The sequence below is a fragment of the Hordeum vulgare genome, chromosome 2H, assembly GCF_904849725.1.
Source record: "Hordeum vulgare subsp. vulgare chromosome 2H, MorexV3_pseudomolecules_assembly, whole genome shotgun sequence".
NCBI lineage: Eukaryota > Viridiplantae > Streptophyta > Magnoliopsida > Poales > Poaceae > Hordeum > Hordeum vulgare.
In genome coordinates, this window is record NC_058519.1 from 521,214,876 (window position 1) to 521,286,964 (window position 72,089).

Here is a 72,089-nt window from a genome sequence, read left to right on the forward strand (position 1 = left end):
CCTATGACCATGAGATCATATAACTCACTAACACCGGAGGAATACTTTGTGTGTATCAAACGTCGCAACGTAACTGGGTGACTATAAAGATGCTCTACAGGTATCTCCAGAGGTGTTCGTTGAGTTAGTATGGATCGAGACTGGGATTTCTCACTCCGTGTGACGGAGAGGTATCTCGGGGCCCACTCGGTAATACAACATCACACACAAGCCTTGCAAGCAATGTGACTTAGTGTAAGTTGCAGGATCTAGTATTACGGAACGAGTAAAGAGACTTGCCGGTAAACGAGATTGAAATAGGTATGCGGATACTGACGATCGAATCTCGGGCAAGTAACATACCGAAGGACAAAGGGAATGACATACGGGATTATATGAATCCTTGGCACTGAGGTTCAAACGATAAGATCTTCGTAGAATATGTAGGATCCAATATGGGCATCCAGGTCCCGCTATTGGATATTGACCGAGGAGTCTCTCGGGTCATGTCTACATAGTTCTCGAACCCGCAGGGTCTGCACACTTAAGGTTCGACGTTGTTTTATGTGTATTGGAGTTATATGGTTGGTTACCGAATGTTGTTCGGAGTCCCGGATGAGATCACGGACATTACGAGGGTTTCCGGAATGGTCCGGAAACAAAGATTGATATATAGGATGACCTCATTTGATTACCGGAAGGTTTTCGGAGTTACCGGGAATGTACCGGGAATGACGAATGGGTTCCGGGAGTTCACCGGGGAGGGCAACCCACCCCGGGGAAGCCCACAGGCATTAGGGGTGGCGCACCAGCCCTTAGTGGGCTGGTGGGACAGCCCAAAAGAGCCCTATGCGCCATAGGAAGAAAAATCAAAGAGAAAAAAAAAGAGGAGGTGGGAAAAAGGGGAAGGACTCCTCCTTCCAAACCTAGTTGGACTCGGTTTGGAAGGGGAGGGCTGCCCTCCTTGGCTCGGACGAAGCCCTTAGGGGTCCTTGGACCCCAAGGCAAGGCTCCCCCTCTTCCCCCTATATATACGGAGGTTTTAGGGCTGATTTGACACAACTTTGCCACGGCAGCCCGACCACATATCTCCACGGTTTTACCTCTAGATCGCGTTTCTGCGGAGCTCGGGCGGAGCCCTGTTGAGACGAGATCATCACCAACCTCCGGAGCGCCGTCACGCTGCCGGAGAACTCTTCTACCTCTCCGTCTCTCTTGCTGGATCAAGAAGGCCGAGATCATCGTCGAGCTGTACGTGTGCTGAACGCGGAGGTGTCGTCCGTTCGGCACTAGATCGTGGGACTCATCGCGGGACGGTTCGCGGGGAGGATCGAGGGACGTGAGGATGTTCCACTACATCAACCGCGTTCACTAACGCTTCTGTTGTACGGTCTACAAGGGTACGTAGATCACACATCCCCTCTCGTAGATGGACATCACCATGATAGGTCTTCGTTCGCGTAGGAAAATTTTTGTTTCCCATGCGACGTTCCCCAACAGTGGCATCATGAGCTAGGTCCATGCGTAGATGTCTTCTCGAGTAGAACACAAAAGTTTTTGTGGGCGGTGATGTGCGTTTTGCTGCCCTCCTTAGTCTTTTCTTGGTTCCACGGTATTGTTGGATCAAAGCGGCTCGGACCGACATTACTCGTACGCTTACGAGAGACTGGTTTCATCGCTACGAGTAACTCCGTTGCTCAAAGATGACTGGCGGGTGTCAGTTTCTCCAACTTTAGTTGAATCGGATTTGACCGTGGAGGTCCTTGGATGAGGTTAAATAGCAACTCATATATCTCCGTTGTGGTGTTTGCGTAAGTAAGATGCGATCCTACTAGATACCCATGGTCACCACGTAAAACATGCAACAACAAAATTAGAGGACGTCTAACTTGTTTTTGCAGGGTATGCTTGTGATGTGATATGGCCAACGATGTGATGTGATATATTGGATATATGAGATGATCATGTTCTAATAGATAATATCGACTTGCACGTCGATGGTACGGTAACCGGCAGGAGCCATAGGGTTGTCTTTATACTAACGTTTGTGCTTGCAGATGCGTTTACTATTTTGCTAGGATGTAGCTTTAGTAGTAATAGCATGAGTAGCACGACAACCCCGATGACGACACGTTGATGGAGATCATGGTGTGGCGCCGGTGACAAGAAGATCGTGCCGGTGCTTTGGTGATGGAGATCAAGGAGCACGTGATGATGGCCATATCATGTCACTTATGAATTGCATGTGATGTTAATCCTTTTATGCACCTTATTTTGCTTAGAACGACGGTAGCATTATGAGGTGATCTCTCACTAAAATTTCAAGATGAAATTGTGTTCTCCCCGACTGTGCACCGTTGCTACAGTTCGTCTTTTCGAGACACCACATGATGATCGGGTGTGATAGACTCAACGTTCACATACAACGGGTGCAAAACAGTTGCGCACGCGGAACACTCGGGTTGAGCTTGACGAGCCTAGCATGTGCAGACATGGCCTCGGAACACATGATACCGAAAGGTCGAACATGAATCATATAGATGATATGATTATCATGGGGATGCTTACCACTGAAACTATACTCAACTCACGTGATGATCGGACTTGAGCTAGTGTAAGTGGATCATGAACCACTCAAATGACTAGAGAGATGTACTTTTTGAGTGGGAGTTTAGCGAATAATTTGATTAAGTTAAACTCTAATTATCTTGAACATAGTCTAAGTCCACTTTGAATATATTTGTGTTGTAGATCATGGCTCATGCGACAGTCACCCTGAATTTTAATACGTTCCTAGAGAAAGCTAAGTTGAAAGATGATGGAAGCAATTTTGTAGACTGGGCTCGTAATCTTAAGCTAATCTTACAAGCTCGGAAGAAGGGTTATGTCCTTAATGTTGCGCTAGGAGATGAACCACCCGCTACGGCTGATCGGGATGTTAAGAATGCTTGGTTAGCACGTAAGGAGGACTACTCAGTAGTTCAATGTGCAGTCTTGTATGGCTTAGAACTGGGACTTCAACGTCGCTTTGAGCGTCATGGAGCATTTGAGATGTTCCAGGAGTTGAAGTTTATCTTTCGGAAGAACGCCCGGATTGAGAGGTATGAGACCTCCGATAAATTCTATGCTTGCAAAATGGAGGAGAACTCGTCTGTCAGTGAAGATGTGCTCAAAATGTCTGGGTACTCAAACCGTCTAGCTGAGCTGGGGATTGAACTCCCGCAAGAAGCTATCACTGACAGAATCCTTCAATCACTGCCGCCAAGCTATAAAGGCTTTGTGTTGAACTACAACATGCAAGGGATGAACAAGTCTCCCGGCGAGTTGTTTGCGATGCTGAAAGTCGCAGAGTCTGAACTCCGTAAAGAGCATCAAGTGTTGATGGTGAATAAGACCACTAGTTTCAAGAGAAACGGCAAAGGCAAGCAGGGAAATTCAAAGAAGAGCGGCAAGCCTGTTGCCAATCCAACGAAGAAACCCAAAGCTAGACCTAAGCCTGAAACAGAGTGTTACTATTGCAAGGGTATGGGTCACTGGAAGCGCAATTGCCCCAAGTATGTGGCTGATAAGAAGGCGGCCAAAGAAAAATCAGGTATATTTGATATACATGTTATTGATGTGTACTTAACCGGCTCTCGTAGTAGTACCTGGGTATTCGATACCGGTTCTGTTGCTCATATTTGCAACTCGAAACAGGAACTGCGGAATAGACGAAGGCTGGCGAAAGATGAAGTGACGATGCGCGTAGGAAATGGTTCCAAGGTTGATGCAATCGCCGTCGGCACAGTTTCACTTCAGTTACCATCAGGATTAGTTATGAACTTAAATCATTGTTATTTAGTACCTGCGTTGAGCATGAACATTATATCTGGATCTTGTTTATTGCGAGACGGTTACTCTTTTAAGTCAGAGAATAATGGTTGTTCTATTTCTATGAGTAACATCTTTTATGGTCATGCACCCAATGTGAGAGGATTGTTCATATTGAATCTTGATAGTGATACACACATACATAACATTGAGACCATAAGAGTTAGAGTTAACAATGATAGCGCCATATTTTTGTGGCACTGCCGCTTAGGTCATATTGGTGTAAAGCGCATGAAGAAACTCCATGCCGATGGACTTTTGGTGTCACTTGACTTTGATTCACTTGACACGTGCGAACCATGCCTCATGGGCAAGATGACTAAAACTCCGTTCTCCGGAACAATGGAGCGTGCAAGTGACTTGTTGGAAATCATACATACCGATGTGTGTGGTCTGATGAGCGTATAAGCACGCGGCGGATATCGTTATTTTCTCACCTTCACTGTCGATTTAAGTAGATATGGTTATGTCTACTTATTGAAGCACAAGTCTGAAACATTTGAAAAGTTCAAGCAATTTCAGAGTGAAGTTGAAAATCATCGTAACAAGAAGATCAAGTTCCTACGGTCTGATCGTGGGGGTGAATATCTGAGTTTCGAGTTTGGTGCTCACTTAAGACAATGTGGAATTGTTTCACAGTTGACACCGCTTGGAACACCACAGCGTAATGGTGTGTACGAACGTCGTAACCGTACTTTATTAGAGATGGTGCGAACTATGATGTCTCTTACCGATTTGCCATTATCGTTTTGGGGCTATGCATTAGAAACAGCTGCATTCACTTTAAATAGGGCACCATCAAAATCCGTTGAGACGACACCATACGAACTATGGTATGGCAAAAGGCCAAAGTTGTCGTTCCTTAAAGTTTGGGGATGTGATGCTTATGTCAAAAAGCTTCAGCCTGAAAAGCTGGAACCCAAAGCGGAAAAATGCATCTTCATAGGTTACCCAAAAGAGATAGTTGGGTACACCTTCTATCTCAAATCCGAGGGCAAAGTGTTTGTTGCTAAAAATGGAGCTTTTCTCGAGAAGGAGTTTCTCTCGAGAGAATTGAGTGGGAGGAAGATAGAACTTGACGAGGTTGTCGAACCTCGCATCCCTCTGGATGGTGGCGCAGGGCAAGGGGAAACCTCTGTCGTTGCGACGCCGGTTGAGGAGGAAGTTAATGATAATGATCATGAAACTCCGGTTCAAGTTTCTGTCGAACCACGCAGGTCGACGAGACCACGTGCTGCTCCAGAGTGGTACGGTAATCCCGTCTTATCAATCATGTTGTTAGACAACAATGAACCTGCAAATTATGAAGAAGCAATGGTGGGCCCAGATTCGAACAAATGGCTAGAAGTCATGAAGTCCGAGATAGGATCCATGTATGAGAACAAAGTGTGGACTTTGGAAATACTACCTGAGGGCCGCAAGGCTATTCAGAACAAATGGATCTTTAAGAGGAAGACGGACGCTGACGGCAATGTGACCGTTTATAAAGCTCGACTTGTGGCAAAGGGTTTTTCACAAGTTCAAGGAGTTGACTACGATGAGACATTCTCACCCGTAGCGATGCTTAAGTCCGTCGGAATCATGTTAGCAATAGCTGCATTTTTCGATTATGAAATCTGGCAGATGGATGTCAAAACGGTGTTCCTTAACGGTTTCCTTAAGGAAGAGTTGTATATGATGCAACCCGAAGGTTTTGTCGATCCTAAGAATGCTAACAAGGTGTGCAAGCTCCAGCGATCCATTTATGGACTGGTGCAAGCATCTCGGAGTTGGAACAAACGCTTTGATGAGGTGATCAAAGCATTTGGGTTTATACAAGTGGTTGGAGAATCTTGTATTTACAAGAAAGTGAGTGGGAGCTCTGTGGCATTTCTAATATTATATGTGGATGACATATTGCTGATTGGAAACAACGTAGAGTTTTTGGAGAGCATAAAGGATTACTTGAATAAAAGTTTCTCTATGAAGGACCTAGGAGAAGCTGCTTACATTCTAGGCATTAAGATCTACAGGGATAGATCAAAACGCCTGATAGGACTTTCACAAAGCACATACCTTGATAAAGTTTTGAAGAGGTTCAAAATGGAACAGTCCAAGAAAGGGTTCTTGCCAGTTTTACAAGGTATGAGATTGAGTAAGACTCAGTGCCCAGCAACTAATGAGGATAGAGAGCATATGCGCACCGTCCCCTATGCTTCAGCCATAGGTTCTATCATGTATGCAATGATGTGCACTAGACCGAACGTTAGCCTGACCATAAGTATGGCAGGTAGGTTCCCTAGTAATCCAGGAGTGGATCACTGGACGGCGGTCAAGAATATCCTGAAGTACCTGAAAAGGACTAAGGAGATGTTTCTCGTGTATGGAGGTGACGAAGAGCTCGCCGTAAAAGGTTACGTCGATGCAAGCTTTGACACAGATCCGGACGACTCTAAGTCGCAAATCGGATACGTATTTATTCTTAATGGGGGTGCGATAAGCTGGTGCAGTTCCAAGCAAAGCGTCGTAGCAGATTCTACATGTGAAGCGGAGTACATGGCTGCCTCGGAGGCGGCTAAGGAGGGTGTCTGGATGAAGCAGTTCATGACGGATCTTGGAGTGGTGCCAAGTGCACTGAATCCAATAACCTTGTTCTGTGGCAACACGGGTGCCATTGCCTTAGCAAAGGAACCACGGTTTCATAAGAAGTCCAGACACATCAAACGACGCTTCAACCTCATCCGCGACTACGTCGAAGGGGAGGACGTAAATATATGCAAAGTGCACACGGATCTAAATGTAGCAGACCCGCTGACTAAACCTCTTCCACGGGCAAAGCAGGATCAACACCAGAACTGTATGGGTGTTAGATTTATTACAATGTAATTCACATGATGATGTGAGGGCTAGATTATTGACTCTAGTGCAAGTGGGAGACTGTTGGAATTATGCCCTAGAGGCAATAATAAATATAGTTATTATTATAATTCATGTATCAAGATAATCGTTTATTATCCATGCTATAATTGTATTGAATGAAGACTCATTTACATGTGTGGATACATAGACAAAACACTGTCCCTAGCAAGCCTCTAGTTGGCTAGCCAGTTGATCAAAGATAGTCAGTGTCTTCTGATTATGAACAAGGTGTTGTTGCTTGATAACTGGATCACGTCATTAGGAGAATCACGTGATGGACTAGACCCAAACTAATAGACGTAGCATGTTGATCGTGTCATTTTGTTGCTACTGTTTTCTGCGTGTCAAGTATTTGTTCCTATGACCATGAGATCATATAACTCACTAACACCGGAGGAATACTTTGTGTGTATCAAACGTCGCAACGTAACTGGGTGACTATAAAGATGCTCTACAGGTATCTCCAAAGGTGTTCGTTGAGTTAGTATGGATCGAGACTGGGATTTGTCACTCCGTGTGACGGAGAGGTATCTCGGGGCCCACTCGGTAATACAACATCACACACAAGCCTTGCAAGCAATGTGACTTAGTGTAAGTTGCGGGATCTTGTATTACGGAATGAGTAAAGAGACTTGCCGGTAAACGAGATTGAAATAGGTATGCGGATACTGACGATCGAATCTCGGGCAAGTAACATACCGAAGGACAAGGGAATGACATACGGGATTATATGAATCCTTGGCACTGAGGTTCAAACGATAAGATCTTCGTAGAATATGTAGGATCCAATATGGGCATCCAGGTCCCGCTATTGGATATTGACCGAGGAGTCTCTCGGGTCATGTCTACATAGTTCTCAAACCCGCAGGGTCTGCACACTTAAGGTTCGACGTTGTTTTATGTGTATTTGAGTTATATGGTTGGTTACCAAATGTTGTTCGGAGTCCCGGATGAGATCACGGATGTCACGAGGGTTTCCGTAATGGTCCGGAAACGAAGATTGATATATAAGATGACCTCATTTGATTACCGGAAGGTTTTCGGAGTTACCGGGAATGTACCGGGAATGACGAATGGGTTCCGGGAGTTCACCGGGGAGGGCAACCCACCCCGGGGAAGCCCATAGGCATTGGGAGTGGCGCACCAGCCCTTAGTGGGCTGGTGGGACAGCCCAAAAGAGCCCTATGCACCATAGGAAGAAAAATCGAAGAGAAAAGAAAAAAAGGAGGAGGTGGGAAAAAGGGGAAGGACTCCTCCTTCCAAACCTAGTTGGACTCGGTTTGGAAGGGGAGGGCTGCCCCCCTTGGCTCGGCCGAAGCCCTTAGGGGTCCTTGGACCCCAAGGCAAGGCTCCCCCTCTTCCCCCTATATATACGGAGGTTTTAGGGCTGATTTGACACAACTTTGCCACGGCAGCCCGACCACATATCTCCACGCTTTTACCTCTAGATCGCGTTTCTGCGGAGCTCGGGCGGAGCCCTGCTGAGACGAGATCATCACCAACCTCCGGAGCGCCGTCACGCTGCCGGAGAACTCTTCTACCTCTTCGTCTCTCTTGCTGGATCAAGAAGGCCGAGATCATCGTCGAGTTGTACGTGTGCTGAACGCGGAGGTGCCGTCTGTTTGGCACTAGATCGTGGGACTCATCGCGGGACGGTTCGCGGGGCGGATCGAGGGACGTGAGGACGTTCCACTACATCAACCGCGTTCACTAACGCTTCTGTTGTACGGTCTACAAGGGTACGTAGATCACACATCCCCTCTCGTAGATGGACATCACCATGATAGGTCTTCGTGCGTGTAGGAAAATTTTTGTTTCCCATGCGACGTTCCCCAACACTCCTGCCTTGGCCCTCAAGTCCTCCGATCTTCTTCTGTTCTGGAAAAATTCATTTCGGGGATTTTATTCCGTTTGGACTCCGTTCCAAAATCAGATCTGAAAAGAGTCAAAAACTAAGAAAAAACAGGAACTAGCACTTAGCTCTGAATTAATAAGTTAGTCCCAAAAAAGATATAAAAGGTATATAAAACATACAAAGTTGACAAGATAACAACATGAAACCATCAAAAATTATAGATACGTTTGAGACGTATCAATTAACTCCCACTTGATTCAAGCGATTGTCGACTCAGACAATCTGAGCACACGCTCAACGATTGAGCTTTTCTCCTTTACTTCGTGGGCAAAGAATCTTGTCGGAGGTCTCATACCTCTTAACAAGGGCACGAGCATGAAATCACAATTTCATCTCTTTAGAACATCTATTATGTTCCGTGACGTTTCAAAACGTCTTCGGCGCCTTGCTTCTAAGCCATTAAGTATTTTGCACTGAAATATCGCGTAGTCATCAGAAACGTGTATGTCGGATATTCACAACATCCACAGACGACGCTCGAGGTGCAGCACATCGAGTGGTGCATTAAGGACATAAACCTTCTGGGCAGCAACGAGGAAAATCCTCAGTTTTACAGACTCGGTCCGCAAAGTTGCTACTATCAACTTTCAACTAAATTTTCTCTAGGAACATATAAAAACTGTAGAGCTATAGGGCAAGCCACATCATAATTAGAGTTTAACTTAATCAAATTAATTTTAAACTCCCACTCAAAAAGTACATCTCTCTAGTCATTTTAGTGGTACATGATCCAAATCCACTATCTCAAGTCCGATCATCACGTGAGTTGAGAGTAGCTTCAGTGGTAAGCATCTCTATGCTAATCATATCAACTATATGATTCAGACTCGACCTTTCGGTCTCATGTGTTCCGAGGCCATGTTTGTACATGCTAGGCTCGTCAAGTTTAACTTGAGTGTTCCGCGCGTGCAACTGTTTTGCACCCGTTGTATGTGAACGTTGAGTCTATCACACCCGATCATCACGTGGTGTCTCAAAACGACGAACTGTCACAACGGTGCACAGTCGGGGAGAACACAATTTGAGCTTGAAATTTTAGTGAGAGATCACCTCATAATGATGCCGTCGTTCTAAGCAAGATAACGTGCATAAAGGATTAACATCACATGCAATTCATAAGTGACATGATATGGTCATCATCAAGTGCTCCTTGATCTCCATCACCAAAGCACCGGTATGATCTTCTTGTCACCGGCGCCACACCATGATCCCCATCATCATGATCTCCATCATCGTGCCGCCATCGAGGTTGTCGTGTATGCTATGCTATTACTACTAAAGCTACGTCCTAGCAATGTAGTAAACGCATCTGCAAACACAAACGTTAGTTTAAAGACAACCCTATGGCTCCTGCCGGTTGCCGTAGCATCGCCGTGCAAGTCGATATTAACTATTACAACATGATCATTTCATACATCCAATATATCACATCACGTCGTTGGCCATATCACATCACAACCATACCCTGCAAAAACAAGTTAGACGTCCTCCAATTGTTGTTGCATGTTTTACGTGGTTGCCATGGGTATCTAGTAGGATCGCATCCTACTTACGCAAACACCACAACGGAGATGTATGAATTTCTATTTAACCTCTCTCCAAGGACCTCCTCGGTCAAACCTGATTCAACTAAAGTTGGAGAAACCGACACTCGCCAGTCATCTTTGAGCAACGGGGTTGCTCGTAGCGATGAAACTAGTCTCTCGTAAGCGTACGAGTAATGTCGGTCCGAGCCGCTTCGATCCAACAATACCGAGGAATCAAGAAAAGACTAAGGAGGGCAGAAAATCGCACATCACCGCCCACAAAAACTTTTGTGTTCTACTCGAGATAACATCTACGCATGAACCTAGCGCACGATGCCACTGTTGGGGAACGTCGCATGGGAAACAAAAAATTTCCTACGCACACGCAATTCCTATCATGGTGATGTTCATCTACGAGAGGAGATTCAGATCTACATACCCTTGTAGATCGCACATCGGTAAGCGTTAAGAAACGCGGACGATGTAGTGGAACAGCTTGCGTGATTCAAATCACCGTAGTCGTACACTCCATCCCACGATCTCATCATGATCCGTCCCGCGAACTTCATTGCGATCCATCCCGCGATCTCATCAGGATCCTTCCCGGTCTAGTGCCGACCGGACGGCACCTCCGCATTCAGCACACGTATAGCGCGACGATGATCTCGGCCTTCTTGATCCAGCAAGAGAGACGGAGAGGTAGATGAGTTCTCCGGCAGCGTGACGGCGCTCCGGAGGTTGGTGATGATCTATTCCAGCAGGGCTCCGCCCGAGCTCCGTAGAAATACAATCTAGAGGGAAATCTACGAAGTAGAGGTGTCGGGATGCACGTGGCAAAAGTTGTGTCACAACACCCGAGACCTTCAGTATATAAAGGAGGAGGGGAGGGACCTTGCCTTGAGGCTCAAGGGAGCCTCAAGGGTTCGGCCGAAGGGGGAGGAGGAGTCCCTCTCCAATTCGGTTTGGAGGGGGAGGAGTCCTCCTCTTTGGTCCCACCTCCTCTCCTTTTTTCCTTTTCTCCCTTGTTGGTTTTTTCCTTCTTCCTGTGCAAGGGCCCTCTTGAGCTTTCCCAACAGCCCAATAAGGGATGGTGTGCCCCCACAAAGCCTTTGGGCTTCTTCCCGGGTGGGTGGGCCCCTCCCGATAGAACTCCAGAACCCATTCGTCATTCCCGGTACGATGCCGGTAATGCCCGAAAACCTTCCGGTAACCAAATGAGACAAACCTATATATCAATCTTCGTTTCTGGACCATTCCGGAAACCCTTGTGACGTCCGTGATCCCATCTGGGACTCCGAACAACATTCGGTAACCAACCATATAACTCAAATACACATAAAACATTGTCGAACCTTAAGTGTGCAGACCCTGCGGGTTCGAGAACTATGTAGACACTACCCGAGAGACTCCTCGGTCAGTATCCAATAACGGGACCTGGATGCCCATATTGGATCCTACATATTCTCTGAAGATCTTATCGGTTGAACCTCAGTGTCAAGGATTCATATAATCCCGTATGTCATTCCCTTTGTCCTTCGGTATGTTACTTGCCCAAGATTCGATCGTCGGTATCCGCGTACCTATTTCTATCTCGTTTACCGGCAAGTCTCTTTACTCGTTCCGTAATACAAGATCCCGTGACATACACTTAGTCACATTGCTTGCAAGGCTTGTGTGTGATGTTGTATTACCGAGTGAGCCCCGATATACCTCTCCGTCATACGGAGTGACAAATCCCAGTCTTGATCCATACTAACTCAACAGACACCTTCGGAGATACCTGTAGAGCATCTTTATAGTCACCCAGTTATGTTGTGACGTTTGATACACACAAGGTATTCCTCCGGTGCCAGTGAGTTATATGATCTCATGGTCATAGGAATAAATACTTGACACGCAGAAAAACAGTAGCAATAAAATGACGCGATCAACATGCTACGTTCATTAGTTTGGGTCTAGTCCATCACATGATTCTCCTAATGATGTGATCCCGTTATCAAGTGACAACACTTGCCTATGGTCAGGAAACTAGAGGCTTACTAGGCACAGTGTTTTCTCTATGTATCCACACAAGTATTGTGTTTCCAATCAATACAATTATAGCATGGATAATAAATGATTATCATGAACAAAGAAATATAATAATAACTAATTTATTATTGCCTCTAGGGCATATTTCCAACATGGCGCCGGTGACAAGAGGATCATGCCGGTGCTTAAGTGATGGAGATCAAGAAGCAGAACATGATGGCCATATCATGTCACTTATGAATTGCATATGATGTTAATCCTTTTATGCACCTTATTTTGCTTAGAACGACGGTAGCATTATAAGGTGATTTCTCACTAAAATTCCAAGATGAAATTGTGTTCTCCCCGACTATGCACCATTGCGACAGTTCGTTGTTTCGAGACACCACGTGATGATCGGGTGTGAAAGACTCAACGTTCACATACAACGGGTGCAAAACAGTTGCACACGCGGAACACTCGGGTTAAACTTGACGAGCCTAGTGATGACCCACAAGTATAGGGGATCAACTGCAGTCCTTTCGATAAGTAAGAGTTTCAAACCCAACGAGGAGCAGAAGGATCTGACAAGTGGTTTTCAGCAAGGCAAAATCTGCAGGCACTGAAATTGTCGGTAACAAGTGATTGTGTGGTGAGATGATTCGTAGCAAGCAACAAGTAAAAAAAGTAGCAACGGTGTAGCAAAGTGGCCCAATCCCTTTTGTAGCAAGATACAAGCCTGGACAAAGTCTTATAGGAGGAAAAACGCTCCCGAGGACACACGGGAATTTCTGTCATGCTAGTTTTCATCATGTTCATATGATTCGCGTTCGTTACTTTGATAGTTTGATATGTGGGTGGGCCAGCGCTTGGGTACTGCCCTTACTTGGACAAGCATCCCACTTATGATTAACCCCTCTCGCAAGCATCCGCAACTACGAAAGAAGAATTAAGACAAAGTCTAACCATAGCATTAAACTAGTGGATCCAAATCAGCCCCTTACGAAGCAACGCATAAACTAGGGTTTAAGCATCTGTCACTCTAGCAACCCATCATCTACTTACTACTTCCGAATGCCTTCCTATAGGCCCAAATAATGGTGAAGTGTTATGTAGTCGACGTTCACATAACACCACTGGAGGAAAAACAACATACAACACATCAAATTACCGAACGAATACCAAATTCACATGACTACTATTAGCATGACTTATCCCATGTCCTCGGGAACAAAAGTAACTGCTCACAAAGCATAATCATATTCATGATCAAAGAGGTAATGAGTAGCATCAAGGATCTGAACATAAACTCTTCCACCAAACAATCCAACTAGCATCAACTACAAAGAGTAATCAACACTACAGGCAACCTTACAAGTACCAATCGGAGTCACGAGACGAAGATTGGTTACAAGTGATGAACTAAGGTTTGGAGATGAAATGGTGCTGATGAAGATGTTGATGGTGAAGAGTCCCCTCCGATGAGAGGAGTGTTGGTGATGACGATGGCGACAATTTCCCCCTCCGGGAGGGAAGTTTCCCCCGCAGGATCGTCCTGCCGGAGCTCTAGATTGGTTCTACTCAAGTTCCGCCTCGTGGCGGTGGCGAAACCACAAAAAAGCTCCTCCTTGATTTTTTCCTGGACGAAACCCCTCATATAGCAAAAGAAGGGGGCAAGTGGGCCAGCAGTGTGCCCACAAGCCCCCATGGCGTGGCCTGGGGGGTGGTCGCACCGTGCAGGCTTGTGGCCACCTCCTGGCGCCCCTCTGGCACTTCTTCGGCCCAATGTTTTTTATAAATCAGGAAAAAAATCCTCGTTGATTTTTACGGCGTTTGGAGTTGTGCAGAATAGGTATCTCAACTTTTCTCCCCTTTCAGGCCAGAATTCCAGGTGCCGACATTCTCCCTCTTCATGTAAACCTTGCAAAATAAGAGAGAAGCGGCATAAGAATTGTACCGTGAAGTGAAATAACAGCCCAAGAAGCGATAAATATCAACATGAAAACATGATGCAAAATGGACGTATCAACTCCCCCAAGCTTAGACCTCGCTTGTCCTCAAGCGAAAGCCTAGCTCAATAAATATGTCCACATGTTTAGGGAGATAGGTGTCGACAAAACAAGATACGAACATGCATGCATCATGATCATGATCAGAACAGAAATACCAACATATAATCTCTCATGCCAAAGTGATAATTTCTTCACAAAGTAAAGCATGGATCAAGAACCTTACCGAAAAGTAACAACCGATAGCCTTTAGTCATTGAAGCAATTGCAATTTATCAAAACATCATAAAGAGTCAAATAAGAGCTTGTAAAGCAAATCCACATACTCAATCATTCTTTCGTTCTCTACAATTGCTACAACTCACGTGGTACTCATGAGATCAAAGTTTCAGCTGGACACAGAGAAAGATAGGGGCTTATAGTTTTCCCTCCCAACTGCTTAACACAAGGGTAATGTCAACAATAATAATTCATGAATACTTACCTCCAAGTTGACATATGAATATAGATCTTCCCCAAGCATATGACGTTAGCCAAGATAAAGGCGAAATAGGGGATTAGTGAGATCACCATGACTCTTTCAAGGGCAAAAAGTAAAGGTACAAGATAGGCCCTTCACAGAGGGAAGCAGAGGTTGTCATGCGCTTTTGAGGTTTGGATGCGTGTCCTCTTAGTGCGGAGGAACGTCACTTTATATTGCCTCCTGTGATAAAGAACTTTATTATGCAGTCTGTTGCTTTTATGTCTTCCTCATCACACGTTCATACAAAGCTTATTTTCCACACACTAATAGATCATACATATTAGAGAGCAATTTTTATTGCTTGCACCGATGACAACTTACTTGAGGGATCTTATTCAATCCATAGGTAGGTATGGTGGACTCACATGGAAAAACTGGGTTGATGGTTTATGGATGCACAAGTAGTATCTCTACTTAGTGCGGGAGGTTTGGCTAATGTGAGGTGGAAGCAATCGTCACATGCTAAAGGGATCTCTAATCATATAACATTGTTCGGATCCAAGCAAACACAATTCATTATGCTGTGTTCCTTGTCCAACATCTACTTCTAGGCATGCAATAGTTTAGTGAGTGTTCACAATCATAGATGGTGTCAGAGATGATATATTTATATATGAACCTCTCCTTCCTTATCACTTCCTATTAATTGCAACAATGACCAAGGTCTACGTTTGCCTACCCTCAACAAGTTTCAATCCTCATTCTTTTTATATGTGAAGCCATCACTTCCCATAAGATCATTACATGATCTTTCATGCTTTTGTTCTATTCTCACTCTTTTGATCATGGCAAGAGGCAAAGCCATTCAACTAAGACACTCTTTATTATATGGCTCACGAGCTCGAATACATCGGGGGTGACACAAAGCAAAACTCAAGACTAAAACACTGAGACTTTTAATCTACTAGAGAAAGAGAAAACTGAAAAAGGAAAACTAAAACAAAGGTAAAGGCAAAAGATGTGATGGTGATACGATATCGGGGCAACTCCCCCAAGCTTGGCACAAGCCAAGGGGATTGCCCGTACCAATGCTCAGTTGTCTTCCTTTGGTGGTGATGGTGGTGGAGTTGTTACAATATGGGCTTGATCCTCCGTCTTCCAAGGCATAGGTCATAGCGATCTAGATCTGTAACAGAAACAGGCTCGAAACAAGAACAGAGGAAATCTGCGTGATGTAGGGGTCAGACCAAACGGGAGTATATATAATGATTTTTTCCAGACCAGAAGGAGTGCCCTGCACGAAAACGGAGTCCGGGAGGCGCACGAGGTGGCCACATGCCCTCAGGCGCGGCCAGGGGGTGGGCCCGCGCCGTGCAGGCTTGTCGCCTCCTCGCGCACTTTCCGGACTACTTCCAATTTTTTGTATTTTTTCAAATATTCCAAAACAGGGAAAAATTCTTACTGGAAAAGTTTTGGACTCTGGTTTCTTACCGAATCACATACCTCTTTGTTTTCGGAGTCTGAAACAGGCTGATAAATATCCCTTAGGTATTCTTCCGGAGTTATGGTATTGATAATATTGCTTTCAACATTTATGGGAGTACCTGAGATATAATGCTTGATTCTCTGCCCATTTACAACTCTCGAACAATTACCTTCCGTGTTGTTGATCTTGATAGCACCGGAACGATATACTTCCTCAACAACATAGGGACCTTCCCATTTAGAGAGAAGCTTGCCTGCAAAGAATCTTAAACGAGACTTATATAACAAGACATAATAACCTACATTGAACTCACACTTTTGTATCCTCTTATCATGCCACCTCTTAACCTTCTCTTTGAACAACTTGGCATTCTCATATGCCTGAGTTCTCCATTCATCAAGCAAGCTAATATCAAATAACCTCTTCTCACCGGCAAGTTTGAAATCAAAGTTGAGCTCTTTGATTGCCCAGTAAGCTTTATGCTCTAGCTCAAGAGGTAAATGACATGCTTTACCATACACCATTTTGTACGGAGACATGCCCATGGGACTCTTATATGCAGTTCTATAAGCCCACGGTGCATCATCGAGCTTCTTAGACCAATTCTTTCTAGACCTGTTGACAGTCTTTTGCAGAATCAGTTTAATCTCTCTGTTGCTTATCTCTACTTGACCACTGGACTGAGGGTGGTAGGGAGACGCAATTCTATGATTGACATCATACTTAGCAAGCGTTTTACGGAAAGCACCATGAATGAAGTGTGAACCACCGTCGGTCATTAGATATCTAGGGACTCCAAATCTAGGGAAGATAACTTCTTTCAGCATCCTGATAGAGGTGTTGTGATCAGCACTACTAGTGGGGATAGCTTCTACCCACTTAGTGGCGTAATCAACAGCAACTAGGATGTGAGTATACCCATTGGATTTTGGAAAAGGTCCCGTATGATCAAAGCCCCAGACATCAAATGGTTCAATGACAAGTGAATAGTTCATAGGCATTTCCTGACGTTTGCTAATATTACCTATTCTTTGACATTCGTCACAAGACAAGACAAACTTACGGGCATCCTTGAAGAGAGTGGGCCAACAGAAACCTGATTGCAATACCTTGTGTGCAGTTTTATCTCCCGCATGGTGCCTCCGTAGGCCTCGGAGTGACACTTCTGTAGGATCTTTCCATGTTCATGTTCAGGTACACAACATCTAATACCACCATCTACTCCTTCCTTATAAAGGTGAGGATCATCTCAAAAGTAGTGTCTCAAGTCAAAGAAGAATTTCTTCTTTTGCTGGTACATGAAACTAGGTGGTATATAATTGGCAACGATATAGTTTGCATAATCAGCATACCACGGTGCACTACGTGAAGCATTGATGACATTCAATTGCTCACCGGGAAAGCTATCATCAATAGGTTGTGGGTCATCAAGAACGTTCTCCAACCTAGACAAGGTATCTGCTACTGGGTTAATAGCACCCTTCCTATCAACAACGTGCAAATCAAATTCTTGTAGCAAGAGAACCCATCTGATAATTCTAGGTTTAGCGTCTTTCTTCTCCATGAGGTACTTAATAGAAGCATGATTAGTGTGAATAGTGACTTTGGAATCAACTATGTAAGACCTGAACTTTTCACATGCAAACACGACTGCTAAAAATTCCTTCTCCGTAGTGGCATAGTTTCTCTGGGCACTGTCTAGAGTTTTACTAGCGTAGTGAATAACATTCAACTTCTTGTCAACTCTTTGCCCTAGGACAGCACCAACAGCATAATCACTAGCGCCACACATGATCTCAAAAGGCAAGTTCCAATCAGGTGGTTGAACAATAGGTGCAGTTATCAAAGCCCTCTTAAGTATTTCGAAGGCTTCCTCACAATCATCATCAAAGACAAAAGGAATATCCTTTTGCAAGAGATTGGTAAGAGGCCTATAAATCTTAGAGAATTCTTTAATGAACCTTCTATAGAAACCAGCATGACCAAGGAAACTTTTTATACCTTTGATATCTGTGGGGTATGGCATTTTCATGATTGCATCAACCTTAGCCTTATCGACTTCAATACCTCTTTCAGAAATTTTATGTCCTAAGACGATGCCTTCATTAACCATAAAGTGGCACTTCTCCCAATTCAAGACAAGATTGGTGTCTTTACATTTCTGTAAGACTCGATCAAGGTTACTGAGGCAATCATCAAAAGAAGACCCGTAAATGGAAAAGTCATCCATGAAAACCTCGACAATCTTTTCACAAAAGTCAGAGAATATAGCCATCATACATCTTTGAAAGGTGGCAGGTGCATTACACAAGCCAAAAGGCATACGTCTATAAGCAAAGGTACCGAAAGGGCAGGTGAAAGTGGTTTTCTCCTGATCAGATTGTGCAACTGGTATTTGGGAGAAACCAGAATAACCGTCTAGAAAGCAGAAGTGTGTGTGTTTAGACAGCCTTTCTAGCATTTGGTCGATAAAAGGCAAAGGGTAATGATATTTCCTAGTGGCTTTATTCAGTTTCCTGAAATCGATCGCCATCCTATAGCCAGTAATAATCCTCTGTGGGATCGATTCATCCTTATCATTAGGGACAACGGTAATGCCTCCCTTCTTAGGGACGCAATGCACCGGACTCACCCAATCGCTATGAGCAACAGGATAGATAATACCCGCTTCCGGGAGCTTTAGTATTTCTTTTCTTACTACTTCTTTCATCTTAGGATTCAATCTCCTTTGATGATCAGCAACTGGTTTGAAATCAGGATCAGTTTTAATCTTATGTTGGCATAGGGTAGGACTAATGCCCTTAAGATCATCGAGAGTATATCCAATAGCAGCACGGTGCTTCCTCAGAGTTTTTAGTAACTTATTTTCTTCATGCTCTGAGAGGCTAGCATTAATTATGATATGATATATCTCTTTTTCATCAAGATAGGCATACTTAAGAGTATCTGGCAACTGTTTAAGCTCGAACACAGGATCACCCTTTGGTGGGGGTGGATCCCCAAGCAGTTCAACATGCAAGTTATTCTTAAGGATAGGATATTGTTCTAAGACAACTCTATCTATCTCATCCCTTTCATCCATATGCATATCATTTTCATGATCAAGCAAGTATTGCTCTAAGGGATCAGTAGGAGGCACGGCAATAGAAGCTAAGGAAATAATTTCATCCTTACTAGGCAACTCCTTTTCATGAGGTTGTCTATCAAACTTGGAGAAATTGAACTCATGTGACACACCTTCAAAGCCAACAGTGACAGTTTTCTTCTCACAATCAATATGAGCATTGACATTATTGAGAAAAGGTCTACCAAATATGATTGGACAAAAGCTATCTTGTGCGGTAGCAAGAACGAAGAAATCAGCAGGATACTTCGTTTTACCACACAAGACTTCAACATCCCTAATAATTCCCACAGGGCAGATAGTATCTCTATTGGCAAGCTGAATAGTGACATCAATAGGCTCTATCTCAACAGGTGCAATTTCATCTTTAATTTCATCGTATAAGGATTGAGGTATTGCACTAACACTAGCACCCACGTCACATAAACCATGATAACAATGATCTCCTATCTTAACAGAAACCACAGGCATGCCAACAACTGGCCTATGTTTGTCTCTAGCGTGAGGTTTAGCAATTCTAGCAGCATCTTCACAGAAGTGAATATTATGTCCCTCAACATCGTCGGACAGAAGATCTTTGATAATAGCAATGCTAGGTTCAACTCTAATTTGCTCAAGGGGTGTAGGTTTTCTAATGTAGCCTCTACGTATCACAGTTGAAGCTTTAGAATGATCCTTTATCCTAACAGGGAAAGGTGGTTTCTCAATGTAAGCACTGGGAAGTGGGAACCACAGGATCATTATAGGCAATGGATTTCTCTTCAACTGGAGTGGGTTTAGCTACATTGACTTCTAAAGGAGGATGATATTTAAACTACTTCTCTTTGGGGAGATCAATATGGGCAGCAAAGGATTCACACAATGAAGCTACTATCTCAGAGTCAAGTCCATACTTAGCGCTAAAGTCACAAAAAGTATTTGTCTCAACAAAGGACTTAACGAAATCAAACGTGAAATTCATACCTGACTCCTTACCTTCTTCAAGCTCCCAATCTTCAGAGTTGTGTTTAATTCTCTCAAATAAATTCCATTTGAAGTCAATATCTCTCTTCATAAAACAACTGGTACAAGAAGTGTCAAGCATGGTGCGATCTTCATGAGAAAGCCGAGCATAGAAGTTCTGAATGATAATTTCTATTGAGAGATCATGGTTGGGGCATGAATATAACATTGATTTAAGCCTCCCCCAAGCTTGAGCGATGCTTTCTCTGTCACGAGGTCAAAAATTATAAATATAATTCCGATCACGATGCACTAAATGCATAGGATAAAACTTTTGATGAAATTCCAATTTCAACCGATTGTAGTCCCATGATCCAGTATCATCACATAGCCTATACCATGTCAACGCCTTATCCTTCAAAGATAAAGGAACGACCTTCTTCTTGACCTCATCCTCGGGCAAACCTGCAAGCTTAAATAAACCACAAACTTCATCTACATAGATTAGATGCAAGTTTGGATGTGATGTTCCATCTCCTGTGAAAGGATTAGCCAGTAGTTTCTCAAGCATACCCGAAGGAAATTCAAAGCAAATATTTTCAGTAGGTGTAGCAGGTTGAGGAACAACTATCTGTGCTTCCGTTCGAGGTGAAGATACCCCGAATAAGCCCCTCAAAGGATTAGTATCCATAGTGACAATAAATTTCAGCACACTATATGAATGTTTCCTTACCAAGTTCCACTTACCAAAGGCGCTTCACTCCCCGGCAACGGCGTCAGAAAAGAGTCTTCATGACCCACAAGTATAGGGGATCAATCGTAGTCCTTTCGATAAGTAAGAGTGTTGAACCCAACGAGGAGCAGAAAGATCTGACAAGTGATTTTCAGCAAGGTAAAATCTGCAGGCACTGAAATTGTCGGTAACAAGTGATTGTGTGGTGAGATGATTCGTAGCAAGCAACAAGTAACAAAAGTAGCAACGGTGTAGCAAAGTGGCCCAATCCCTTTTGTAGCAAGGTACAAGCCTGGACAAAGTCTTATAGGAGGAAAAACGCTCCCGAGGACACACGGGAATTTCTGTCATGCTAGTTTTCATCATGTTCATATGATTCGCGTTTGTTCCTTTGATAGTTTGATATGTGGGTGGCCAGCGCTTGGGTACTGCCCTTACTTGGACAAGCATCCCACTTATGATTAACCCCTCTCGCAAGCATCCGCAACTACGAAAGAAGAATTAAGACAAAGTCTAACCCTAGCATTAAACTAGTGGATCCAAATCAGCCCCTTACGAAGCAACGCATAAACTAGGGTTTAAGCATCTGTCACTCTAGCAACCCATCATCTACTTACTACTTCTGAATGCCTTCCTATAGGCCCAAATAATGGTGAAGTGTTATGTAGTCGACGTTCACGTAACACCACTAAAGGAAAACAGCATACAACACATCAAATTACCGAACGAATACCAAATTCACATGACTACTATTAGCATGACTAATCCCATGTCCTCAGGAACAAAAGTAACTACTCACAAAGCATAATCATATTCATGATTAGAGAGGTAATGAGTAGCATCAAGGATCTGAACATAAACTCTTCCACCAAACAATCCAACTAGCATCAACTACAAAGAGTAATCAACACTACTAGCAACCTTACAAGTACCAATCGGAGTCGCGAGATGGAGATTGGTTACAAGTGATGAACTAGGGTTTGGAGATGAAATGGTGCTGATGAAGATGTTGGTGATGACGATGGCGACGATTTCCCCCTCCGGGAGGGAAGTTTCCCCGGCAGGATCGTCCTGCCGGAGCTCTAGATTGGTTCTGCTCAAGTTCCGCCTCATGGGGGCGGCGAAACCATGAAAAAACTCCTCCTTGATTTTTTTTTCTTTGACGAAACCCCTCATATAGCAAAAGAGGGCAGCAAGTGGGCCAGCAGGGTGCCCACAAGACCCCATGACGCGACTTGGAGGGTGGCCGCGCCGTGCAGGCTTGTGGCCACCCCCTGGCGCCCCTCTGGCACTTCTTCGGCCGAGTATTTTTTATAAATCGGGAAAAAAATCCTCGTTAATTTTTACGGCGTTTGGAGTTGCGCAGAATAGGTATCTCAACTTTGCTCCACTTTCAGGCCAGAATTCCAGCTGCCGGCATTCTCCCTCTTCATGTAAACCTTGCAAAATAAGAGAGAAACGGCATAAGAATTGTATCGTAAAGTGAAATAACAGCCCAAGAAGCGATAAATATCAACATGAAAACATGATTCAAAATGGACGTATCACCTAGCATGTGCAGACATGGCCTCGGAACACTTGAGACCGAAAGGTCGAGCATGAATCGTATAGCTGATACGATTAGCATAGAGATGCTTACCACTAAAACTATTCTCAACTCACGTGATGATCGGGCTTGAGTTAGTGAATTTGGATCATGTACCACTCAAATGACTAGAGAGATGTACTTTTTGAGTGGGAGTTCTTAAGTAATATGATTAATTAAACTAATTATCATGAACATAGTCAAAAGGTCTTTGCGAATTATGTTGTAGCTTGCGCTATAGCTCTATTGTTTTTATATGTTCCTAGAGAAAATTTTGTTGAAAGATGATAGTAGCAACTTTGCGGACTAAGCCCGTAAAACTGAGGATTGTCCTCATTGCTGTGCAGAAGGCTTATGTCCTTAATGCACCACTCGGTGTGCTGCACCTCGAGCGTCGTCTATGGATGTTGCGAACATCTAACATACACGTTTTTGATGACTACGTGATAGTTCAGTGCGTAATACTTAATGTCTTAGAAGCAAGGCGCCGAAGACGTTTTGAAACGTCACGGAACATAAGAGATGTTCTGAGAGAAGAAATTGAGATTTCATGCTCATGCCCTTTTTGAGAGGTATGAGACCTCCCGCAAGATTCTTCGTCTACAAAGTAAAGGAGAAAAGCTTAATTGTTGAGCATGTGCTCAGATTGTCTGAGTACAACAATCGCTTGCATCAAGTGGGAGTTAATCTTCCAGATAAGATAGTGATGGTTCTCCAAAGTCATTGCCACCAAGCTGCTAGAGCTTCGTGATGAACTATAAAGGATAGATATGATGATCCCTGAGCAATTCACAATGTTTGACACTATAAAGGTAGAAATCAAGAAGGAGCATCAATGGTTGATGGTTAGTAAAACCACTGGTTTCAAGAAGGGCAAGGGCTAGAAGGGATACTTCATGAAATGGCAAACCAGTTGCTGCTCTAATGAAGAAACCCAAGATTGAACCCAAACCCGAGACTAAGTGCTTCTGTTATGAGGGGAACGGTCACTGAGGCGGAGCTACCCTAGATACTTGGTAGATGAGAAGGCTGGCAAAGTCGACAGAAGTATATTTGATATACATGATATTGATGTGTACTTTACTAGTACTCCTAGTAGCACGAGGGTATTAGATACCGGTTCGATTGCTAAGTGATTAGTAACTCGAAATAAAAGCTACGGAATAAACAGAGACTAGCTAAAGGCGAGGCGAAGATAAGTGTTGGAAGTGTTTCCAAGGTTGATGTGATCAAACATCGCACGCACCCTCAACCATCGGGATTGGTGTTTAAAACCTAAATAATTGTTATTTGGTGTTTGCGTTGAGCATGAACATGATTGGATCGTGTTTATTGCAATACAATTATTCATTTAAAGAGAATAATGGTTATTCTATTTTCTTGAATAATTACCTTCAATGTTTTATTGAATCTCGATCGTAGTGTTACACATGTTCATAATATTGATGCCAAAAGATACAAAATAGTAATGATAGTACCACTTACTTGTGGCACTGCCGCTTGGGTCATGACGGTGTAAAATGCATGAAGAAGCTCCATGCTGATGGATCTTTGTACTCACTCATTTTTGAAACGTTTGAGACATGCAAACCATACCTGTTGATATAAACGCATGAAGAAACTCCATGCAGATGGATCGTTTGGACTCACTTGATTTTGAATCACTTGAGACATGCAAAATCATACCACATGGAACAAGAAAGTAACTTGTTGGGAGTAATACATTTTTTGATGTGTGCAATCCAATAAGTACTGAGGCACGCAACGGATATCGTTATGTTCTTACTTCACTGATGATTTGAGTAGATACAGGAGTATTTACTTGATGAATCACAAGTCTAAAATATTGAAAAGTTCAAAGCTATTTCAGAGTGAAGATCATCGTGACAAGAGGATAAACTGTCTACGATATGATCATAGAGATGAATATCTGAGTTGCGAGTTTTGGTACACAGTTAAGACAATGTGGAAATTATTTCGTAGTTCATGCCACCTAGAACACCATAGTGTGATGGTGTGTCCGAACGTCATAGCCGCGCCCTATTTGATATGGTGCATACAATGATGTCTCTTATCGAATTACCACTATCATTTATGGGTTATGCATTAGAGACAACCGCATTCACTTTAAATAGGACACCGCGTATTTCCGTTGAGATGACACGGTTTGGAGAAACCTAAGCTGTCGTTTCTTAAAAGTTTGGGGTTGCGACGCTTATGTGAAAAAGTTTCAGTCTGATAAGCTCGAACTCAAAGCGGATAAATGCATCTTCATAGGATATCCAAAACAGTTGGATACATCTCCTATCTCAGATCCGGAAGCAAAGTGTTTGTTTCAAGAAACGGGTCCTTTCTCGAGGAAAGGTTGCTCTTGAAAGAATTGAGTGGGAGGGTGGTGGAACTTGATGAGGTTAGTGAACTGTCACTTCAACCAGTGTGTAGCAGGGTGCAGGAAGATGTTCATGTGGCGCCTACACCAATTGAAGTGGAAACTGATGATGGTGATCATTGAGGTTCGGATCAAGTTACTACAAACCTCGTAGGTTGACAAGGTCGCGTACTACTATAGAGTTGTATGGCAACCCTGTCTTGGAGGTCATGTTGTCGAACAACAATGAACCTACGAGCTATGGAGAAGCGATGGTGGGCCCAGATTCCGACAAATGGTTGGAGGCCATGAAATCCCAGAGAGGATCCATGTATGAAAACAAAGTGCAGACTTTGAAAGAACTACTTGATGATCAAAGCACTATTATGTAAAGATGGATCTTTAAAAGGAAGACAGACGATGATGGTGAAAAGTCACCATTAAGAAAAGCTCGACTTATCGCAAAGATGTTTCTGATTAGTTCAAAGAGTTGACTATGATGAGACTTTCTCACTCGTAGTGATGCTAAAAATCTGTTTGAATTATGTTAGCAATTGCTGCATTGTTTGTGAAATATTGCACATAGGATGTCAAAACTTTGTTATGTGTATTCATATCATTGAGTGGTTGGCCCCAATGTGTTTGCATGGATTTGAGGTTTTTAAAATGGAAGGTGTGATTGCATGGGAAACATGGAGGGGATGACCGGCTCCTGTCCATACACGTCGGACATATAGGGGTTCATATTGTTAAATGTAACCTATCCTATAGCATCCTATGGCAGTTGGAGCTAGTCTTGTACCGCAAGTTAGATTAGGAGAGATTGTTGGGGTTTATCTCTATCCATGTAACTTAAATATATTTCTCCCTAGTCTATCTCTTGTTTAACAAGATTGTAATCCCAACTATTTGTACGCTATCAGGGAAGTCACGACCCTGTTATATATAAACACGAAGCCGTCGGTTTGAGAGGGTACGTCGTTCCTAGCCTTTCTCACATGGTAATCAGAGCCACCTCTTCCATCACATCTAGTTTTCCATCTCCTATCGCCTAAGCTTCCACCATGGCCTTCTCCAGCACCTCCAACCCCGACCTCTCCGGTCAAATCACAGAAAGGCTCACCCGCACTAACTATATCCTCTGGCACACACAAATTACACCGTAGCTCAGAGGTGCAGGGTTCTATGGCTACGTTGACGGCACTATGAAGGAGCCAGTCAAGTCTATCGTCACCAATGACAAGGACGGGAAGGAGGAGTTCATCCCAAACCCCCTTCATCTGATTTGGATCCGGGAGGATCAGCAGGTACTTGGTTACCTCTTGAATAATCTTTCCAAGGAAGTTCTCGTGTAGGTGACTTCGATCTCCCATGCACACGAACTCTAGACCACGCTGGCGAACATGTTTTCGTCACAGTCGATGTCCCGGTCAACAACATCCGTGCCTCCCTCGCGAACGCACAGAAGGGCAACCAAACTGTTGCAACCTTCTTCGCGCATATACGCTCCCTGGCTGATGAGCTGGCTTCTGCCGGCAAGCCACTCGATGACGACGAGGTAATCTCCTACATCGTGGCTGGCCTCGACATGGAGTACCAGCCTCTCGTCTCCTCCCTCGACGCACGCGTCGAACCTGTCACCCTTGATGAACCGTTTTCTCAGATGATCAACTTCGGTCAAAGGGTGGCACTCTTCCAAGGCGCAAACTCCGGCGGGTTCAAGTCATCGGCTAATGCCGCCACGCGCGGTCGTGGTGGTCGTGGCCGCGGAACAAACCGCGGCAAAGGGAACTACAACAACAACTCACGTGGTGACCGCAGTGGACTCCGGCAGCAATGGTGGTCGGCCCTCCTCCACCAACAATAGGGCCGCCAAAACTCCTCCTCCAACAAACGATCAGATGCTCTCAAGTGTCAGATCTGTGGCAAACTTGGCAACTCGGCCAAGGATTGCTGGTATCTCTTCGACGACGATGGTGATTCCTCCCAGGACAAGAAGATGGCCGGAGCTGCTGATGGCTCCTATGGAGTAGACACAAACTGATACGTGGACAGTGGAGCCACGAACCACATCACCGGCGAACTTGAGAAGGTGACCATGCGGGAGAAGTACCGCGGCAAAGACAACATCCGTACTTCTAGTGGAGAAGGTATGGAGATTTGTCATGTTGGTCATTCAATTATTAGAACTCCCCATAGAAAAATTCACCTACGAAAAATCCTGCATGTTCCTAGTGCTTCCAAAAATATGCTCTTTGTTCATCGCATTGTCATTAATAACCATGTCTTTCTTGAGTTTCACCCTTTCTTCTTTTCGATCAAGGATCAGGTAACGAAGAAGGTGCTCTATCGACGTAGATGCGTCCGTGGGCTTTACCCACTCATTCCGGAGATTAGAAGATTCAATAAACAAGTTTTCAGTGCCACCAAACTAACCTCTTCACGATGGCACGATAGGCTAGGTCATGCAATTTTTTCTTTAGTTGAACGATTGCTTAGAAAGAATAAACTCCAATATGCTGGAGAGCATAATGTTGAAACAGTTTGTGATTCATGTTAGAAAGCTAAGAGTCATCAGTTGCCCTATTCAGTTTCTACCAGCATCTCTACAAAACCTTTGCAGCTTGTGTTTTCCGATGTTTGGGGACCTGCTCCCTCATCTGTTGATAGACATTCCTACTACGTTAGCTTTATTGATGACTACAACAAATACTCTTGGATCTATCTTCTTAAGAAACAATTCGACGTTTTTCAAGTGTTCAAAAACTTCCAAGCACTCGTTGAACGAAAATTTGACACAAAAATCATAGTTGTCCAGTCTGATTGAGGAGGAGAATATGAAAAACTGAACTCCTTCTTTCAGACTCTTGGAGTTTCTCATCATGTGTCATGTCCACATGCCCATGAACAAAATGGGTCTGCTGAGCGCACACATAGACACATTGTTGAAGTTGGCCTAGCTCTCCTAGCCCGAGCCTCCATGCCCCTCAAATTTTGGGATGAGGCCTTTCTCACTGCAGTTCATCTCATAAATATATTACCTAGCCGTGTTATCCACAATGAAACACCCACTGAAAAGCTGCTTCACACCAAACCAGATTACACCTCTCTTCGTGTGTTTGGTTGTGCCTGTTGGCCCAACCTTAGGCCATACGACAACCGCAAACTCATGTCTCAGTCAAAGCAATGCGTCTTCATTGGCTATAGCCCTCTTCATAAAGGAGTCAAGTATCTCGACGTCTCCACTGGTCGAGTCTATATCTCTCGTGATGTTATATTTGATGAGACCAAGTTCCCCTTTGGTGATCTCCACCCTAATGCCGGAGCTCTTCTTCGCCAAGAAATCTTACTCCTACCGTCTCATCTTACCGGAGTTGATTGTGGGGAGGTTAATAATTGTAATGATCATATGTTGACTAATCCTCACAGCCTGCATGAGTCTTATGATGATGCAGATACTCCAGGTGGAGCAGAAACGCTGGAAAATGATGCAGAAAACGCACAAAACAAGCAACATTTTATGTGTCAGCCTCAAGGGAGCATATCCCCCTCGGGATCTTTGTTGCAGCAGAACAACAGCTAATTTGCACCGGGATTCGAGCCGCTACAACGCGGTAGAACTGCAGAAACCGCGTCGGCCTCCAGGCGCAACGACGACGAACCTGCAACTGTCACGCGTCCGGCCGCAAACCGCTGGCCCGAAGGCGGGCCCCACATCTACACGCGACGCCAAAGACGGTGCGTGGTCTTGCGCTGGCACGCAATCTGCAGCAGATTCACCTGGTCGGTTGACCGGGGAGCGAGACGTTGCTGCTGCGATTGCTGCTGCAGGATCCTCCGCTGCTGCCGGAGCGGGATCTTCTACAACGTCTTCATTAGCTCTGCATCAACCAGAAGCCACAGAAGATGATCCCGTTGCAGACGCTGGATTCTCTACGCCAATCCCCACTCTGCCGCCGCCACGTACACGTCTTCAATCACGGGTAATTCCACATATCAATTACAAAACCAAGTTTGGCCTTGCTTGCTCTTCAGGAGAACCAAGCACCCTTGATGAAGCCCTAGGTGATGCAAAGTGGAAGAAGGCTATGGAGGAAGAGTCTGATGCGCTTAAAAAACAAAACTTGGCACTTGGTCCCTCCATCACGAGGTAAAAATCTAATTGACTGCAAATGGGTTTTCAGAATTAAAAGAAAATCTGATGGATCTATAGATCATTATAAAGCTAGACTTGTTGCAAAAGGTTTCAAGCAAAGGTATGGCATAGATTATGAAGACACCTTTAGTCCAGTTGTAAAAGCTGCCACTATTCGTCTTATGCTATCTATTGTTGTTTTCAGGGGATGGAGTCTGAGACAACTAGATGTACAGAATGTGTTCCTTCATGGCGTTCCGAAAGAGGAAGTATATATGAAACAACCACCTGGGTTCGTCATCAAAAACTCACCTAAACATGTGTGCAAACTTGATAAACACTTTATGGATTGAAACAGGCACCTAAGGCGTGGTACTCACGCCTTAGCCAAAAATTGCAAGTACCTGGGTTCATCCCTTCAAAATCTGACACATATCTATTTATCTATAATAAGTCAAATGCATCCATATTTGTACTTATTTATGTTGATGATATCATTGTCACAAGTTCATCTGATGAGGTTGTGACAGGGCTCTTAAAGGATTTAAGTGCTGAATTTGCTCTCAAGGATTTGGGTGACCTGCATTTCTTTCTTGGTATTGAAGTAAAGGAGTTTGGAGATGGCCTTCATTTATCTCGGGAAAAATATGCAGTTGATCTGGAAGGGTTGGTTTGCAAGGATGTAAACCATCACCAACTCCTTTGTCTAGCTCATAAAAACTATCTCTGTTAGAAGGGGATCCCTTGAATCAAGAGGATAGTACCAGGTACAAAAGCCTGGTAGGAGCCCTTCAATACCTCACATTGACAAGGCATGATCTTTCTTTTGTTGTCAATAAAGTATGTCAGTTTCTTTATGCACCTACTACTCTTCATTGGATTGCTGCCAAGCGTATAGTGAGATATGTGAAACATACTATGAAGCTTGGTCTTACTTTCACTAAGTCTACATCTACTCTTGTCAGTGCTTTCTCTGACTCTGACTGGGCAGGATGCTTAGATGACAGAAAGTCCACTGATGGATTTGCAGTATTTTATGGTCCAAACCTTATATCATGGTGTGCAAAGAAACAAGCAACTGTATCAAGGTCAAATACAGAGGCTGAGTATAAGGCATTAGCAAATGCTACAACAGAGATTATTTGGACGCACTCCATGTTGAGAGAACTTGGTGTAAAATGCACTCAAGCCCCTTGTTTATGGTGTCACAATCGTGGGGCTACTTATTTGTCTACAAACCCTGTCTTCCATGCAAGAACAAAGCATATTAAGATAGATAGATTTTCACTTTATCAGAGAACGAGTTGCAAACAGGCAATTGGACATTCGACTCATACACTCAAGAGACCAGGTTGCAGATGGTTTACAAAGGCATTGCCTATCAGAAATCTTGAAAAGTTCAAACGTCACCTTAACCTACGCAGTTGTGATTGGTTTACAAAGGCATTGCCTACCAGAAATCTTGAAAAGTTCAAACGTCACCTTAACCTACGCAGTTGTGATTAAGGAAGGGTGTTAAACGTACCTATCCTCCAGCATCCTATGGCAGTTGGAGCTAGTCTTGTACCGCAAGTTAGATTAGGAGAGATTCTTGGGGTTTATCTCTATCCATGTAACTTAAATATATTTATCCTAGTCTATCTCTTGTTTAACAAAATTGTAATCCCAACTACTTGTACGCTATCAGGGAAGTCGCGACCCTGTTATATAAACACGAAGCCGTCGGCCTGAGAGGGTACGACGTTCCTAGCCTTTCTCACACATATTTGTCCAGTACCGTTGGAGATGCTCCAAAAACCATCTCCTACACACTACATGGAAGGATCTGACAAACGCCTCTATCAACTGTATCGTACATACATAAAAGATTCAGCAAACACATAAAAAGGGGGTGTTTCATTGTCACGGCCATTCTTCGCTGCAAGTTTGATGCCCTGGTACATCGAACAAAGAAGACGACCGGTAAGATTTTTGGTCTAATTTTGCCTTTTTATGAATCATTTTGTGTAAAGTTATCTCTCCTTTGAACCAACTATTGTTTATCTTAATAAATATCAGATATAAGACATCCAGAGAGCAAGATCTGGGGACACACCACCCTTCACACGTCTGATTTGGCCTCAGAGAGGACATCAGGAGCTACTCCGAATTAACCCATAAACTGGATAATACAGTTGTGCAAATTGCTTTGTTATTCTCTGCGTAAGCGCATTAGTTCATTATGCTATCCTGGCAACATATACTGCATTTGCACGGAGCAGACTGGAAGGTAAGGCCAAAAAGAAAGAAGAGAAAAACTTGCCAGTAATTGTAATATTATTGGCTTATTTGATAAATAGTGAAATGTATGCTTGATCACTATTGGAAAAATACCATTCTATAATGTGCTGCAACTTTGCAGAATGTAATTAAAACACTTTGAAGGCAAATATGTGTGTACCTGAGAAGACAACTAAAGAAAGCAAATCTATGTGGAAAAAAAATCCTGTTGAGAGTCAGACATCTTAAGCCAGGTTCATCACTGATCCCAGTATTTTAGACCCATCACAAATCTCATTTTCAAGTTCTCTTGGTCATTTGGGTTACTGAGTAGTCACCGTAAATCCTGCGAATAGTAAACATGCGGGTTTATGTAACCTTGTGGAGGCTGGACACGAGACGGGGTGAGATGTAAGGATTGGCTATATCTGACTTGCTGCCTTTGAGCACCAACCATGGGGAAAGCAGGCATGGATCCAGCAAAATTCTCCCTTGGCAAAATTTGCATCGGCGGTGGATGGCAGTAAAATGGCCTGAGCCCAAAATTGCTTGGGGCAGAGATTGATGCTTGATAGGTTCCAGTGGGAGGATGCATACTGACTTGTGGCTCACTTCTGCATTCAGGAGGATCATCATTAATCATGATAACCTCTTTCATCATGTAGGTAGGGTGATGCATGACTGGAGCAGGGTTTCTGTATGGTTTCTGCAGAGAATGATGATTAGATTGCACCATGAAACCACCATGCATTGGAGGCCCAACAAAGTTGCCAGCTTGAACACTTGGAAGAGGAATCTGGTGACTCCTTACTGATTGAGTTCTGTCGATAAATGCAGAATGACTATGTTGGTAGCCTGGAGGCACGAAACTAGCAGGTGGCATGTAATTCCCTCTCAGCATGTAGTCTGGCTTTGGAGCTTGGGGACGCCCACTCTCCTGGCTGTTCATCACCATCAAGTTCTTGCCCATCAGTCTCAACATAGGACTTGGCGGCGATGGAAGCTGAGTTTGCAATGATGGTCTGATACAATCTGTCGCATAAGACGGGGAGCTCATCGAAGATTCAGTTAAAACTTTGCCAGTTAATGGCTCACCATGTGAATTTAAGTAAGGGTTTGAATTTGTGTCTGTTCTTTGGTATGTGCTGAAAGATGATGATGTCCGTAAACCCATGTGCAATTGTGGAACTTGTTTTCTAGCAAAAGTGTCTGATCTGGCTGTTGAACTTTCATGGTCTAAGTGAGGCTCCCTGGAGATGCTCTCACGACAAGAGCAGCAATACAACTTCTCCTTAGCCAACTGTTCACCTTCTCTTGCCGGAGGCATCGACTTCGTCTCTTGATTTGAGCTTCCAGACATGCTCTTTTCAACTGTCCTAACATTTACGGTCGATGGGCCTGGTTCTGACTCCTCAATTCTTGAATCATTCAAAGCAACTGGAGAAGACATAGTTGAGGCAACCGAAATAGGAGAGTCTGACGAGTCCCTGCCAAATGCCAAAAAAACATGATTTTGGTTGGAGTCTTCTCTGTTTGACGTTATTGACGAGTTATCCCGAGGAGTTGATTGCTTAGTTGAAGCTAGATCTACTTGAGATTCCTCCATCTCATTATTGGTAACAATGTTTGACACGTGAGTATGATGTGTTGATTGCTTAGTGGAGCATTGATCCTGCATTGATGAACTTCCTTTGGCCACAGTTTTGCTATTTTCAAGACTCAATGAACCACTACTTATTGCACTGCAACAGTCCTCATGAGTATTTCTGGAGACCGAGGTATATTGCATTTGAGCTGCATGTTCTTCACCTTCATAATCCATATGTGTACTTGTTGTTTGTTGTGTCACATCATGCTGATGTTCCCCTTGACCCAATACCGGCATGTCAGTTCCATAAGAGATATCATTATCTGTGGTATCTTCTTGGGTATGCTTTACAACCTTCTCGGATGTGCCATTATTAGTAACACTGGACGTATTGTTTACATGTCTGTGATCAAGTTCATGCTCTTGAGCAAAATCATTGACTAGCCCATTAATAGAAGGTGAAAAGTCACGCTTACGAGTCCTCGATAGAGATCTGTGTTTTCTTAACACCTTAGAAGTACACACTGTCCTTTTTGAGTCATTGCTCAGACCTCTAATGGAAACAGACAGACGAGCTTCAGAGCTTTTTGTCGAGGTGGAATTCCCCACTGTATCATATTTATCAGACTTAGAAGCTTCTCTTCTTCTAATCTCCTTGATTTTTCTCTTCGCGAGAGTAGCAGCTGATCTAGGTACTTTTGGGCAGGCACTACTGGATGAAGGATTTTCTGATGACCATCTCGGGATTGATCTGAATAATCTTGAAGAACCCTTTTCCTGATCATCATTTTCATTGACTTCCAAAGTGGTGGCTGTTTCTTCTGTTGACTGTGAAGAAAATGCCTCAGTATAACTTTCCGTAATTTGAGGATCATCAAAGCCACCAATCATGCGGCTCCTAGCCAATTTCACTGTTCCTGCGTTCATGTGGTCTGACGATGTATTATTAGACTTTCTGCTCAAATTGTTAGTGATAGCCGAGCGTTTGGAGCACACCCATTGCCTTATAGTTTCCGAACGACCACAATTGCTGCTTTCTGTAGGTTTCTGCTTATGCATGGTCAGCTCCTCCTCAGAGGTCTCATCATGGATATCTCCATCTGGGTATAATTCAACCTGGACATGTATCAAAGGAATAAAATGAACGGAAATATTATTGAATAAAATAGACTGGAGAGGAAGCTAACATCATATGTGATTTGGTAGATAAATTCAGTAACATAAATAAAAATTTCACCAACCAACATGGCATCTGTAAAAAGAAAATGATTCATGAACTAAATTAACCCACAGAGAATACATTTTGAATACTACTGTGACATTTCAAACTTCTCACAGAATCAAAGAGCTCAAATAAAATTAGCAAGCACGCCAATCCACATAATCTGAACCATAATCTAAGAGGTTTAACTAATTATGAGTCATGTGCGTGAACTCCAAGGAACCAAAATGGTTTAGGTCTAACAATAAGGCTATGTAAGCTAAACACAAAACATACTTAAATTACAGTAAAATAACGCATCAAAGTAACTAAATTGTATACCTGTGATTTCAAATGGTTTAGTCGGTTGCACTTCTTTCCATGTACCTTCAACTTTTTATTCCTAAATGATTTAGATTCCAAGGATGTCTTTTTCATCAATATACTCTTTCCAGTCTGGTGCTTTTGAACTCGCTTTAAACCAAGTGCATTCCCCAAGACCAAAGGTGCACCATTAGGCTTGGATAAAATTCTGATTTTTATGCCATTTGAATCAACATAGACATCACTATCTCTTTCACTATCTTTTGCTTCAGATGGTACCACTCGTGGGCTTCGGTTCTTAGTGCAAACCTCCTTGTTCACAGTTGGCACAGGCAATTCGATAGCCCAGTTAGTGCCATTCCTCCGATCAAGGTCATCAAGAGTGTATGGAAGGGCTGTCTTGTAAATGTCCACCATCAGTTGCATCTTCCTCTGCTTCACTTTTGGCTTCACAATAATCGTCTCTACGACTGGCTCGGCATTAGAAACAGCATAAAGGCACTGATCTATGTGTGCATTCAAAGTGGTATTCGATGGAGATGAGAAGACTTTGCATACAGGACAGGTATTTGAAGCCTTTGGATTCGAAACCGAGCTAGAGTTGTTTGATAAATCTTTTCTCTGACGGATATCTGTCATAGAGCCTGACTTGACTAGCAACTTGCCCTTCTTCTCTGAAGTCTCACGTGATGAACCAAGACTTTTCACTTGACAATAGGGTCGAGCAACCTCTGTCCGTGAACTTCTTTTGCTGCAAATATTATCTTCCTGATATGCTTGTATAGCCTCACTAGTATGGCCTGGTTCATTTACATTTCCACCTTGGTCAGTAGCAGTCTTCCCTTGGAGTGACTCGTCTGCTGATTGACATGACTGGAGGTTGATACCAGTTGTATTCACATTTGTCAAACCAGCTTCTCTAGCTTTTACCAAATCAACAAAAGCATCTGCTTCTGGGCACACAGCAGGCTGCTCAGAGTCTACGCAAGTATAGAAAGACCTTGATCGGAGCAAATCTGGAGGCTCGAATGGAGGCAGTAAATCTTTAACTCCACGCTTCAAGCAAAGTTCCAGCGACTGCGGGTGGAAAGGCCAACTTCTCTTGATGCCTTTACTCCTCGAATCAAAAACATAATCTCTGGGAAGATAAAACAGACGCATTAGCATAAAAAAAATACTGAAAACATGTCCTTCGAATGATTTGGATGAAAAACAAATTTCAATAAATTTTGTTCAAATGATTCGGATTAAAATTGAATTTATGTTTAAGATGAATTAATGACCAAGTAAGCCAACCTGAACTATAATACAAATTTCAAAGTGTCACGGTCGCAAGGGAATTTATCTTTCTTTAACAACACAGCCGCACCTTCCTCTTTAGAATACCGTAAACACTGAAACACTTGGAACGAGGTGGTGGGTGTTTAGACACTGCGACTTCGGAAGAAAAAAGATAAGACTATACAGAGCCTGACAGAAGAGGCAAGTCCAAGAGTCCCCACCCATTTCTCACATGGACGCTGGCTATCCCACAAGAATCCCACTACCGCTATCAGCTCGCTCTAAAATAAAACCAGCTGTGTTCCTTTGTGGCGTGTTCGCCATTGGCACTTGCCCATAGCCGCATGCGAGGAGACAGACCAGATTGCAATCTTTCATCACACCGCACATGCAAATGAGCAACATACCAGAAAATGGCACGTAGTCTCCAAGGTGTTTTTGCAGAAACTACTTGTCATTAGGGATGCCCAGTGGCGGAGTCAGCTTGTCGGGCCGGGGCAAGGTCTGATAGTTGCACTCTCGGTGAAAGAATGCCCATAAGAACTGACGTTCAAACCCTCACGCAGTGATTATACTAATGGAGACTCCTCCGGTGGAGCAGCTGCACAAGCTGGCCGTACTGTGGCTCCGTCACACGGGATGGCTTTTCGCACATCCACCGTTGGGATCTGCTCCTGCCTGAACAACCAGCTGAAGAACCAGCAATTCTACGGCACCCACACTTCCCAAACAAGATTCAAGAATGGGTGTCTTATTACGCTCTCAAAATACGTCATATACATTAATTTGCCATCACATTTAATAGAATCCACCACACCGCATCCAATAGGCTAACCCAGTTCTTGCTTTTACCCCCACACTACTAACCAGAAGCACTGACACTTCTTCTCCAGTAAATCATATATGCCACGTATAGTATCCAAACGGCTTCAGTAATGGTCAGCTGGACTATGTCAAAAGGAAGAAAAACGAGAGGAAAACATCAACAAGGAACTACAATCACCCTATCTATTTACAGCATAACATCACTAAGTAGGAAAAAAGATAAGAAGAAAGAAATAAAAGGAAACGTTAGCTGCAAACAGCTGTCAAATTAGATTCCTGGAACAAGGAATCCCTTTTGCATGTTTCAGTTTCTTGGATCCTTTCCCCCCACACCCACAGCCAACAGCCTCATCCCATAGCCAGTCAGACACCCACCACAACAACACAGATTAACCCCATGAAAGCAACAGTGCACGCCCAATCATCGATTCCACCCCTCAAAGCTGCACCCAATAATTAATCCGTGCCTTTGGAAAGACGCAAATCAACCATTTTAAGAAGATGATAAACGGAAAGACGCAAATCAACCATTTTAAGAAGATAATAAACCCCGAGCTGCTAAACCATATCAGAAGGTACTAAACCAGTAATCAGAAAGGTCCCTCTTATTTCTCACCTTATGGAGAAGGTGGGGCACGGTGGGACAAGATCCACAGGACCTTGGCCTGCCGACTCCGGCAAGTCGGCGGCGTGGAACGTCCCTGGATCAGCACCCACAACCCGGACCACAGACTGGGAGGAGCACGAGGGGCCTGAAGGATGATCACTTGGTAGCATCGATCTGGTGAATGTAACGAGGTAGTAAGTTCACCCGGTGGAAAGCAAGAACCTTTGCTTCCTTGGCTGCCCCCAACTACCTCATCAGGCACCTGCAAACAGAAACCAAGACCCATGTTATTTCATGTCCACCCATCAGACGAGCTCTTCTTGGGGAATCTATCGTGTCATTTTATGTGGAAGGGAGATGCAGGAGTGATTGGAGTGGAGAGGGGAAGAGAAGGGGAGGAATGGAAGACGGGTTGCTCTTAGATTAGTCGAAGACGAAACCACATGAAATATCAGTAGTCCCAAGCACAAGTGGGTTGGTGGGCAAATCAAGAAGTGGATTAGTGGGAAGCTTACACAGATCACACAGCTCCTGCAAGGATTCGCACAAAGCAGTATGAGGTAACAAGAGATGAACAGTTGCTAAGCACATGAGGTTAGCTTATCTGGTACTGCTTGGTTGATGGGGAAATAAATAGACAGAAAAATGGAGAAAGGGAGGGGGGAGGGGTAGTTTAACCAGGGAACATATGTGGTGGGAAATCAACACAAGGATTTTGCTGCATAATCTCGGCCTCTCTCTGGCCCAAAAGGGGATTTTTTTTTTCCTTCAGCCTGTGAAAATAAAGTAGCGCTACCTAGCTAGCAAAGCACAAAATTAGAAAGAAAGGGCATAATCTGCACCAAATCTACGAAAGGCGAGCAGGAAGCAGACCAAGAATCTTCTCCGTGTGGTTAATTATCAAGACCAACATGGGCATCAAAGGAGAAATAGCTAAGATCCAGCATGAACAGCGCGAGAAGAAGGAAATTATCCAAAAGGAGATCCACACACAGTCCACGCCCTTACCGTCGCAAGAGAAGAAGAAAGAGGAGAGCTGCACAGGGGGTGAGAGGCAGGAAAAGGAACTCACGGGTCGATCCAAGCGGAGAAATCTCAAGAACAGGCTAGCAAATCACGGCAAGATAGAGGAAAGTCCTCGCCTCTGCTCCTCAAGCCGCGCACGCGCGCCCGCGCCCTGACAGATCCACCCGGTGCCGGGACGCCGGGGCGAGCTGGGGAGGAGTGTGGAGCTCACTGGCTCAGTATGGGTGGGGGATTTCGATTTGGAAGGGAGAGGGGGACGAGACGAGAGAAGGGGGAGGGGGAGGGGAGAAGCGTGCGGAGTCAGACTACCACCTAATCTATCTCGCCTTCTCTCTCCTGGTTAGTAGTTCCACTCAGCGATAGTATATGCTTTTCTCTTTGACATTTCCACCCAGCAATGGTGGAGTGAGTAAAATTAGCGGTGATGTGAAAGGAAAAGGAAGAGAAGGAAACACCAACCACTCGCACACCGGAGGCATCTGGTTCTCAGCCAACCTAAATGAGGGGTCTACCACTAGACACTGGTAACTGCAGCTCCACGGAGATACGTACAACGTATACATGGGAGAAAATGAGCGAGAGAGCGCATATCATTTTTACCGTATAAGAGCAACTAGAACCGGTCGATCCGAACGGACTGTGATTTTGTTTGTTTTTTGTTCGTTCGGGTCGGTCTGCCGGACACGAACGTTCGTTTCTGTGTTTGGCTCGACGTATGCGTCCAACGCTGCCCCGATCTATTTTGACGGCGCATGAAAAAAATTCAAACATTTTTCAAAAATAAAAATAAACATTAATTAAATATTAAAGTCGGTCATGAAATCCGGCGAGAGTCCACGGGTCCCCATTATATTAATTAAACATTAAAAAACCTAAATTATGCGGCTGCCCTAGGTGTCCTCGTCGTCGACGTCGGGGACGGTGAGGTCAACCAGCATCGGCGCAGGGCCGGTCTAAGGGAACGCCGTGTTCCAGAGCGTCGCTGCCCGCGCCTCCCTCGTATGTCCCGCCGGTGTGGGTTGTGTTGGTGGCGGTGGCAGTGTAGCACGGGCGCGCTCCTCCTCCTTCATCTCCAGCCATTCCTCCTCTGCCTCCCACTCCAGCTTCATCTGTCGTGCGCCGTCGGCACGCTCCTCCGCCAGGTGCAACGCCCTCCAGTACTGGAGGTAGAAGGCCTCCTGTTGTGGTGTCGCGCTCAACCAGATGGGCGGCGCGCTGACCCACTCGCGGAGGCAGCCAGTCCACTGGTAGACCTCCAGCTGCGGCTCGCTCTTCGACGGAGGCGGCACGTCGACGGCGGCGGCGGCGGACAGCGAGATGGTCGATGGCCTCCGCGAGTTGTGCCTCGTATGTCGCATCCTCCTCCTCGGCCTTGTGCCGCTCTTCCTCCTCGCTATCGAGGAGCACGGCTGCGAGCGCCGCCTGATAGGCGGCTTCCGCCTCTTGGTCCTCGTCGTGAACAACTGGCTGGGGCGGCGGAGGGTCTGGTTGCACATCGCGCACACCGCGTCGGCGCTGCTCCTCATACTCGAACGCGAACCAGACCTCCCGGTGGGGAGAGTCGGCCACGTAGATGGGGTTGAGCCGCTGCTCCGGCATCAGCTGCCGCCGCCGGCGACTCACCTCCTCCGCGTACGTCCGCGCCAACCGTAGCACGGCCGGCACCGGGATCCTCTTCAGATCCAGATGCCAGTCGTGCGGAGGGTCATGTACAGGTACAGCAGCGAGATGCGGTGCTCCCAGCGCCACTTCGCTTGGTGAACCAGGACGTTGGTCCGCTGACGAGGCCGGCGGGATGATGATCTCGTGGCGAGCCCGCGGGGATGGACGGCGGGGGCCTTGCCCTTGTTCTTGCCGAAGAAGCCGTCCATGGCTGCTGGCTAGGGTTTGGTCACCGACGAGGGAGCAGAGAGGTGGCGAGATGGGGACGGAGGTCTGGAAGCAGATGAGGCCGAACCCCACTGCACGCTCGGATTAAAAAAGGCCGACCGCAGTCACTGACGCATGGGCCCGGGGAGGGCGGTCATCATTAATTCTGTTGACCGCGGATAATTGAGGCGGACACCGAGAGTGCGCACGCGCATGCGCTTTGCGTCCGCGCCGGCGTATTTCAGTCCCAAATTTGGGCCGGAAATGGGTCCGCGCGTTTGTGACAGCCCGATGCCGACGCCCCAGAAGATTCCCCTTTATTTCCGTTTCCGTCGTGTGGTTAGTTTTATTTGTTGCATCATCATTTAGTTTGCATCGTCGCATCATGCATGGCATCTTGCATCGTCTGTCGTGTGTGGTGTTTTGAGTGTGTGTGCTTCGAGTGCTCACCGAGTCTTAGTGCGATAGGAACTCTTCCTCTCTCTCCCTCTTATTTCGTTTTTTTGGTTTTGCTAAAGTTCCGTTTTAACCCCTATTTTTTAAAAAATAAAGATTCGTCTTCTTTTAAAGAAAATCATTTTATTAAATGTGGGGGAAACCCCTAGGTTTTGCTTTATTTTTTTCCTTCCTTATTTTTTTAAAACTAGAGACGCTTTTATTTATAAAAGGGGTTTGATTTTTTTATTCTTTTGTAAACGGGTTTTAATTTTAATTCTTCAAAAGGTTTTATTTTATTTCTTTTAAAAATGCCCAAACTATTTTTAAAGTTGGGGTGTATTTTTAAAGGAGCAAAGGCATTTTTATTTATTTATTTATTTATTTTCTCTTTGTTAAAAGCCTTTCTTTATTTAAAAAAAAGGTTTCTGTTTTAAGAGTTTTAAAAAAACCTAATATGGGGAGGGAGCAGGCCCAGCTCCCCCCTGCCCTAGCGCCCCGGCCCGATGCCTCTCCTCCTCGATCCCGTGTTCCTCGTCCTCCCAGCGTTTCCTCCCGATCCCCTCTCGTTCCCGTGCCCGCCGCCACACAGCGCCCCTCGCACGAGACCACAAAGGAGGCCCCGACCCCCATGGTTGACAGCCTTTTGCGGTGCCTCCCTCTTCCCGCATCGTGAGGCCCCCTCTCCATGACTCTCCTCAGCCCCTCCGGCCACCAGAGCTAGCGCCGCCGCATCCCTTCTGCGTGCGCCGAGATCCTCTACCCCGCCAGAGTTTCCTAGTGCCTCTTCTGGCCAACCCGCAGCTAACCCCCTCGTCGGCCCCTGAGCTTGCCTCCACGCCGCATCCCTCGCATGGCTTCGCCCCGCCGCCAGCAGGACCTCGCTCGTGCTGCACTCCACCTGCAGCCTGAGCTCCCTTCGCACGAACCCTGCCGCCCTGCCAAGGCCGTCGCGCCTCGCGCATCCCTAGCAGCACTGCAGCAGCCTTGGACCACCACAGCCCCTTGCACAATCGTTGCTGGTGCCCTGCTACCGCTCCTGTTCTCAGTCGAGAGCAGCATGTTGACCGCCCGCGCGGGAACCCCTGAGTCGTACCTGTTCTAGTGCTTGTGGGTCGGCCTCGTCCCGTTGGCCATTCGCCCTGCCCTGCCTTCACCGTCCGTGGCTTTGGATTCAGCAAGATCCTCTTCAACCGTGTATCTTGACCTCCACGACGTCCTCGACGACGCCCGGACATCTATGGAGCGTGTACAACTACCGTCGCCGAAGACCATGTACCACTACTTCAACTACCGGCGCGGGAACGACTACTTCCACGACGACGACGACATATGTTCACACCGCACCGATCTGTTCCCCTCCGATTCGCACGCGTCGAAGGTATACCGATGGAACGTTGTCGTGACCGTGTGCATGTGATGTATGAGATGAATGCATGTTTGCGTCGAATGTTGCCCGTTGCACGTGTACCTTTTTTGTTGTGCCCCGACACATGGGAACCCGGTAATCGGGATCACCCCACCTTTATTTAACGTTTCCGCACACGCTTCGTATACGTTGGCACGATATCTCGTTGAGTATCGGGGTAGGAATGTTGCCGTGGCATCATTTCCGTCTTGCCGCCTTGGTTCCCTTTCGCTCGTCGTGGCAACACTTGTTTCTTTCTCTTCTTGCTCGTGGTGTTATGAACTTGCATGCATGATGCATTCATGGCATATAAATCGTGTGTTGCATGCCTCTTGTGTCGTAGCTCCGTTCTATGCTCCGCGTGTTAACCGTCTAGGATGCCATGTAGGACCGTCGCTTCACCCTTGCCATGCTAACTACAATTTAATATTGCCGTGTAAATAACCGGGAGTGAACTAAATAATTAATCGTGGAGTTTCGTCGATATGCAACTCGTTGCATATCGAGCTTCACTTAATGTGTAGTGTTTGCGTGAGGTGAATTGCCATGCCATCCCTTGCATCAATGAACTGATCATGCATCATAGTAGGTTATGCATCATGTTGTGCATCGCGTGGTGAATATTTGTGTTGATGTTTGTTTCCGGTTTGCCCGTCTCAATAGAGTTCCGCAAGCGTGTCGGAATGTGAGGACCCGTTCGACTACGTTGGTTCGCCGACTTCACGGAGTCATTCTTCTTTCAAACGGGATCTCAGGCAAGATGACCATTTCCCCAGATACCATTACTATCATTGCCATTCTAGTTTTACCGCTTCTATCATTTATGTCTCGTTGCCTACCACATGTTTACATATCAGCCTCTCAACAATGCCATGATAACCTTCAACCTATTCAACCTAGCAAACCACTGATTGGCTATGTTACCGCTTGCTTATCCATGTTGTTAGCGTTGCTAGTTGCAGGTGCAGATGCTTCCATGTGATAACATGGGTTCCTTGTCTTATCACCATATATTAATGCTATTTAATTTAATGGACCTATATACTTGGTAAAAGGTGGAAGGCTCGGCCTTTCTAGCCTGGTGTTTTGTTCCACCTTTGCCCCCTTAGTTTTCGGCTACCGGTGTTATGTTCCATAAATGAGCGCTCCTAACACGATCGGGGTTGTTATGGGGACCCCCTTGATAATTCGTTTTAGATTAAAGCTGGTCTGGCAAGGCCCAAGTTTGTTACTACATTTGCCTAATAACTAATGAACTGCATAGGGACTAATTAACCCGAGGAAATTTAATCAACCCCCGGGCCAGTGCTCCTCATGAGTGTTGGTCCCAGCTGAGTGATGTCCGGCGCCCCTCTGGTCACCCGGAGGTTTAGCGATCCCGACGTCTAGCTCATCCGTCGTGTCCTGAGGACGAGGTACGCGACTCGTATCGGGATCGTCGACACGTCGAGCGGCCTTGCTGGATTAGTTTTACCTTTGACGAAATATCTTGTGCATCGGGATTCCGATGATGCTTTGGGTAATCTCAGAGTTGAGGTTTTCCACTAGGGAATCCGACGAGATCGCGAGCTTCGTGATGGAGGATTTCTATGCGGCTTGTGGTAATTTGTGATGGACTAGTTGGAGCACCCCTGCAGGGTTAAATCTTTTCGGAAAGCCGTGCCCGCGGTTATGTGGCACCGTGGAAGCTTTGTTTAACACTGGTTCTAGATAACTTGAAGTTAACTTAATTAAAATATGCCAACCGTGTGCGTAACCGTCACTGTCTCTTTCGTGAGTTCCTTCTCCGATCGAGGACACAGTGTGGTTATGTCTGACGTAGGTAGGTGTTCAGGATCATTCATTTGATCAACCGTAGTTCACGTCCACCATGCGTAGATCTTCCCCCTCTTATTTCTTGTACTCGTAAGTTTAGCCACCAGTTATATATGCTTAGCCACTGCTAAACCTCACCACTTAACCATGCCTCACCCATTAAGCTTTGCTAGTCTTGATACCTTTGGAAATGAGATTTCTCAGTCCCCTGTGGCTCACAGATTACTACAACACCAGTTGCAGGTATAGGTAAAGGTTATTTGACGCGAGCGCGTTGATTGTTCATTTGGAGTTGCTTCTTCTTCTTCTTCTTCTTCATCGATCTAGGATGGGTTCCAGGCCGACAGCCTGGGATAGCAAGGATGGACGTCGTTCTTATTTTCTCATTTGTTTTCGTCCGTAGTCAGACCCTGCTCTCACTCTTGATGATTATGTAATGTACTGATGTGACTCTGATGTAGCTTGTGGCGAGTGTAAGCCAATTCTATTATATATCTCTTCCTTTCAGTACATGTACTTGTAACGATATCCATTCTTGCGACACGACGAGATGCGCTTCTATCCCTGACGAGGCCCTCGTGCCAAATTGAGGATAGGGTCGCATCTTGGGCGTGACAGCGTTAGGCCATCATTTTTGTCTGCGTGGATTCAAACGGATGATGACGGACGAAATGGATCACTCCATTGCTCTAAAACCTACCTATGTTACTATATTCAATATCTATATTTAAGAGTAAAACCTGTCAAAAGTGACTGAAAATGTCTGGTGGGCCTAAAATCATGATTGTACTCAATAAGTGTCGTGTTGAAGTAATACCAAAATTGTTGTGATGCACATACAGTCACAGGAGATGTTTCCTACGTATTTCATCCACGTGTCACCGATTGACTCGGCATTGGCTGCTACCTCAGTGTAGGAGGACTGTATGCATGATCCTCGATGTTTTGCAGGGTTATTGTGCAAATGCTCGGGGTGGGGTGGATCATAATTAGAGGCAACTGACATTTTCCTCGCCTCGTATATCATAAAATAGCCGGATTTAGGAGGATGACTGGGCAGGTGAGTTTGGAAGAGGAAGAGGACATGGGATGCATGAGTTTGCAAACTGGCGCTATAACAACGCCTACAACCAGCAAGCTGCCAATGATCTGGGAGAAAAAACAAGTACACATGGACCTAGATTTGCTAACAAGGAAGCCCTGATGACTGAGAAATCTGAAAATCTGGGTCTGGATGAGACCAGAGGTCAGATTGTGGCGGCAGATCATACAAATGTCCTAGGGAAACATTATGTCGAGGATTTGGGTGCTACTGTGAATTGTAGCAGCAAAGGGATCCCACAAGTGGGCGCTGGAGCTATTGTATCGGTGGGCAACACAACAAACAAGGTGGATAAATTTGATGGGGGAGATTCTGGTAGCACTGATCCGATGGGGACCCCACAGAAAAATGACAATAAGAAAAAGCTGAAGGGTGTAGATGGTGAAGCGATTGCAAATAATTCCAATGTTGTATCGGCGGCCTCCTCGGCAGAGGACCGCCGGGAGCAATGAAAACCCTAGCATGGAACTGCCATGGGATGCTTTCGCCCACGGCAGTTCACGAGCTCTTGCACCTGCAAGGGCGTGGGAAAGCGGATGTGGTTTTCTTGTGTGAATCACATCTGAATAAAGTTAAGGCAAATGAGATTAGGAATAAGTTAGGTGTTGATCATTTGCATGTCGTAGAAAGTGATGGTTGGTCTGGAGGGCTTGTACTCTTTTATAATACCTCAAATGAAGTGGTTTTGAATTACTCGTCGCCTAACTTTCTTGATGGTTTTGTGATGGATGGCAATGCTGTGGCTTGGCGCTTGACTGGATTCTATGGAGAACCCAGTTGGGATTTGAAGCACCTATCCTGGACTTATCTGAGGACTCTGCATAGCAACATGGAGGGACCATGGATGATCATAGGAGATTTCAACGAGATTTTAGTAGCAAGTGAAAAGGATGGTGGAAATATCAGGCCCTTACAATTTATGCAAAGTTGCAGAGATTGTATAGAGGGATGTGGATTGCGGGAAATTATGTATATCGGGGACTAATTTACATGGAGTCGACGAGTGATAAGGGAACGCCTTGATAGAGCTCTTTGTACTGAAAAGTGGGCTGGAAATTTTCCCTTTGCAGTTGTTGTTCATGAACACCATACCCACTCAGATCAACGACCCCTAGTCTTGGATACAAACTATTTTGCCGATGTGCTTTCACAACAGCCAAAGGGAGAGAGTAGATTCGAAGCAAGGTGGCTGAACGAAGAGACAGTAAATGAGATTGTCATAATGGCCTGGCAGCGCGCCCATCTGTCTGGAGTTGGGCCGTCACTGTCGGAGCACACACGAGCAGTAAAAGAGGATCTATTTCAGTGGAATCGAGAAACATTAAAAGGCCCGAAGTGAAGAATCCATAAACTGGAGAAAGAATTAGAAAAGTTGAGGAAGGGACAACCCACAAGTGAAGCCAGACACATAATGAAGGAGATTCAAATCCTGATAGAGAACTTACTGAACCAAGAGGAGATTGTTTGGCTACAGCGAGCACGGGCAAACTGGTTGCTGCATAGTGATCGGAACACTTCGTTCTTCCATAAAGCTGCCTCAGCACGTAAGAAAAGGAATCGCATCAAGAGATTACTGGACGACTGATACGTCCCAAACGTATCTATAATTTCTGCTTGTTCCATGATATTTTGGGTGACATTATTATATGTTTTGCTACACTTTTATATCATTTTACACATATTTGGACTAACCTACTAACTCAGTGCGCCCAGTGCCAATTTATGTCTGTCGATGTCTTTTTTTGCACGGGCTTTTACCCAATTTTCGAAGCCCGAAAAAATCCAGAAAAATATATAAAAAAATCAGCAAAACAGAAGCTTCGGGATCACCGAAGGAGGGCCAGAGGGAGGCGAGGGCCTCCCAGGCGGCCTGCTGGCGCGGCCTGGCCCTAGGCCGCGCCAGGAGGTCGCCTGGTTGGGCCCCACCTCCTCCGGTGCCCTCATTTGGCCTATATTTAGTGTTTCATGAGGAAACCCTGACGGACTTTCTGGAATCACAAATTTCTCCATCGTTCCGCCGCTGCAGCACTTCCGAGATCGGGAGCGTCAGGAGCCTCTTCCCGGCACCCTGTCGGAGGGAGGATTGACCTCTGGGAGCTTCTCCACCACCATGGACGCCTCCCGGATGTGTTGTGAGTAGTTTCCCTTGGACCATGAGTCCATGACCAGTAGCTATGTGATGTCTTCTCTCCAATCTTGTGCTTCAATGGTTAGTCCTTGTGATCTGCCCTACATGATCAAGGCATCTATGTAATTCTCTTGCTATTGCTATGCTCGGTTTGTTGGGATCCGATGGATTATGAGATTATGTTCAGATTGTTATGAGTTATATATTTGATTATCCTTTTATATTATGTTCCTTAGTGATTCATGCATGTTCTCCGTTGCTTTTTATTGCTTTGGCCAAGTAGTAGATCGTAACTCCAAGAGGGAGCGTTATGCATGATTGTGGGTTCGGACCCCTCGATGTCTAGCTTGAGTGACAGAAACATGAGACTAGGGGATGTGCTTGTTGCCACCAGGAAGAAAACAACGGTGCTTGTGACCAAGGTTGCAAGGACTGTTTACCTTATGCATAGTTCGTTAATGCAGTTGTCCGTTGCTTCGAGTTTACACCTTGGGTGGGGCTCACAACTTAATACCGGAGAGATGTTCTGGATAGATATCTCAAGGTGGATGATTAGTAAGTAGATGCTGATGAATAAACTGTCTACTTGTCTTGGCGTATTGCCCATTACTATTGAACCTCTAACTATCAAGAGCATAATTACCATTGCGGTGCGATCATAATTCTGTCAATTGCCCAACTGCGATTTGTTTACCCTAGCATAGTTGTTTATCATCTTTTGGGAGAGAGACATCACTAGTGAACGTCATGTGACTCCGGTCCATATCACCATCATTGCTTACACCTCCACTATTTACCGCTTTATTTACTTTTCTGTTGTAATCACTATTACCTTCCCGCTTGTGTTTTGATCCTTTGCAAACTACAAGGCCCGAGAGATTGACAACCTCTCTGTACTCGTTGGGAGCAAAGTTATTTGTTGTGTGTGCAGGTCCACGTCTTCTGCTAGCGCTAGGGTGGAAGACACCTACTTGTTGAGCCTAGGAGTCCTCTTGGTTCGATAAACCTTACAGTCTCCGTGTAAGGGAAATTCGCTGCTAACTACATCTCCACCTTCCACTTTGGGTCCAACGAGGGGCGAGAAGCATATACATCAACTCGTCATCAAGAAAATTTCTGGCGTCGTTGCCGGGGACTCCACTCTTCAAGATAAGGGAGTTGCACACTATCTTTTACCTTTGCTTTTTAGTCTTGTTAGTTTGCTTTCTAGTTTTTGCTTTAGAGTCTTATACCAAAAACCACAAAAAAGAGTTACTTTGCTTTTAGTTGTCAAGCATGTTAAGGTTTGATGCTTGGAAGGAATATGAGGTCCTAGACTTCCATCAAAGGAATGGAGAAAATATGAAGGAAGCATGGAATATAATTTCTGAAGCACACAAAAGAATTATGCCTTGGATACCCATCAAAATTGTGCTTAGAAATTTTTATCATGGTCTCTTTATATGGTGCAAACACTCTCTTGATATTATAGCTAAAGGAGATTTCTTAGAGTGTGATGAGGCAAGAGCTCTTGATACTATACATGGTCTATCTAATAATCTTGTTTATAATCATGGTTATGACACTATTATAGATAGACTTGCTACTATTGAAGGGAAAATAGATGCTCTAGATTTAAGAGAAAGATAGAAACCCATGGTTGATAAGGAGCAGATTTTGAAAATAGACCATGACTGGGAGCCTTTTGTTAGAATTAGCATCTCTAATCAAAACTTCCTTGCTTATTGTGATATTGGATCCATGGTTTCTACTATGCCAAAAGTTGTTTATGATTCTCTCTGGTTAGACATGGACACTTTTTCATCTTATCATCAACATGCTAATGGTGATATTTCTGAGATCCAGGGAAAGGTAAAAGATGTCCAGGTTACATTCTCTAAAAGGAGTACAACAATTGATTTCTTCATCATGGAGCCCAACAAAGGGAATATAGTGCTTGGAAGGGACTTCCTCCGAGCCATGAGAGGCTTCATTGATTTAGGTAAAGGACACATACGCTTACGAGGGAAAGCGAAAGGTGCGTACCCGTTTCCTAGGAAAAATGAGGGTGAACTTGTGGAGGATCCGTTTGAAGGTCTTTATAATTCCGATAACTTTGAAGAACTTTGATCGTCCTTCTTGCATTATGCCTAGCTCAAAGGCATAAAAGAAAGCGCTTTTTGGGAGGCAACCCAATATGTTTTTACATTATGTTTTAGTGGTCTTGATGTGTGTTACTACTGTAGCAACATCATTGTATCTTTATTTTTAAGCTTCGTGCCAAGTTATAGCCTCCGATTGCAAGAAAGTTCAAAAATTGTGACATGCTGTTCAGAAACAGATTCTGTGTGCTTGAAGGAAAAATTCTCCAAAAATCACCAGATCATCTTTTTCATCTGAATATTTTTGAAAGCATGCTCTATATAATTGTATTTCTGGCATATGTTCTGAGTTTTTTTATTTGAGTTGCATAAGTGCCCCGAATAAATTAGTTACTACATGTTGTTCTGTTTTTCATAGATTTTGCCATGTTTTGTGTTTCCATTGTTTTGCAAATCCTAAGCTTGCTTTTTATTTGAAAAAATCTTTTGGCATTCATGAGAAGCAGTACCTTTTCATGAAAATCTCTATTTCCAGCAATAATTGAATTATTTTATTAAGGGAACTAACTACTCTAATCAACTTATGATGAGTTTTGTATGAAGGGAGTTTTCAAGTATTGTGATGGGAGAGATGGTGAAAGAAGATAAAGGAGTGTCAAACGCTCAAGCTTGGGGATGGCCCCATGCACCCCAAGAAATATTCAAAGTAGACTCAAGCATCTAAGCTTGGGGATGCCCCCGTGCATCCCTTTCTCTATCAACAATCATCAAGTCGTCCATCTTCATGCTATATTTTTATCACTTCATATGATATGTGCTATGCTTGGAGCGTCCCGCTACTTGCTTTTTAGTTTGTTTTAGTTTTTATTGCTATTCATAACAAGTCGGAACCTATTGTACCTTTTTTGGGAGAGAGACACGCTCCATTCCACTCTAGAACACAACATAGGTTTTCATGCTTATTCTTTTTGTGTGTTCTTCATCTTTTCGTAGCTACTGTCATGCTTAGCTCTTAGCTTTCATGCTTATCTTCTTAAGAGCTTTTACTTAGGTTGATTTTGGAACTCTCTTGAGTTATCATGCTTATCTTGTTTAGAGAGTTGGCTTGTTGCATTGAGTTGTGTGTCTTGCATAAGTAGGTAACTGAGGTTGCTATTTAAGTATAGTAGTAACTTGCAATAGTTTTGAGGTATTGATTTGAGTAACGTTTGGACTATTGGTGCCAAGAGATTGAGCCTATTAGTGATAAGTGTCGTATTTTGGGAAATCCGTGTGTTTTTCAAAAACTAAAAATTAGTTGAGAACTCTAGCTACTAAATTGATCGCTAACCTCTGGAGGGGTTGGACTATATAGAGTACCCTCACGTTACCATGGTCGAGGATGTGCAAGGATAACCAAACCCCCAAACATTCCTCCTTAGGGTACTTGTCCTTTTGTGAATTTCCTAACTAGATAGAGAGTTACTGATAATAAGTGCATGAGTTCTTCGGACTAATGTGAGTATTTGATTGTTGGCACTTCCACCATCCATATTTTGCTAGCCTCTTCGGTACCGTGCATTGCCCTTTCTCACATTGAGAGTTGGTGCAAACTCCGCCGGTGCATCCAAACCCATGACATGATACGCTATGTGATACGTTGTTTTTGATGGTTCCATGTTATTATCTTGTCAAACTTTGGATGTTTTTATGCCTTTTATATATTTTTTGGGACTAACTTATTAACTCAGTGCCAAGTGCCAGTTCCTGTTTTTTCCGTGTCTTTGACCTTTTTCAGAGGAGAATATCAAATGGAGTCCAAACCGAATAAAACCTCCGAAAAGATTTTTTCCGGAACAGAAGATACGCGGGGAACTTGAGAACCAAGGAAAAGGACCCCGGGGGAGGTCACAAGCCCCCTAGGCGCTTGTGGCCCCCCCTGTGGCTCCTCTGCCCTACTTCTTCCGCCTATAAATCCCCGAAAAATCCAAATCTACGGGAGAGATCCACGAAAATACTTTTCCGCCGCCGCAAGCTTCTGTCTCCGCAAGATCCCATCTGGGGCACGTTCTGGTGCCCTATCGGAGGTGGGATTCGGACAAGGAGGGCTTCTTCATCAACACCGTTGCCTCTCCGATGATGCGTGAGTAGTACACCATAGACCTTCGAGTACATAGCTAGTAGCTAGATGACTTCTTCTCTCTCTTGGATCTTCAATACAAAGTTCTCCATGATCTTCATGGAGATCTATCTGATGTAATATTCTTTTGCGGTGTGTTTGTCGAGATCTGATAAATTGTGGATTTATGATCAGATTATCTATGAATCTTATTTGAGTTTCTTCTGATCTCTTATATGCATGATTTCATATCCTTGTAATTCTCTTCGAGTTGTGGGTTTTGTTTGGCCAACTTGATCTATGATTCTTGCAATGGGAGAAGTGCTTGGTTTTGGGTTCATACCGTGCAGTGACCTCACCCAGTGACAGAAGGGGTAGCGAGGCACGCATCGTGTTGTTGCCATCAAGGGTAAAAAGATGGGGTTTATATCTATTGCATGGATTTATCCCTCTAAATCATGTCATCTTGCTTAAGGCGTTACTCTGTTTGTCATGAACTCAATACACTAGATGCATGTTGGATGGCGGTCGATGTATGGAGTAATAGTAGTAGATGCAGAAAGTATCGGTCTACTTGTCTCAGACGTGATGCCTATATGTATGATCATTGCCTTAGATATCGTCATGACTTTGCGCGGTTCTATCAATTGCTCGACAGTAATTTGTTCACCCACCGTAATACTTGCTATCATGAGAGAAGCCTCTAGTGAACACTATGGCCCCGGGTATACTTCACATCATATTTTCAGCCTTACACTTTTACTTTGTTGCACTTTCCGCCTTAAGCTCTCACCTTGCAATCAATCGTGAAGGGATTGACAACCCCTTTGTAGAGTTGGGTGCAAGTTTGCTGTTTTTGCGCAGGTACGGTGGACACTTGGCTTGATACTCCTACTGGATTGATACCTTGGTTCTCAAACTGAGGGAAATACTTACTGCTACTGTGCTGCATCACCCTTTTCTCTTCAAGGGAAAAACCAACACAAGCTCAAGAGGTAGCAAGAAGAATTTCTGGTGCAGTTGCCTGGTAGGAGGATCAAGTCAAGAATAGTCTCCCGTCAACGTGCCAATTTCTGGCGCCGTTGCCGGGGAGCATCAAGTGAAGCTTATCCAAGTAACCGTCGCAAACTCATCCCTTGCATTTTTTTTGCCTCTCGTTTTCCTCTCCCCCACTTCTGAAAAACAAAAATTTACAAAAATATTTGCCTTTTTCGTTCGCCCTTTTCTTTCGCTTGCTTTCTGTTCGCTTGTGTGCTTGTCTGCTTGCCGAAGTCATCATGACTGAAAACACCAAACTTTGTGACTTCTCGAATACTAATAATAATTATTTTATTAGTACTTCGATTGCTCCCGCCACTAGTGCGGAATCATATGAAATCAATGCTGCTTTGTTGAATCTTGTTATGAAAGAGCAATTCTCCGGCCTTCCTAGTGAAGATGCCGCACCCCATCTTAATACCTTCATTGAGTTATGAGATATGCAAAAGAATAAATATGTGGATACTTATGTGATTAAATTGAAGCTATTTCCGTTCTCATTGCAAGATCGAGAAAAAACTTGGTTTTCATCTTTGCCCAAAAATAGTATTGATTCTTGGAACAAGTGCAAAGATGCTTATATATTCAAGTATTTTCCGCCGGCTAAGATTATCTCTCTCCGTAATGGTATCATGAATTTTAAGCAACTTGATCATGAACATGTTGCACAATCTTGGGAGAGAATGAAATTGATGATTAGAAATTGTCCCGCTCATGGCTTGAGTCTTTGGATGATTATACAAATCTTCTATGCTGGTTTGAATTTTGCTTCTAGAAATATCTTGGACTCCGCCTCCGGTGGAACCTTCATGGAAATCACATTAGGAGAAGCCACAAAACTCCTAGACAATATCATGACAAACTATTCTCAGTGGCACACTGAAAGGTCACCTACTAGTAAAAAGGTACATGCTATAGAAGAAATTAACTCGTTGAGTGCTAAGATGGATGAGTTAATGAAATTGTTTACTAGTAAAGGTGCTCCTTTATATCCAAATGATATGCCCTTGTCTTCCTTGATTGAGAGTAGCAATGAAAGCTTGGATGTTAATTTTGTTGGTAGGAATAATTTTGGCAACAACAATGCTTTTAGAGGAGACTATATTCCTAGGCCTTTCCCTAGTAATCCCTCTAATAAATTTGGCAACTCCTACAACAATGCTCATGGAAATTACAATAAATTATCCTCTGATCTAGAGAGTAATATTAAAGAGTTTATCAACTCGCAAAAGATTTTCAATGCGTCCATAGAAGAAAAACTACTCAAAATTGATGATTTGGCTAGGAGCGTTGATAGAATGTCTCTTGATATTGAAGCTTTGAAAGTTAGATGTGCTCCTCCCAAGATCAATATGGATGAAAGTTTGAAAGCTATGCGTGTTTCCATGAATGAGAGTAAAGAAAGAACCGCCCAAATTCGTGCTAGACATGAATGGCTTAAAAAGGTGTGTTCTCGTGATGAGAATCACGAAGATCTTAAAGTGCTTGGTGTGACTCCCATTGAATCCTTGTTTTCTAGTGTCAAACCTAATGATGATGGGGCTGGATATGAATCCACTTTGGTTGAAAAACGCCCCAATGATTCGAAGTCCATCTATCTTGATGCTAAAAGCATTAAAAGTGGAGTAGAGGATATGAAAACTTTGAGTAGTAATGAAACTACTACTTTGGATTTCAAGGAATTCAATTATGATAGTTTCTCTTTGATTGAATGTATTTCCTTGATGCAATCCATGCTAAACTCTCCACACGCTTATAGCCAAAACAAGGCCTTTACCAATCATATCGTCGATGCTATGATGAAATCTCTTGAAGAGAAACTTGAATTGGAAGTTTCTATTCCTAGAAAACTTCATGATGAGTGGGAACCTAATATCAAAATCAAGATCAAAAACTATGAATGCAATGCTTTGTGTGATTTGGGTGCTAGTGTTTCCGTGATCCCAAAGTCTTTATGTGATGTTCTAGGCTTCAATGAGATTGATGAGTGCTCTCTTAATTTGCATCTTGCGGATTCTACTGTTAAGAAACCCATGGGAAGGATCAATGATGTTCTTATTATTGCAAATAGGAACTATGTACCCGTGGATTTCATTGTGCTTGATATTGATTGCAATCCGACATGTCCTATCATTCTTGGTAGACCTTTCCTAAGGACTATTGGTGCTGTCATCGATATGAAGGAAGGGAATATTAGATTTCAATTTCCATTAAATAAGGGCATGGAACATTTTCCTAGAAAGAAAATAAGATTGCCTTATGAATCCATGATGAGGGCTACTTATGGTTTGAGTACCAAAGACGACGATACGTGATTTTTTCGCCTTATGCCTAGCTAAGGGCGTTAAACAATAGCGCTTGTTGGTGGGCAACCCAGTGAATTTATCTTTGCTTTTTGTTTTCTTTTTTGTTGCATTCACACCATCATAATTATGTTATGATTGTGTTTTTTGTGTTTATTTTTGTGTTTGAGCCAAGTAAAACCTTTATGACTAGTTTTGGTGATGGTTGTTTGATCATGCTGGAAAAAGACAGAAACTTTTCGATCACGAAATTATTTTTCATTTTTATCCAGAAAGAGCTTTTGAGTTGATTCATTTTGCTGAAGGTTTATATGCCAATTGCCCAAATTGTCGTAATGTTTCAGAATTTTTGGGATACCAGAAGTATACGAAGTATACAGATTGCTACAGACTGGTCTGTTTTTGACAGATTCTGTTTTTGCTGTGTTGATTGCTTATTTTGATGAAACTATGGATAGTATCGGGGGTTTCTAGCCATGGAAAAGTGAGAATACAGTAATCTAACTCCAATATAAATAGAAATTAAGTTTGCTACAGTACCTAAAGAGGTGGTAGTTTGTTTTCTTGTGCTAATGTTATCACGAGTTTGTGTTTAAGTTTTGTGTTGTGAAGTTTTCAAGTTTTGGGTGATGTTCTCATGGACAAAGGGATAAAGAGTGGAAAGAGCTCAAGCTTGGTGATTCCCAAGGCATCCCAAGCCAAATTCAAGGACACCAAAAAGCCTAAGCTTGGGGGTGCCCCGGGAAGGTATCCCCTCTTTCGTCTTCAATCCATCAATAACATTACTTGGAGCTATATTTTTATTCACCACATGATATGTGTTTTGCTTGGAGCGTCGTGTATTATAGGAGTCTTTTCTTTTTGTTGTGTCATAATCATCCTGCACACCTTTTGAGAGAGACATGCACTCATCGTGAATTTGCTAGAATACTCATTGAGCTTCGCTTATATCCTTTGAGTTAGGCAATTTAGCTCGCATGTGCTTCACTTATATCTTTTGAGCTAGATAACTTTGCTCTAGTGCTTCACTTAGATCCTTTATAGCACGGCGGTGTCATATTTTGGAGAAATAAGAACTCTCGATCTTCACTTATATCTTTTTGAGAGTGCTCTCTCTGAGTAACTTGGTAGTTGGCTTGTGCTATGAAAGTAGTCCTAAAGATGATAGGCGTCCAAAGAGGATACAATAAAACTTCCATATTCTTGTGCATTGATTAGAAAGAGAAGTCTGATTCCTCTCAATTAGTTTTGAGACATGGATTTGGTAATATTAAGAGTCATGTTAGTAAGGTGTTGTGAATCTAGAAATACTTGTGTTGAAGTTAGTGATTCCCGTAACATGCACGTATGGTGAACCGCTATTTTATGAAGTCGGAGCATAATTCATTTATTTATTGTCATCCTTTGTGTTGCGATCGGGATCGCGCGATGGTTAACACCTACCAACCCTTCCCCTAGGAGTATGCGTTTAGCACTTTGTTTCGATTACTAATAAAAACTTTCACAATAAGCATGTGAGTTCTTCATGACTAATGTGAGTCCATGGTATAGATGCACTTTCACCTTCCACCCTTACTAGCCCCTCTAGTGCCGTGCAACTTTTTCCGGTACACAAAACCACCATAGATCTTCCTGAAAACAGCCACCGTACCTACCTATCGTGGCCTTTTCATAGCCATTCCGAGATATATTGCCATGCAACTCCCACCGTTCCGTCTCATGACTTGTGTCGTCACTTACATATTGCCATTGCATGATCGTAAGATAGCTAGCGAGATGTTTCAACGTCATACGCCAAGCTAGATCGTTGCACATCCCGGTACACTGCCGGAGGCATTTCTTATAGAGTCATCATTATTCTAAGCATTGAGCTGTGAGTAAATGAAAGTGTGATGATCATCATTATTAGAGAATTTTCCCATGTGAGGAAGAAAAAAAGAGGCCAAAGTTGCCCACACACACAATATATATATATATATATATATATATATATATATATGGAAAGAGGCTAAAGAGCCCAAACCAAAAAAGAGAGAAAAAGAGAGAAGGGACAATGCTACTATCTTTTTCCACACTTGTGCTTCATAATAGCACCATGTTCTTCATGATTGAGAGTCTCTTGTTTTGTCACCACCATATACTAGTGGGAATCTTCAATATATAACTTGGCTTGTATATTCCAATGATGGGCTTCCTCAAAATTTCCCTAGGTCTTCGTGAGCAAGCAAGTTGGATGCACACCCACTAGTTCTCCTTTTGAGCTTTCACATTTATAGCTCTAAGTGCATCCATTACAGGGTAATCCCTACTCTTTCACATTGATATCTATTGATGGGCATCTACATAGCCCTTTGATACGCCGAGTCAATGTGATCATCTCCTCCTTTTTGCCTCACAACCTTCACCACACTCTATTCCACCTATAAGCGCTATATCCATGGCTCACGCTCATATATTGCGTGAGAGTTGAAAAAGGTTTGAGAAAGTAAGAGTGCGAAAACAATTACTTGGCCAATACCGGGGTTGTGCATGATCTAAATTCGTTGTGTGGGGATGATGGAGCATAGCCACACTATATGATTTTGTAGGGATAACTTTCTTTGGCCTTGTTATTTCGAAAGTTCATGATTACCTTGATAGTTTGCTTGAAGTATTATTGTTTTCATGTCAATAGCAAACTATTGTTTTGAATCTTACGGATCTGAACATTCATGTCACATGAAAGAAGTTACAAAGGAAAAATATGCTAGGTAGCATTCCACATCAAAAATTCATTCTTTATCACTTCCCTACTCGAGGACGAGCAGGAGTTAAGCTTGGGGATGCTTGATATGTCTCCAACGCATCTATAATTTTTGATGGTTCCATGCTATTATCTTGTGAAACTTTGGATTTTTTGTATGCCTTTTATATCTTTTTTGGGACTAACTTATTAACTCAGTGCCAGTTCCTGTTTTTTCCGTGTTTTTGACCTTTTTCAGAGGAGAATATCAAACGGAATAAAACCTCCGAAAAGATTTTTTCCGGAACAGAAGATACGCGGGGAACTTGAGAACCAAGGCAAAGGACCCCGGGGGAGGTCACAAGCCCCCTAGGCGCAGCCTGGGGGGGGGGGGCGCGCCTAGCAGGCTTGTGGGCCCCGTGTGGCTCCTCTGCCCTACTTCTTCTGCCTATAAATCCCCGAAAAATCCAAAACCATGGGAGAGATCCACGAAAATACTTTTCCGCCGCCGCAAGCTTCTGTCTGCGCAAGATCCCATCTGGGGCACGTTCTGGTGCGCTACCGGAGGGGGATTCAGACACGGATGGCTTGTTCATCAACACCATTGCCTCTCCGATGATGCGTGAGTAGTTCACCATAGACCTTCGGGTCCATAGCTAGTAGCTAGATGGCTTCTACTCTCTCTTGGATCTTTAATACAAAGTTCTCCATGATCTTCATGGAGATCTATCCGATGTAATCTTATTTTGCGGTGTGTTTGTCAAGATCCGATGAATTGTGGATTTATGATCAGATTATCTATGAATCTTATTTTAGTTTCTTATGATCTCTTATATGCATGATTTGATATCCTTGTAATTCTTTTCGAGTTGTGGGTTTTGTTTGGCCAACTTGATCTATGATTCTTGCAATGGGAGAAGTGCTTGGTTTTGGGTTCATACCGTGCGGTGACCTCACCCAGTGACAGAAGGGGTAGAGAGGCACGCATCATGTTGTTGCCATCAAGGGTAAAAAGATGGGGTTTATATCAATTGCATGAATTTATCCCTCTACATCATGTCATCTTGCTTAAGGCGTTACTCCGTTTGTCATGAACTCAATACACTAGATGCATGCTGGATAGCAGTCGATGTGTGGAGTAATAGTAGTAGATGCGGAAAGTATCGGTCTACTTGTCTCGGACCTGATGCCTATATGTATGATCATTGCCTTAGATATCGTCATGACTTTGCGCGGTTCTATCAATTGCTCGGCAGTAATTCGTTCACCCGCTGTAATACTTGCTATCATGAGAGAAGCCTCTAGTAAACACTATGGCCCCCGGGTCTACTTCATATCATATTTTCAGCCTTACACTTTTACTTTGTTGCACTTTCCGCCTTCATATCTCACCTTGCAATCAATCGTGAAGGGATTGACAACCCCTTTGTAGTGTTGGGTGCAAGTTTGCTTTTTTTGCGCAGGTACGATGGAGACTTGGCTTGATACTCCTACTGGATTGATACCTTGGTTCTCAAACTGAGGGAAATACTTACTGCTACTGTGCTGCATCACCCTTTCCTCTTCAAGGGAAAAAACAACGCAAGCTCAAGAGGTAGCACTATGTCATACATAAGCCTCATTATCTCTTTCCTCAAAACAGCCACCATACCTACCTATTAAGGCATTTTCATAGCCTTTCCGAGATACATCCATCATCTCATGACTTGATCTTCATGTCATACATGCTTTTGCTTGATCATAGAGTCGCATGCTCGTTGGGCTTTGCCCCCATTACTGTTACATGACTCTCTAGTATCATTGCATGTCCTGCTACACCGGCAGAGGCATCCATTTGCATACATCATGATAGTTTCACTTGTCTTTATGTTGAGTACTTCTTATAAAGTGTGATGATTTTTCTTTCTATTCATGTAAAATATAGAGTGTTGCCCTTAAGAGAGGAGAATATCCCAAAGAGGACAAATAAAAGATCCCCACAGAGGACAAATGAGAGATAAAAATAAAGAGCCAAAGAGGCCACAAAAAGAGAAAAAAAGAAAAAAAAGAGAGATAAGGGGGCAACACTACTATTCCTTTGAAAGATCCACACTCGTACTCCATTACTATATTGGTACTACATAGAGATTATCATTCATGCATAATTATGTGGGGATCCTTACACTATAGAACTTGGTTTGCATATTCCAATGATGAGCCTCCTCAAATGAGCTCTAGGTCTTCATGAGCAAACAAGTTGGATGCACCCCCACTAGTTCCATTGGAGAGCTTACCTTAGCTCATATGTGCATCCGTTACATGGCAATCCCTACTCCTCACATCATATCTATCATTTCGCGTTCTCTCGCCTATGGTTGTCCTCATTGATGTGAGCCTTTCACTCCTTCCCCATCATTATTCCATTTGCCATCCTAAGTGCCAACATATCTTGATTACTCTCATCCATTGCATGAGTGCTCAAAGTCGAAAGGGAGAGGATCATTTTGACTTGTGCCACACAAGTGGTTTGGGGACGAGTCAAAATAAGATTCCAGAGGAGACTAAGTGTGAGGTTTAGTAGATTGAGTTCTCAATTAAAAAATATATTTTATATTTGAACCCATCTCCCACTTCTTGCACGCAAACACCATTTGGAGACATTCGAGTCACAGACAGCAAGAGCTCTTGCACCTTTATGTTCTTACTCTGCTAAATTCAATACTAGATATAGACTCTTGCTGGTTATTGTCTTGACTTGAGTTGCATATCTCACTTGCTTTACTTTGAAGTTATTATATGTGTGTTAGCATGTCACCATAGAAATTATTGTGTTACCATTTATTTACTCGAGGACGAGCAGAAATTAAGCTTGGGGATGTTGATACGTCCCAAAGGTATCTATAATTTATGCTTGTTCCCTGACCTTTTGAGTGACATTGTTATATGTTTGCTACACTTCTATACCATTTTACACATATTTGGACTAACCTACTAACTCAGTGCACCCAGTGCGAGTTTCTGTCTGCTGATGTCTTTTTTTTTGCACGGGATTTTACCCAATTTTCCGAAGCCCGAAAAAATCCAAAAAATATATTAAAAAATCAGCGAAATAGAAGCTTCGGGATCACCAAAGGAGGGCTGGAGGGGGCCAGGGGCGTCCCAGGCGGCCTGCTGGCGCGGCCTGGCCCTAGGTCGCGCCAGGAGGTCGCCTGGGTGGGCCCCACCTCCTTCGGTGCCCTCCTTTGGCCTATATTTAGTGTTCCGTGAGGAAACTGTCGTGGTTTTGTCATGACAGATGTCCTCGTGAAAGGACTTAGTGTTGGGGCCATCGCACCTTGGTGGCGACTCAAAGGGGTTGATCGGGAGCGAGACAGAGATTTACCCAAGTTCGGCCCCTCGTAAGGAGGTAAAAGCCTGCGTCCTGCTTAGTGTTGTATTGATATTGTTTCGATTACAAGGAGGGCGTAACTCGCCTGACCTAGCACTCGATGATTTCTAACCTGCCCCTCCTTCCCTCGGACTCGCCTTTATATATAGGTCGAGCCCTTAGGGTTTACAAGAATCCTTTCCCTTACGCAAGTCATGGGTCTTTCTATCTCTAAATCGCCGTGCTTTCCAAGACTGGAATACTCCCTGATAATTGGTTCTCCACGAGGATCTTGAACCGCCATCCAGCTCCCGGGCCTATTAGGCCAAAGCTTAAATAGCCGAAGGATGACTTGCCCACTTGGTGACCCGGCCCAACTAGGGCGGGTCACACCGCAGATAATATCCCCAACATTAGGCCCCAGATTGACTTGAACCTGTTCACGCCAATATTCTTACCTAGTTAGGGGCGACTCATTCTGCTCCTCTTATGCATCATACACTTAAACCGCCATCTGTTGCGGAGATACCTAAGTCCCCGAACCACTTCTTGTTGGCATCATCTTATCCCTTTAATCTCGGAAGAGATAATGACGCAATCCCCAACGGATCCTTCGGAACAGATATCCCGAAAATTTTGGGCACCATCATAGCGAATCTTTATCCCATTGGCAGTTCCCGCGCGTGGCGCCTTGATTCTAGCGCCTGACCTAATAAATAGGCTGGAGGAAGGGACGGGACACATTTCCACCTACCCATCTTGTCGTCCCCTTCTTCCTTGCGACTGTACCGAGAGCTCCGTTGCCGCCCGAAGACCTCCGTCTCTGGCCGCCGCATCCGACGCATCCCGACGCCAGCAAAACGCGCAACACTCGCCGCGGATCTTCCTTGGTCGCCTCCGGTCGCCATCACCAGGTCAGTCCTCCGCCATTAGATGCAGATCTTAGTTTCTCGAAGTTCATGCCTGCTGGTTTCTTAGAACACCTTGAATGCCTCCATAATTGTTGGTTAGTTCATGACGATAACAGTAGGAACAGTAGCATCAACCATACTCTTAGTTGACTAGCTTCAGTTTGAAGATCTAGAAAAGGTTTTTATCAAATCAGCTTCACTGTTCTCACCCTAGCCATAGGCTGTTTTCCTTTATCCAGGCTTTTTTCATTCATTTTTGCCTGCTCTGTAGATCTATATGTTACTGCATGTTGTATAAAACCTAATTGTAGATCCATACTTCACTATTTTAGCGAACATCTCTGAAGCTCTGAGCCATCTCTCTTAAGCAGTAGGAAATTCATAAATCGCCCTGGTATTCTGACCCGACCCTTTGTTGGCGAGTCAACAAACTCCCTTAGTCACCTGACAAATGTTCGGCGAGTCAATTGATCTTTTAACCACTTAGTAGGCGCTCGGCGAGTTAATTTACCCGTAATCTCTCCCTTTGTAGCATGGGTACTGTTTTCAAAGCCGATTGGCTCCCGACCAAAGTTGATGAAGCTTTTCTCAACGACTGTGTGAAGACGGGAAATCTTGACCCGAAAGAGGTTATCGGATGGCGTTTCGGGTTTGGAGAAGAGATTCCCAACCCGAAGGAAGGGGAGATAGTTGTTTTTGCTGAGCACCTTGAACGGGGATTTAAGCCACCAGGGTCAAAATTCCTCACAGACGCCATGACCTTCATGAATGTCCGCCTCCAAGACTTAGGACCTAACTCGATTAGAAATTTATGTCAGTTCCAAATGTTCTGTGAAGCCTACTTGCGGATGGAACCTTCAGTTCCTTTGTTCTGGTATTTCTTTCATTTGAATCGCCAGACAGAATTTTCCAATGGTCCTAGCTTGGAACTTGGAGGCGTCAACGTTCAGCGCCGCAGGGACAATCAATTCCCATCACTCGCCATGCCAAGCCACCCAAAGGCTGGGGCGAGTCTTGGTTTTATTGCCAAGAAACTTCTCATGAAGGTGAAAACAAGCTCCTTGGCTATAGGGAGGAACGCCTTCCGACAAACTTCAAACTCCCAGACAAGCTTACTGAAGAAGAGGAGTCAGATTTTATCCCAGTGCTATCCGAGTTAAGATCTCTGACAAACAACGGTCTTACTGGGATTGATTTGATCTGCTGCTGGGTTGAATGGCGCATCCTCCCCTTAAGTCGCTGGGATGGCCTAATGTGTGAGTTTGATGGCACCTTGGACCATCCCCAGTGCTACTTCCTTACAACACTGACAGAAAACGACATTGTATCCATCATCAAGAAGTTGACCGGCGAGCCCTTGGCCAAGTGTGGCCAAATAGGTCTTAAGCCATTCTGCAAGATCAACCCGGCGCCAAAGGTAAATAACTTAACCCGCCTTTACTTTATTCCTTCCGACTTACTTGAATTATGATTCTCATAATAAAAATGCCATTCCAGAAAGGCGACAAATTCTGGTCCAAGAGGCCGAAAAAGATGGCCCTGAAGCAAGCCAAGCCGCCCCCAAAGAAGAAATCCAAGGGCAAAGGAAAGCCGCCGTTACTGAGCCGTCTGACGCAGATGTATCCCAAGTCAGCGACGTACTTTCAGAGGTAAAATTCTATCTTCTTTGACTCGCCATTCATTGTTATAGTTTTGTGTTTACGCCTCCATATCTCTTGTGTAGAATGAGGACAACGAAAGCCAGGAAGACTCCGTAGAGGTAATTTCTGTTTCCTCCGACTCATCTTCTCCTCCGCCTAAGCCGGCCAGGCGGATTTGTGGGAAAGTTACCATGTCTCACCGAAATGCTTGTTTGGATCCTAATTCCCTTTTGAAGAAAACAAAATATGCTTCCAATTGGAAAACTCGGAGTCATTCTGGAGACTTGGTGTCCGGGTTACCAACGAAGACTAAGAAGAGGCAGAATGAGGTATCCTTTTAATAGCATCTCCTTTCGTTTCCTTTTGGATTATATTTATAACTCGCTCACATCTTGAGGTGTTATTTTTGCAGAATTCTCCTCCTTCGTCAGGCGACTCAGTGATGTCAGCCCTTCCGCCGATGATCCGCGTTCCAGGGTAAGTTCTTATAATACTTACATTGTCCTGATGATGATAATGTCTGTTTTTAAGCGCACCTCCTTTTATTTTAGGGCACAAGCGAAGAAGAGAAAAACTGGCGGGTCAACTTCCACTACAGTTCCGGAGCCTATTGAAAAACTGGCGCCGATTCAGGATAACCCGGCCAAGGATAAATCTGAAGATCAAGTGGATCTCCCGAATTCGCCCAAGGAAGGCATGGAAACGCCTAATCCGCCGAGTCCGTTGAAAACGGCAAAAGATCCAGATGCTGTGATCATCACTAGCACTCGCTTTTCTAAGCCGGCTTCAGCAGTCTTGTCGAAGCACGTATCCTCATCAGCTCAACCTTCTATTGAACATGAAATTTACAAGGCTAAGCTATCCCAATATGAAAATCTTGAATTTAAAGAACTCTGCTCTGGCTTTGCAAGTCGCCTGGAGGCGAGTTATGAAATGGAAAAGAGTCTGCTCCTTATGATGAAGAACAGACATGAGGTACGCCTTACTGCATACTATATTATCCTCATTAACCCCCAAGGGCCGGGTCATCTGTGAAAAGATGACCCGGGCCTTGATAGTAGAAGAAATCTTTCGACCTGTAACCCCCAAGGGCCGGGTCATCTGTGAAAAGATGAGCCGGGTCTTGATAGTAGAAGAAATCTTTCGACCTGTAACCCCCAAGGGCCGGGTCATCTTGTTGAAAGATGAGCCGGGTCTTGTCATTATAAAAAAAATCTTTCGACCTGTAACCCCCAAGGGCCGGGTCATCTTGTTGAAAGATGAGCCGGGTCTTGTCATTAGAAAAAATCTTTCGACCTGTAACCCCCAAGGGCCGGGTCATCTTGTTGAAAGATGAGTCGGGTCTTGATACTGTATAATTTTGTCTAAAAGATTATACATTAGCCCCCAAGTGTCAGAGATGTTGCTTGCAATAATTCTGAGACTTGCCCCTTGATAATATATTTTGACAGGAATCTCTTGCCCAAGCTGAGTCGGCATTTGGCGACTTAAAGAAAAATTTAGCCGATCAGCAAGATGCACGGGCAAAATCAGAAGAAAAACATCAAATAATCTTATCTGAGTTGGAGAAGCTGAAAGCCGCCCTCAAAAAGGTTCAAGCTGATCAAGACGCCGTGGTAAAGCGAGCGGAAAAAGCTGAAGCTAAGTTGGAAACCGTGCAACAAGAGCTGGCCAGCTTAAAGCAACATATCTCCAACATGGCACAAGCTATCTTTGGTAAGAAACAAGACCCTGACCTTGCACTTTGTAAATAAATAACTTAATATGAAGAAGTTATTGACCATCATTATCCCTTATATAGGTCCGAGAGCCGCCAACCTTCAAAACAACTGCGTCCTGATGCTGAAGGCGATTTACACATTAACATAGCAACTGTATACCGGAAGCGTGCTAACCGTGAAAGGAGTGATGGGTGCCAAGGAACCCATAACATCAATCAAAAAGATGCTTGGCTGCTTATCTACCCTTCCGCCTCAGATCGGTGAGCTAACCCGGTCAACTGCCCGAAAAGGGGTACTGACTACGTTGAGTCGGTGCTTCGCGTATGCTCCAGAATTAAAACCCGAAGAAGTAGCAGCAGGCTTTCCCCAGCTCAAGGACGACGGGTCAGAATTTGCTCAAGAGGATTACCAGCGCGTTGTCAAAGAATCCCGCTTGGCAGCGACTCAGCTTGCAGCAAGCCTGGATTTATCAAAGTATCAAGCTGCCTATGATGACAAGAATAAGAAAGTTAATCCGCTGGCCTTTGTGACAACCAGCTTGACTCCGCGTCGACCCAAGAACCCTTTTGATTTGGAGGTGGATCTCTCATCAGTTCTGAACGATGAAGATGAATTTGCCGCCTTATCCAAGTGTAACTGGGTATTGGGCGACTTGCACATTGAAGTCGGTCAGAGCTCAAAGCAGGCTGACCCGGGGACATCAGCAGAGTAATCCTTCATGGATTTGGCCATCAGAGCCATGTAATAAGTCTTTCGTAGAAAACAACCCTGTCTTGTGATTTCTTTAAAACCCTTGTGTCGCCCTTAGGGCGCCTTATGATGCTTGACCCGCCCTCATGGCGTTTTATGATGCTTGACCCGTCATGGCAATAATGATTTTGATCATCAACCTGTTAGGCTTAAAAACATACATCAAACCACCTCAGTGAGTAATGGATGATAAAATAATAACCGACTCCAGATGTTAAGGTGAGTCGGAAAAATTTGAAAAACCTTGTGGCAGTGCCAGGAAGATAAAAAATAAGAATTTCGTCGGCTCATTCAAGTCGCGACAGGATAGGACGAGTTATATAAACTCAAGTGCTACCCGAGGGAGACTTTTTGTATAAAAAGCTCAAGTATTTAGACCGGCTGATCAGGCACGAGTCAAGCTTTAGTGAAGCAGGTTCAGTGAACCAATGGTTTCTCTATTTTCCATGTGGGGCGCTAGCCGGTACAAGACATGTTTTAACCAAGGCGAGTTCAGGGTCCATAAAGCGGAGTAACTCGCCAAGAGTTCATGGGTCCATATGGCGATTCAACCAACACACAGTCCAGTATAACCATTTGTAATGCGGTAATTTTTCGCAGGCCAAATGGGTAGTAAGGTTGATCTTAGTGAGAGGAAGCCCCCCAAGTGACCTATGATTAGGGGAAAGACCGGTCATAGGATTGTAGAAGCGTATACGCTATTACCACAAAATGACTTGGGAACAGATTGCCCCCAAGTAAGCCGGCCTAATCCACAGAATCATATAAGGCGCCTATGTTTGAATCGCGCGCTTGTAGAGACTTTGATCCTCTTTGGCTTATCGATACCCAGTTTTGTAATAAGTGCATCATGGCGACTTATGCTCTCTGGTATGGATAGCGTCCATGCTTGGGAGACTTGTTGAGGAGCAAAATAAAAGATCCATACTTTCAATAAGATGAAATAGCAGGAAAGCCCCCAAGCTTGTGGGCATCAATTTTATTGCTTCATAAAAATGAAAAACTTACAAAAAGCAGAGCTAATAGCTCAAGTGTAATAAGGCCGCAAGTGGGCTATGTTCCAGGGGCGAGTTGACTCAGCCTCCATGGTTGGCCGATCAGGCCGAAGATCCACCAGATAATATGACCCGTTGCAAAGACTTTTGCTGACGACGAACGGTCCTTCCCATGGTGGTGATAACTTATGCATGCCAGTGCGATCTTGGATCAATCGAAGCACTAAGTCGCCCTCCTAAAAGGTTCGGCTCTTGACCCGGCGGCTGTGGTAACGCCGCAAGTCCTGCTGATAGATCACCGATCGGGCGGCAGCCAAGTCACGTGCTTCCTCCAAAGCGTCCAAAGAATCCTGACGCGCCAACTCATTGTCCTGTTCCACATAAGCAGCAACTCCAGGCGAGTCGTGCCTAATGTCAGTGGGAAGAACGGCTTCTGCTCCGTATACCAGGAAAAAGGGAGTAAAACCCATAGAACGGTTTGGGGTGGTCCGGATGCTCCATAATAATGAAGGCAACTCCTCAACCCAACACCGTGGGGTGCGTTCCAGGGGAACCATAAGTCGGGGTTTGATTCCTCGCAATACTTCCTGATTCGCCCGTTCGGCCTGCCCATTAGATTGTGGATGAGCCACTGCAGAGGCATCAAGCCGGATGTGCTCACGATGACAAAACTCATGCATCGCACCTTGTGATAGATTAGTACCATTATCAGTAATAATGCTGTGTGGATATCCGAACCGGAAGATCAGTTTTTTCAAGAACTTGACCGCTGTCTCCGCATCACAAGCACCAACAGGCTCTGCTTAGACCCACTTGGTAAAGGGGCCAACCAGCAGATGAGTTTTTTTGTTGGACGGCATCTTAAAGGGGCCAACCATGTCTAGCCCCCAGACCGCGAAAGGCCAACTAATAGGTATCATCCTTAGTTCTTGAGCCGGCACATGAGCCTGTCGTACGTAATGCTGGCAACCATCACATCGACGAACTATCTCTTCTGCATCTCCATGAGCCGTCAACCAAAAGAAACCGTGACGGAACGCCTTTGAAACCAGGGAGCGTGACCCGGCATGATGCCCACAATCCCTGGCATGGATGTCGTTCAGAATCACGCATCCTTCTTCGGAAGAAACGCATCGCTGGAATACCCCAGAAGTGCTTCGCTTATATAATTCGCCATTGATGATGACCATGGATTTGCTTCGACGAACAATTTGGCGAGCCAACACTTCATCCGAAGGTAACTCGCCTCGGGCGAGATATGCCAGATACGGAAGAACCCAATCCGGCGTAACACGGAGAGCCGCCACGAACTGGGACTCAGGGTCTGGTATTGCCAACACCTCTTCTGAGGGCAACCTTACGGAAGGATTATGCAAAATATCAAGAAAGACATTGGGAGGAACCGGCTTACGCTGTGAGTCGAGACGCGAAAGGGCATCAGCTGCTTCGTTAAGGCGCCGGTCGATATGATCAACTTGATAGCCATGGAAATGACCCGCCACATCAGACACAACCCTTCTGTAAGCCGCCATCAGGGGGTCCCGAGAATCCCAAGTACCTGAAACTTGCTGAGCCACCAGATCAGAATCGTCGAGACATCTGACCCGCGTGAGGTTCATCTCTTTGGCGAGTCGCAAACCATGAAGCAAGGCTTTGTATTCTGCAGCGTTGTTGGTACATGGAAACATGAGTCGGAGAACATAGCAGAATTTGTCTCCCTGGGCGAAATCAACACCACGCCAGCCCCCGAGCCTTCCAATTGCCTAGACCCGTCAAAGTAAATAGTCCAGTACGTAAGGTCGGGCCTGTCTTCCGCAATCTGTAATTCGGTCCAATTGTTGACGAAATCAACCAAAGCCTGAGACTTGATAGCCGTGCGAGGGGTGTATCGCACGTGGTGCGGCCCAAGTTCGATCGCCCATTTGGCGATTCGCCCTGTCGCTTCTCGGTTTTGGATGATGTCTCCGAGAGGAGCGGAGCTAACCACTGTGATGGGATGCTCTTGGAAATAGTGTTTGAGCTTTCGACTCGCCATAAAGACCCCATAGACCAACTTCTGCCAGTGCGGGTATCGTTGCTTGGAGAGAGTTAGCACCTCACTAATGAAATACACCGGGCGTTACACCGGATATTCCTTCCCTTCTTCCTTCCTTTCGACGACCACTGCCACGCTCACCGCCTTGGAGTTTGCCGCAACGTATAGAAGCATAGGCTCCTTTTCAGTCGGGGCGGCCAAAACCGACGGGTTGACCAGCTGCTGCTTCAAGGCTTCAAAAGCTTCATTGGCCTCGTCTGTCCAAACAAAACAGTCAGATTTCTTAAGCAACTGATAAAGGGGAATAGCTTTTTCTCCCAGGCGGCTTATGAAGCGACTTAAAGCCGCGATACGACCCGCCATCCGTTGAACTTGATTAATATTTGCTGGTTTCCCAAGCGAAGTAATCGCCTCGATTTTGTCCGGGTTGGCTTCAATGTCGCGCTCAGATACCAGGAAACCCAACAAATTTCCTGCGGGAACGCCAAAGACACACTTGGTGGGATTAAGCTTCATCTGGTATACCCGTAGATTGTCAAAAGTTTCCCTTAAATCTTCCAAGAGCGTCTCCTTCCTATGAGTTTTGACCACAATGTCGTCAACGTAAGCGTGGACGTTGCGCCCGATTTGGCCACAGAGACAATTTTGGATGCAGCGCTGGTAAGTCGCCCCAGCGCTTTTGAGCCCAAACGGCATGGACACATAGCAAAAAGCCCCGAAGGGGGTTATAAAAGCTGTCTTCTCCTGATCTTCCACAGCCATCTTGATTTGGTGATACCCGGAATAAGCGTCCAAGAAACACAAACGCTCGCAGCCCGCCACTGAATCAATGATTTGATCGATATGGGGAAGGGCGAAAGGGTCCTTTGGACAGGCTCTGTTAAGATCTGTGTAATAAATGCACATGCGGAAGGTGCCGTTCTTCTTGAGCACCAGGACCGGGTTAGCCAACCATTTGGGGTGGAAGACCTCTACGATGAACCCGGCGGCCAAAAGATGAGCGACTTCTTCCCCGATTGCCTTGCGTCGTTCCTCATTGAACCTGCGAAGATATTACTGAATCGGTTTTGCTTTTGGGTCAACATTAAGATGGTGCTCAGCGAATTCTCTCGGTACACTAGACATGTCAGAAGGTTTCCATGCGAAGATGTCCCGATTCTCATGGATGAATTCGATGAGCGCGCTTTCCTATTTGGGGTCCAGACCCGCCCCGATGGTGAACTACTTGGTTGAATCGCCAGGGACGAAATCCACTATCTTAGTGTCGTCTGTAGGTTTGAACTTGAGGGGCGTCTCAGCGTCTGTTTTTGGCTTCTTTAGAGGTGTCATATCAACTGGATCAACATTGGCCTGGTGATATTTGAGCTCTTCTGCAGCGCAAGCGACTTCTGCGTAAGCTGCGTCCCCTTCTTCACACTCTCTTGCGATCCTCCTGTCACCATCAACCATGATGGGTCCCTTAGGACCGAGCATCTTGAGTTTAAGGTAAACATAGCAAGGGTGAGCCATGAATCGGGCGTAAGCCGATTGCCCAAACAACGCATGATAGGGGCTCTTTAACTTGACCACCTCAAACATAAGCGACTCACTCCTGTAATTAGATGTTGTTCCAAACGCAACTGCGAGTTTAACCCAGCCTATGGGGTATGCCGATTTACCTGGGACAATTCCGTGGAAAACCGTGGTTGAAGGCATTAAATATTTCTCCAGCAAGTTCATCCTTTGAAAAGTGTCGAAGTATAATATGTTGATGCTGCTACCACCATCCATCAGTACCTTCGATAAGGTATATCCCCCAACTTGAGGAGCCACGACCAACGCTAAGTCACCGGGGTTGTCAACTCTGGGCGGGTGATCCTCTCTGCTCCACGATATAATCTGCTCGGACCAGTGGAGGTACCTAGGGAGTGCCGACTCAGATACACTGTACGCTCGGTGATTCACCTTTTTATCACGCCTGCAGGCATTGGTGGTGAAGACGTGGTATTGCCCGTTGCTTAATTGTTTGGGATTGTTGCGGAACCCGCCATTATCATCTTGCCCCTGCGGAGCCCCCTGTGGGGGGTGGCTGTTGTTGAAAAACCCCGGGCGGGTTATACCGCCATTGGTTATGCACTGGATATTGGCCGCTGCTTGGCTGCGAGCCGCCCTGAGCCCCCGTTTCAGGGAAGCCGCCGAACGGGTTGTGGCGTTGATTAGGTGCACCGAACTGTTCCGGCCGTTGGTCCGGGTCACCGCTTTGCCCTTTTTTGATCGCCTCCGCCCGAAATTCCCGCATCACGTAACATTCCTCCCAGGAATGAATCACTGGTCCGTCCGCCATGGCGTGGTGCGTGCAAGGGCCCTTGAGTATCTCGTTATAATTGCGCGGCTTCTTGCCACTGTAACCCCTCTTCTTCTGGCGCTGGTTGCCATTGTTGGAATTGGTGTTGGCGACTAAGTCCGAGGATTCTTCTTGCTGCCTTCTCTTGTTGTTCCCTCCGTGATTATGGCGGCGCGTCCCTGAAACCGGGTATGATTTTTGGATGACTCGCCTTTCCTTGGCGAGTTGGCCTTGCCGCCATATTCTCCTGGATCTTTAGTGTCGTCCACCTCGGCGTACCTAGTGAGGGTGTCCATTAGTTCCCCCATATCCTGGACTTTTTGCTTGAGTCACCCCAACTTCTGTACCAAGGGCTCATAGTGGCAGTTTTGCTCCAAGATCAGCACAGCCTGAGCCGTTGTGATGCCGTCCGACGAGTGAATGATTTCCGCGACCCGCCGCGTCCAGTGGTGAGCCGAGTCATCAGGGTGCTGAACGCAGTGCTGCAAATCGACTATTGTCATCGGGCGCTTGCAAGTTCCCCAGAAGTTTTTAATGAAACGCTCTTTCAATTCAGCCCAAGTCTGGATGGAGTTGGGGGGCAGGTTTTTTAACCAAGTACGCGCCGTTCCCTCGAGCATCATTGTGAAGTACCTAGCGCAGATTGCTTCACTTACATCCAACATGTCCATGGCGATTTCGTAACTCTCAACCCATGACGCCGGCTCAAGGTCCGGGGTGTAGTTAGGCACCTTTCTTGGTCCCTTAAACTCCTTCGGCATTTGCTCATCGCGAAGGGCGGGGGCCAAGCATGGCACCCCTACTTGCCTGCCGCCTCCAACAAGCGACGCTGGGCCGGTTTGGATGTCCGGGTGATCCCGACCCGGCGGGTCCCGATGATCAGGCGAGTTGACCTGGGGAAGGGGTCGCGGTCCGCTGGTTATGGCGGGCTGGTCCTCTGGCCGACTCCTGGTGCGGCTTGCCTGGGGGGTGGAGTGTAGTGGATCAAGGCTATGCGAGAATTGGGCGTTTTGAACCACCGACATCTTCAACATCTCAATGGCGTTCCTTGCTTCTATTTCAGCCAGGGTGTTGCCATGAATCGGAAGGGACTCTAAATGGCGAGTCGCGTCGAGGACGTTGTCCACCGGGTTGGAAAATTGACCTCGAGGTGTGTGGAATCAAGGGACGCGATCAACAGCTGGCTGAAGCGGCGGGTTTGGCGGCTGGCCCGAC

At 44.8% G+C, this 72,089-nt stretch overlaps 1 protein-coding gene and 1 non-coding gene across 2 annotated transcripts; one reads left to right on the forward strand and one right to left on the reverse strand.

The window, feature by feature from the left end:
- The first annotated feature begins 26,447 nt into the window (after nt 1-26,447).
- On the forward strand, nt 26,448-26,587 carry LOC123433736. Its single transcript, XR_006625062.1, has one exon. It is a non-coding gene; the product is annotated as a small nucleolar RNA Z247 (small nucleolar RNA).
- Nucleotides 26,588-31,329: 4,742 nt separating this feature from the next.
- LOC123426979 lies at nt 31,330-38,488 on the reverse strand. The gene is made up of 4 exons (XM_045110900.1): nt 38,201-38,488; nt 37,138-37,390; nt 34,434-35,553; nt 31,330-34,006 (listed from the first exon to the last, which is right to left on the reverse strand). Exons 2-4 carry the CDS (start codon nt 37,296-37,298, stop codon nt 31,637-31,639), a joined length of 3,651 nt encoding a protein of 1,216 aa, XP_044966835.1. The 5' UTR covers nt 37,299-37,390; nt 38,201-38,488; the 3' UTR covers nt 31,330-31,636.
- Between the last annotated feature and the right edge of the window lie 33,601 nt (nt 38,489-72,089).

Coding starts and splice junctions, on each gene's coding strand:
- LOC123426979 (XM_045110900.1), bottom strand. CDS start 37,298: ATGCTACCAAGTGATCATCCTTCAGGCCCCTCGTGCTCCTCCCAGTCT. Junction 35,554..37,137: donor TGCCCCACCTTCTCCATAAG/GTGAGAAATAAG, acceptor TTATCTTCCCAG/AGATTATGTTTTTGATTCGA. Junction 34,007..34,433: donor TAAACCATTTGAAATCACAG/GTATACAATTTA, acceptor ATACATGTCCAG/GTTGAATTATACCCAGATGG.